The sequence below is a fragment of the Entelurus aequoreus genome, linkage group LG02 (genome assembly GCF_033978785.1).
Source record: "Entelurus aequoreus isolate RoL-2023_Sb linkage group LG02, RoL_Eaeq_v1.1, whole genome shotgun sequence".
Taxonomy (NCBI): domain Eukaryota; kingdom Metazoa; phylum Chordata; class Actinopteri; order Syngnathiformes; family Syngnathidae; genus Entelurus; species Entelurus aequoreus.
The window spans coordinates 52,543,127-52,608,845 of NC_084732.1; the positions used below are offsets into that span (position 1 = coordinate 52,543,127).

The following is a 65,719-nucleotide window of genomic DNA, read 5'->3' on the forward strand; positions in this document are numbered from 1 at the left end:
GTGGTGCTGAATTTCCCCCAGGGATCAATAAAGTACTTTCTATTCTATTCTATTATATTCTATTCTATCTGTTTTCTGCTCTAAAGGTTTGTTGCTTTGGTCATCCAAGATTTAGATTGTTTGCATTAGCAGTACAGTGTTAACCAGAATATAAGACAGTCTTAACTATAAGAAGACCCTTCCTTTATTCCCCTGTTTTTGGATTATGTAGTATTATTTTTTTAGCTTTCTGACGAGGGGCCGGCTCCTGGCATAAACACTCTTTCTATGTGGTTGTTTAGGCTCACAAACACTGGCGCTGCCACATTAGAATATTTCTTTATTGGTTCAGTTGCTAAAATAGACTTTCTTCAAATAAAGAAATTAGTGAATGATATACATAGTGAATTATCTTTATTATGCATCTTAAATATGTGTTTGTTTAGTAGTATTAGTAGTAGTACGTGTCCGTTGGTAGGCCACAAACCAAATAAATGATAAATCGGTTATACAAGTATAACCCATTTATTATTTATTTACACATATTTAAGATGCATAATAAAGATAATTCACAATGTATATTATTCACTCATTTATTTTCTTGTATAGCGCTTTTCTACCTTCAAGGTACTCAAAGCGCTTTGACAGCATTTCCACATTCACCCATTCACACACTGATGGCGGGAGCTGCCACGCAAGGCACTAACCAGCAGCCATCAGGAGCAAGGGTGAAGTGTCTTGCCCAAGGACACAACGGATGTGACTAAGATGGTAGAAGGTGGGGATTGAACCCCAGTAACCAGCAACCCTCCGATTGCTGGCCCGGCCACTCTACCAACTTCGCCACGCCGTCCCCAAATCTTGTTTAAAGACACAAAAAGCCTGGTCTTTGACAGTTGTTTGATGACTGCTTCATTGATCAGCATGATCTTAAAATTAGCATCAAAACTCCTCTGTTGTGTGATAACTTGCCCAACCTTTGGGACACTTTTTGGAGAGGGTTTCTGTGTTTGGGCTGCAGATTTCCAGTTTACTAGTAGTTTGAGTAACAGAAAGAAATGCTCTGACTTGCTCGGGAAGAGGTTGTTGTTTTGCATATATACATTTCGACACCCCCAAAAATAGGTTTACATGCCATTTTCTGACTTTTTTCTCAGGCAAAAATAACTGTCTCATATTTCACTCAATAGTAATTGCACAGCTTAGTGTGTACTCAGATGTTTTAGTTCAGTGATAGTGCAATTAATAGAACAGGAGGGAAGCGCAGGTACTTGTTCAGCATTATCACACTCTAAATAACTAATATTAATAATACACGGGTTAACTTTTAATTTTGTGTTGAAAAAAAATCATCATGACATGAACTCGTAGCGTTAGTTCAGTTAGTATTGTTATGTGTTTGGCTGCTCTGCTGCTTCCTGCTCGCTGTTGCAGCACCTGTTTTTGCAGTTCCCAGACTGACCCACTCTAGCACACCTACAGCCAATTTGTTTCTGGCTTCTTAAGCCGTGCAACCAACCCCTATCGTTGCCAGTTGATTGTCGATGCTTCACTCACCTCCAAGGACGTTTACACTCGCTTGGCACTCACCTGTGATCATCATTCCTGTCTTGGCTTGACTCACACTTACATTCTAAGTGGCTTCGTCCCGGTATAGTTGTGCAGTTTACTTTTCTACTCGGTCTGAGTGCATTTGTGTTCCTCACTCCATTTGAGTGTGTCTTCTGTTATTTGTCCACTCCTTGTGAGTGCATCTTTTGATATTATGTTATTTTTGGAAACTCTTTGCTTTGTGAGGACAAAAGAAGGATAATGAACGTATTTTGGTTTTAAACCTAACCAGAGGTGGGTAGTAATGCGCTACATTTACTCCGTTACATCTACTTGAGTAACTTTTGGGATAACTTGTACTTCTAAGAGTAGTTTTAATGCAACATACTTTTACTTTTACTTGAGTATATCTATAGAGAAGAAACGCTACTTTTACTCCGCTCCATTTATCTACATTCAGCTCGCTACTCGCTACTGATTTTTATCGATCTGTTAATGCACTCTTTGTTTGTTCTGGTTTGTCAGACAGACCTTCAAAGTAGGATCTATCTCATGCCTGCGTTTCACCAATCACATGCAGTCACTGGTGACGTTTGACTACGTTTCACCAATCAAACAGAGCCTGGCGGTCACATGATTAACAAGCTTAAGCTTACATGAACTCAACAAAGCACATCGCGGTAAGTAACGTTAAATATTTTGGCTGTCACCGTAGGCTGATGTTAGCTTCCCTGCTATGAATCAATGTCAAATGTACATCGTGTGGGGGCATTTATTAACGTACTGCAGCCTCATAGACACACACACGCACAGTCGCACACACACACGCATGCATAGAAACACCAATCAGTGTGTTCCCAGGTGCAGTCCACACCTATCAGTTTATGGTTTGCGTAAAGGCTAACTTTTTATTTTCCTTTGTAATCTCTGCCTACTGAGCCTATGGTGCTGTTAAGTTATTGTGGCTCAATTTGCCTTAATTTTTTTATGTTAATGTATTATTATTTAATATATATTATTGTTTGCTCTTGAACGCATCATAATTATCCCCTCAACTCCCCCCAAAATGGATTAACTCGCTGGAATAAAAAAGATAATATAACATACATCCATAAATGCGGATGCATATGAAAAAGTGCAATATATTTATCTGTATAGTAACCTATATATTTATTTATATCTGCACCTTATTGCTTTTTTATCCTGACTACCATGAGCTGATGCAATGGAATTTCGTTCGAATCTGTACTGTAAAGTTCAAATTTGAATGACAATAAAAAGGAAGTCTAAGTCTAAGTCTAAGTTTTAGTTGCCCAAGAGATATTCCTGGCTCTGAATTTGCTCATTGCTATTTTTATGTTTTTGTGCATTATGTGTTGCCGTCATCATTAAACGAACAGGTTACTCATCAGTTACTCAGTACTTGAGTAGTTTTTTCACAACATAAATTTTACTTTTACTCAAGTAAATATTTGGGTGACTACTCCTTACTTTTACTTGAGTAATACATCTCTAAAGTAACAGTACTCTTACTTGAGTACAATTTCTGGCTACTCTACCCACCTCTGAACCTAACAATACATGTGGAGCTCTAAACACTGAAGCGCTACGCCGCTAGCAGTGCTTTAAAACAGTGGTCCCCAACCACCAGGCCACGGCCCGGTACCGGTCCGTGGACCGATTGATACCGGGCCGCACAAGAAATAAAAACAAATTTAAAAAAATTATTTTTATTTTTATTAAATCAACATAAAAAACACAATATATACATAATATATCAATATAGATCAATACAGTCTGCAGGGATACAGTCCATAAGCACACATGATTGTATTTCTTTATGACAAAAGAAAAAAAAAAGTGTTTATAAACTAAGGAAATACTCTACGTCCCTGGACACATGAGAACTTTAAGTGTGACCAATGTATGACCTTGTAACTATTTGGTATCGAATCAATACCCAAATTTGTGGTATCACCGAAAACATATGTATCAAACAAAACTAGAAATAAATAAAACAGAATAAGTGATTCTTATATTTTAACAGAAGATTACATGAAACATATTAAAACAGAAAACAATCAGATATTGGATTAATAAGAAATTTTCTGCTGCTTGTCCCTTATAATTTTGACAAAATAATAAAATGGAAAATGACACTATATGTTACTGCATATGTCAGCAGCTAAATTAGGAGCCTTTGTAACCTGTTTGCTTACTTACTACTAAAAGTGAAGTTTCCTAGTATGTGCACTATGTTGTTTAGTGCCAACATTGTTCTTTGATTGTGATAAGAAACATATTTAATTGTGTATAAGATTTTTTTTTGTTAAAATAAAGCCAATAATGTCATTTGTTGTGGTCCCCTTTAATTAGAAAAGTATCAAAATATATTTTGGTACCGGTACCGGGACAACCTGAGTAACAAGAATAGAAAAAAAACAAGATAAATAAATGAAATATGAATGAAATACAGTATACAAACACCAATGTAAATTGCACAAATCCTTCATCACAGAATTTGATAGCCATGCTTTAAAAATCCCCAGAGAAAGCTAACAAAAACGCTACGTCTAGAGCAGGGGTGGGCAATTAATTTTTACCGGGGGCCGCATGAGCTACCCGAGCACTGCTGGAGGGCCACATCGACAATATTTCAATTAAATTTTGCTCAATATTATTTTTGATATATACCGTAAGATAAATAATAATAATAATAATAATAATAGTAATACTTCAACATAGTGTGTGTAACAGCATTCCATGACTAATATATATAAATTAACATTAATAATAAATGACAGTAAAATAAGCACACGTATGACTGAGGAGTCATAGTGTAACTTTGTGTGGTGTTTGAGTTGTCCGACTTTTTGTGTGGCCTTAAACGCACCAGTGGTTTAGTGCTATGCGTGTTGGTGACAGATGACAAGTTGGTTTTGGCCTGGTTTGTACGGCAGAAAATGACTAGTTTTTCGAGATAGAATTGTTTTACTCATGTTTTTGGTGTGGTTATGTCCGAATATAAACAGTTTTGTTCAATAAAGTGATCGATATAATTCCTGTCCTCGAAGCATCTCGATAGACGTTACAATAATTGAACGGTGTTCAATTGAACGGTGTTGACGAACACCATTAGGGCCGCTTGTTGTCATTGTCACTCAAAGTTGCATTGCAAAATTCCATAGAATAAATATGTTTATTTTGTTTAGAATTCAGATGGGATTTGATTTGGTGCGCGGCATATACTTGCTGCGCGCAGCGGACGCTTGAGCAGTGCGCAATTGCGCAGGCACGCACCTTAGGTGAGGGGACGTTGCTTTGCAGTTCATGTCTTGTTGAAAACACGGCATTCCTCATCAACTTTTCTCTTTTTGGCGTCTCGGGTGTAAACCGTGCATCACTTGTCGCTGCATGTGCACCTTCACTCGCAGGTTACACACGGACACACGCCCATAAATAATACTTTTCAAAATAAAAGCAGCACAGTTGTATTGCGCGCAGGACATAGATGTTTTTTCAACTTTATTTTGTAATTGCAGTTGTTCACATTCACTCACAATCACGCATACGTCCACACGGAAGTAATACAAATAACGATTTTCAAAACAAAAGCAGCACCGTTGTATTGCACACTCGACATAGATACTTTTTTAAATTTATTTTGTAATTTATAATTGGCCTCACGCGGGCCGGACAGGGACGCACAAAGGGCCGGATGCGGCCCGCGGGCCGCAGAATGCCCAGGTCTGGTCTAGAGGATTAAAACAGATTCCTGCTGTAAACTATTTCATAGTCTACATTTTACATAAACGTTTTTTTTGTTGCATCATCCTAATAACATCTGAGTAGTTGCAGTTGATAATCAGTAGATAATTAACATAATATTAATGTAGTGCTCAGACTGTAGCAGATTTTTGAACATGTGTTTTTCACCTTGTTTACAACTGGCATTAACATTAAAAACAGGTGTGAAGTGCAATCTAAAACTTGACTTTTTTAACCTTCTTTGATGCAAAATCATCAATTACATCATCATAGTAAATCTGTTGTGCAACTGTATGATTGATGCTGATAATGGCAAGTCCAGACTCAGGACGTCTGTGTGAATTTGCACTTGCACTACACTAGGTTGTCTCTGAGTGAAATTACTTGCATGACATGATGCCTCAATTCTTACAGTTGTTAGTCCAGCAAAACCAAAAACCAAATACAGTCTTCTTCTGTGGGCCATGGCTAAGAACAACATATTAGCAAGAGGCTAATTAATAGCCTATAGCCTACAGTCACTCACGTCACTTTATAGAAATCTGCATGGCTTTATCTGGTGCTCATTACTCTTCTTTTCCTTTCTTCTCTTTCTAAACAGGGCACTTGATGGCTTCTTTGGTCTTTTACTTTGATCCGTGGTGAAGATGAAGACTTGACATCATTATTTTTTCATTACCTTTTGCCAACGCCGTCCATTCGACCATCAATCAACCAGACTCACGTGAGTCACGTAGATGACTGCACAGTAGGGTTGTCCCGATACCATGTATTTCGATACATTCGACTGTTTTAAAAAAAAAAGAGGACCACAAAAAAATTAATTACTTACTTTATTTTAACAGAAAATCTTATGATACATACATTGCTTATTGCAATTAAAGAAGAACTGTGTCATTAAATAAGATAGTGAACATACTAGACATTGTAGACAACATATCTTTTAGTAATAAGCAAACAAAGGCTCCTAATTGGTTCCTAACATATGCAGTATCATATTGAGTCATTTCCCGTTCTATAATTTAAAAAAAATTATGATGAATTATTTATCTATTTGTTCATTTCCTGCTAACACCTGCTCACTTTCTCTTTTAACATGTTCCATCTACATTTATGTTAAAATGTAATAATCACTTAGTCCTCACTTGCATAAGTTTCAGGTGATATGACAAAGTTTACTATCAGTCCAATACCAAGTAGTAACAGGATCATACATTGGTGATATTTAAAGTCCTCATGTGTCCAGGGACATATTTCATGAGTTTATAAACAATAAAAAAAAGAAAAATATTTTGTCATAATAAAAGAGATCAATACTTTATTTGTCACCATGGAGGCAAGGATTAGCAATTTAGAAGTAGCTAAAACACTGCCGACTGCGGATGGACGTTAACCGCCAGCTACCCAACAGCTAACAAGAGAAAGAGCTAAGCACATCTTGCAGAGCGACTCTTCAGTGTTTATAGCTTCAACTTTATCATTAGTTTTTGAGCCAAAATGCGTCCATTCTCCCTTTTTTATCCCCACCATGTCACACAATGAGCAAATGTGGTGCCTTCTCTATCGTGAGTGTGGTGTTTAGAGCACTGTTTTGTGTATGCGCGCATTGATCTGAGTTCATGTGTACCGGTCGAGGGAGGAGTTCCGGAAGTGTAAGACTTAATGCTGGCATTTGAGCTGCAGGATAAAATAGAGAGAGTCAAGAAGCAATGTTGCAAGGTATTCTTCGTAGATAAATAACATAGAAATAAAGCGATGCGGACGTGGATCATGGCAAAGTTTAATGGACCCGAAAAACTGGACTTTACCCGACCAGAGCAGTGGCCGGAATGGCGGCAGTGGTTTCAAAGGTACCGCATGTCGTCAAAGCTAAACCTGGAGGACGGGGACATGCAGGTTAGCACGCTGCTCTATGAGCTTGGCAACGAGGCTGAGGAAGTGTTCAACACTTTTGTGTTCGCGGAGGATGAAGATGCTGATGACTATGAGACTGTGTTGGAAAAATTAAACACCTACTTTATTCCTAAAGTGAACGTTATTCACGAAAGGGCTCGTTTTTATCTCAGAGCGCAGAATCGGCGGAGGAATTTATCCATACCCTCTAAGAGCTAGCGGAAACATGCCAGTTCGGTTCGGCTAAAATAGAGAACATTCGGGATAGACTGGTCATTGGTATTGTGGACAAGGAGTTGACAGCGGACCTAACACCGGAAAGAGCAGTGGAGATTGTGAGACAGTCGGAGCAGATAAAAGGACAAATAAGCCAGCAGGCTAGAACCAGCTCGACCGACGCTAGCTACCTCCGCGATATGATACTGTACCGTACAGCGTGAGCACTGCCAGGACAGTATCTGCACACATGCTCCCCAAAGTTAAAGCTGAACTAAAGAGAATGGTGAAGTGTAGCGTCATTGAGGAAGTAACAGAACCAACAGATGGTGCGCCTCGATGGTTCCGGTCCCTAAACGAACAGCTAATGTGAGAATCTGTGTCGATTTTAAGAAACTGAACATGGCAGTTAAAAGGGAGAGGTATGTCTTACCCACCATAGATGACATACTGCCACGGCTGGCAGAATCCAGAGTATTCTCTCTGCTTGATGCGGCTTGTGGCTTCTGGCAAATCCTGCTGGAGAAGGAAACGTCCAAGCTGACCACATTCATCACTCCCATGTGCAGGTACTTCTTCAAGCGGATTCCGTTTGGGATCTCCAGTGCACTGGAGATTTTTCAGAGGGAGGTGTCGGTGCTGTTCAGATGCCAGGAAGAGGTTGAGGTGTACATGGACAATATTTTCGTCCACGACAGGAATGACAAAAGAGCACGGAGAGAGACTCCAGAATGTCCTGCAGATCCTGGAGAGTGCAGGCTTAAAGCTCAACGATAGAAAGTGCCGTCTGCGCCAAAAGCAGCTGAACTACCTGGGGCAACTCATCGATGAAGAAGGCATCCATCCCGACCCCTCAAAAGTAAGTGCCATCACAGAGCTGCAGCTGCCAGATGACATGCCAGGCCTCCAGAGGTTCCTGGGCACGGTTCATTATTTAGGTAGATACCTGCCCAACCTGTCAGAAGTGATAAAACCACGACCTGCTGAAAAGTGACATGGTATGGACCTGAGCGCAGCACAAGTCGACACTTTCAAAAAGGTGAAACAACTCATCTCCACAGCACCCACACTTAGAGACTTAGACTTAGACTTCCTTTTTATTGTCATTAAAATTTGAACTTTACAGTACAGATAAGAACAACATTTCGTTACATCAGCTCATGGTAGTGCAGAATAAAAAATCAATAAGGTGCATTTATAAATAAATAAATAGGTTACTGTACAGATAAATATATTGCACTTTTTCATATGCATCCACGTTTATTGATGTATGTTTTATTGTCTTTTTTATTCCAGCGAGTCCATCCATTTTGGGGGGAGTTGAGGGGATGATTATGATGCGTGCAAGAGTTGCATTCTAAGATATAAACAAACCCACAATAGTGAGCGCAGACACAAGTAGCTTATGGCTGGGTGGCGTGCTGTTATAGCGCCATGTCGAGGCACTAAAACCAGTAACTTTTTGCTATAGAACATTGACTGACGCAGAACGGCACTATGAGCAAATAGAGAAAGTGTTTGGCAGCCATTGGTGCCTATGAAAGATTCTCCACCTACCTGTATGGATTAGACAGCTTCACAGTACACACGGACCACAAACCACTAGCCCCACTAATCAACAACAAGGATCTCGATATGGTTCCCCTGAGGTGCCAACGCCTGCTCATGCGTCTAATGAGATACAACCCCACTGCAGAATATGTGCCAGGGAAAACATTAACAGTAGTGACACACTGTCCAGAAAGCCACTACCTGTAATACAGAGTGAAAATATCAGAACTGACCTGGGATGTTTCGGTGTTCGAGGATGCAGCTCACGCAGCATGGCCAGTGTCGCCCTCCAAGCTGGAGCGGATCAAGCGAGAGACGAGCACTGACCATGACCTGCAGGTGGTGAGTAAACTGCTGACAGACGGGTGGCCAAAACTCGTGGACAGCGTTCCAATACAGGCCAGAGCATACCACCAATGGAGTAACAGCCTGTCAACCTCAAAAGGGCTTCTGTTGTATGGTGATCGAATTGTTATCCCGCACAGTATGAGGGGGCACATAGTGTCGTGAGAGGGCGCGAATGAGTGTGTGGTGGCCAGGATTAGAGAAGGAGATCCATGAACTGGTGACAAAATGCCCTAAATGCATGCAAATCAGACCGACACAGAGGAAGGAGCCTCTGATGACAACACTGCTACCTCAAAGGCCATGGCAGAAGGTCGCAGCTGGCATCTGTGAGTATGAAAAGAGAAACTACCTTATTGTCATAGACTATTTTTCTCGCTATTTGGAAAAACACACTTACCCGACTTACCTGCGATGAGGTGGCAACTTGTCCTGTCTGTACCTCACCTTCCGCCCAAATGCAGCTAAGATAGGCTCCAGAACCCCCCGCGACCCCTATAGGGACAAGCGGTAGAAAATGGATGGAGACTTACCCGACATTACCAGGGGGACCACTTGTGCGCATCTGAAGAACATCTTCGCGAGGTGGGGATGCCCAGATGAGCAGACAACGGACAGCAATATGCTAGTAAGGAATTTCAAAACTTTTCGGTTGCTTATTACTTTAAACATATCACCGCCAGACCTTACTTCCCCCAATCCAACGGTGAGGCTGAAAGGGCAGTTCAGATGGCGAAAAGGATTCTTCGACAGGCCGATCCGTTCCTGGCTCTTATAAGCTACAGAGCCACACCGCTACAAACCACGGGTGCCAGCTCTGAACAGCTCATGTTGGGCCGCCAAATTAAGACAACTGTGCCCACAGTTCACAAAGGTGCGTAGAGCTGACGCCAAGGTGAAGGAGAACTACAGACGCACATACAACAGGCGCCACAGTGTCAGACCACTCCCACCTCTAAGAAGAGGAGAGAGTAGTGGTGAAACTTGACGGGGAGTCAAAATGGGGGACAGCAGGGACAGTCCAACAACCACACACAATACCAAGGTCTTACCTGATTCAGACGGTCCGTGGAACACTGCGGAGGAACAGGCGCCACCTGCGCCCAACCTTCCTTCCTGTTCAACAGACAGACGAGAACAGTGAACAACCATCATCACTTCTGTGCTCACATCCAGATTCACGTGTCAGAGAGACTTCCCCAGCAGAGCATGATGGACATGATCAGGCTCAGGTGACTTCCAGAGGAAGGGTCATCCGCCCACCTGACAGATTTAAAGACTTTGTGTGTACCGTATTTTCCGCACTATAAGGCGCACCTAAAAACCTCCAATTTTCTCAAAAGCTGACAGTGCGCCTTATAATCCGGTGCGCCTTATATATGGACCAATATTGAGCCACAACAGGTCTCACAACTACGGGATGCATAACGTAACCCCAGCCTCTACTGTAGTGTCTTTTCTATGCGCCTTATTATCTGGTGCGCCTTCTAGTGCGGAAAATACGGTACCTAACACATGGCCAGCCAACAACGAAGCAGAATAATCTTCGGCAGCTCTGGTGATGAATGGGCAGTCTACCCCATAACCTCAGGGAAATAATAGAAAAAAAGCGAACTGAATGTAGATGTGCACTGTTAATGTTATTATTCCTGTTGCGCTACAGCACTTTCTTGTCCTGTTTATAAATGGCTGACAAGTGAAAATGTTAATATGTTATCGAGTGTTCCACTAATCTACTGTGTGTTAATCATACTTAGTTGAATGGCTATTCTCCCTTTTCATTACCTGCCTCTGTTGTATAATTATTAGGATAAGGGACACTGCAGGTTATTGTCTGAATACATCTAATGTCTTTGGCTCAAAAGTGGGGAGAGTCGTGAGTGTGGTATTCAGGGGACTCTTTTGTGTATGCGGGCATTGATCTGAGTTCATGTGTACCGGTCGACGGAGGAGTTCCGAAAGTGTAAGAGTTAATGCTGGCATGTGAGCTGCAGGACAAAACAAAGAGAGTCAACAAGAAGCAACGTTGCAAGTTATTCTTCGGAGATAAATAACACAGTCCCTAATGGAAATGAGCGGCCGTAGTCTAGAATACTGTCGAGTTTTGTTATGATTTTTTTTTTTTGTGTGCGTGTGGCCTCACTTAGATTGCTTCCTGAGTGGTCACCCACATTGCCCATAGCAAAAACCGGCCCTGGTCACATTCTGTCTTGGGTGTAGCTGGTCGTGACCCCCGGATGCAGAGACTGCAGGCCAAGTACAGGTAAAAATGTAAAGAAGAATATAACAATTCAAAAATACGAAGTGCATTAGAAACATCGGGACAGGTATGCAGCATGGAGGTACACAGCAAAATCGATTCAGCCCAGTCCAAAGGACCGAGCTGGCCTAAGAAGGAGCCTGATTAGAAACAAGATACCGGTGTGTCCGGATTGCCAATCAGGGATAGGTGAGGGAACCAGTCCTCGGACTAAATTGGTTGCAAATGGAGGAAAACAGTAAGTGGAAACAAAATTAAGAGCGCTGGACAGGAAGTAAAAAATACATGACACATAATGACTGTCATGTGAGATCATATAGTAACATACAGTGGACTTCAAAGTAGCAATATAGATGTGATTAAAGAAATGCTGACTTTCCAGGTTTTGCACAATTTAATGCACATCACCCCCTTTTTTAGGGGCTTTAGAGTGATCGTACAATTAACCTAATTGTAAATGCAACCATCATGCATTCATAGGCAACATGAACCCATTATTTAACATCACCAAATTATAAGCTTTGTCTTTTGAGATGTTGACTGTTGTATCTATCATTTGCTGCTTTCAACTTTGTCTTCACTTAGTGAATACTGAATACTGACTGGCTAGCAGTGTTGGGACTAACGCGTTAGTGTAACGCCGTTAGTTTCGGCGGTAACTAGTTATCTAACGCGTTATTTTCTATATTCAGTAACTCAGTTACCGTTACTACATGATGCGTTACTGCGTTATTTTACGTATTTTTTTATGTAGTATCTGCTAGAAACAGAAGATCTGAGTGTGTTTTATTGTAGCGCTGCAGTGTCGACCTTCTGAATCTCTTGTGTCACAAGCCGGAGGTGTGCTCTGTGTGTGTCTGGGTGTGGGTGTGGGTGTGGGGAGGGGAGGGTGGGGGGGGGTGCGCAATACAACGTAAACCGTTGGCCAACCAAAAAGTTACCACAGAACACTATTGTTCTGTGGTTACTTTTTGGTTGGCCAAGCGGACGTGACGACAGGCTGTCCTCACTCAGGTCCGCACGGACCTGGAGGGGGCGCGCTTAAGTCCGGCTGGAAATCGGGAGAAATACGGGAGAATGGTTGTCCCGTGGAGAGGCACTGAAATTCGGGAGGGTTGGCAAGTATGAGATATTGTCACTTTTTTCTTTTGTCGAGCACAAAGAAAAGAACATTTTAGTTAAATGTAAATTGTGTCTTGGATCAAAGATCCCGTCTACTGCCCAAAACAACAATTAAAATCTGCCTGGTTAGGCTTTGTGTATGTCACGTGTGCCTAACCCAACATTGCTGGCTAGTCTTAGAATATTACATATATTTGCCTTCCAAAAGTGCTATTCAACTCCTGAAAAATGAGTTATTGGTTGTAATTCCCAAATGGTACATTTACATATTTTTGTGAAAGCTTTGAAATGAAAGCTCAGAGTTCAAATCCTGGGGTGGTGTACAAAAACCCATTCTGTATCAAACATTGCAGCATTACCAACTTACTTTCAACTTTTTCCCAAAAAGAGGTATCTGCTTTATTCCACACACAGCAATAATCTGTGTTGGCATCATATGCTGCCTGGCAGTGATAATCTATAATCCATTCATCCAAAGAGGGCACACAAATGCATATTTGTTTCCTAGGATTAAAAGCTTATAGCGGCAGTACGGCATGGCCAATAATGTTCATCCATGCCAGCTACCACTACATTTGTATCACTTTTGTTGAACTTTGTATCGCATGCATTTTAAAGTAACAATATGTTTTGTCGCTATTTGCACAAAGTCAGCTGGGATAGGCCAATGCTCGCCCGTAACCCTGAACAGAATAAATTATAGAAAAATCAATGAATAGTTGTGAGAAAAGTCTATAGCTCATGTAGTGGCTGCCAGGTAGTGTAGCTGTGCGATAGTACGTTGAGTAGACCTTACTTAAAGACGTAAGACATGAGCTGAACAATGAGTTGACAGTCCGTAGCTTTTAGCTCATTGGTTAGCACTGCTCGACTTAACTCTCAATCAGGGGGGATTTGTGGCCGCTGATTCATGCAGAGCTGGACTGCGTAATATGATCACTGTTATACACCCAATACGTTTTATTGGCTCATCTGTGAGTTTTTTTAATGACCCCTTTAATGCTGTCAACATTGGCACTTATTCATAGTTATGGACTTAAAAAGTATGTCTTAAAGTAATAATACCCCCCAAAACAACCCTCAACTCAATTGAGAAGCTCTTCTGCAAGAAGCTCAGGTCCGGGGGAATCTCGCTGTCTTGACAGGACGTTTGCTGCTGGATACCTGACGGCCTCTTAGGACCATTGGAGAATCACGTGCCTGGTGGTTCTTTCCGTCAAAGACATTGAAGATATCTATCTACTTGGAACTGTACTAACAGGTCATCTGCTGATTAGATTGAGCGTTGGTCTATCGATCAAATTCGGAAGACGATGGGAGCCGTTCAAGGAGCCCAAAGGCTGCCTGTCGTAATGAATGGGTTGGGCAGAAGATTGGAAGCAATTTAATATTGCGTAGTATGAGTTTTGGTAGCATCTTCAACCCGAATCATGACATTTTTGCACATAATTTGTAGAAATTATTAAATATCAAACACCCCTTTACAAAAAACAACCAAAATAGAAAAACTTTGTCCTCTGCTGTGTTGCCGCTGTGATGCCAGATGCATTGTTGCAGGTTGTACCAATACAACTAAAGAAGGGGTCAGCATGCACACATATCCAAATGATGGTAGTATAAGAAAAGTATGGACCGCTTGAGTCAAATTGACAAGCCAAAATGGAATAGACCAAGCAACAGGAGTGTAATTTGGAGTGATCATTTTCATTATTCTGATTTGGTTGAAGAAGGGCTTTGGTCAGAGTTTGGATGGAAACGATCTAACAGACTCAAGCCAGATGCAATCTCGAAAAACAAGAGCACCCTTTAGGGGAGAAAGACTGAGTCAGAACCCACAGAAAAACAAAAAAGAGACCAGCCATGCAATCAAAAACGAGAGAAAAAGAAGGTTAGCCACTAGTATTTCATTGTGTGTCCTCTTCTACTGATTGTAGCGGCCCACTTGGATTAATGACACAAGATGCAGAGAGTTTCGACTGGTGCAACTTTAATTCTCTCCTCCTTTTCTCCTCACAATTTTGACACCGTGAAAACTATGAAGATGGACAGAAAATACAAATGCCATCGTACCATATTTCCACAAACAATACATAAATCATGTTTACATTTTTAAACTTATAAACAAATATTTTTAGTAAACTTAAATAATGAATGTTCACATGAATTAAGCTTAATTACAAGTTACAGCTCTTATTTAAATAAAAATAATGACATTTTCCCGTTTGTTTTAAATGAAATGAACCACTTGTTTTACAATAAATAAAACCATTAGTCTCCTCCTACCTCTTTCCGCTTCCAAGGGCGCTAAGTTTGCTCAGCTAGTTAGCCTAGCTTCCACACACAGCTCGTAGTGACTCTCCTTAAATGTGACATATAAACAACACAAACACGAGGCACAATAAAATAACCTCTCACAAATGTTCACACAGAATATGAGAAATATATCTTTGTCAGCATGTTTTACCAGTCCTGGAGTAACGTGAATATGCTGTTGTCAGACGGAACGGCGGCAGGAAGTCAAGCATCAGCATTAAAGGAAGTAACAGAATAAGAGTGGGCTCTTCAAAATAAAGGCACAAAAAAAACGTAACATGACAGTACTGCATTTTTCTCATGAACAAAATTTGCTGCCATTTACACTGATATTTTCCTTAAGATACTTAAGGAAATGCTGAAAGAGCATGATGAAAATAGCTATAGTGTATGTGGAAGAGCATGGGAAGTCTGGAAATGGTGATTATTATGTAATTTATTTTTTGCTCATAATGTTAACCATCCCAGTTTTGGAGTAATCATGAACCAGGGCAACAAACCATGCAAATAAAGGGATCAAAATAATAGTTCTATATTCCTTTAGCGACACTGTCTTTGCAGGGAAATGGCCTCCAGTTAAGTAGATGACGTCACACCAAGGGGGGGCGGCATATCAAGTCTGGCGATGGAAAGGGGTCGTTCCATGTAGGGTTAGTTATTTACCCGTTACCTAAAAACGAATAGACATTATGGGAAATGACTGCTGATTAATTTTCAGGAGAAAATTTTTTAATGGTAACTTGTTAGTCAAATTTGTACCCCGCCTTCCACCCGAATGCAGCTGAGATAGGCTCCAGCACCCCCCGCGACCCCGAAAGGGACAAGCGGTAGAAAATGGATGGGTGTAATTTTAGCTCTAGGACATATTTTTGTCATTGACCATGTTTACTTCTGTTGATTCCTATTCACCAAAAAAACATTTCTCAGCAAAACCGAAGATTGAACCTCAAAACAAAAATTAAAACTAATATTCTTATCCATTTCCTAATGCACAAAATTTAAGACAACTTTTAATAATAATACTTTTTTAGTTAGCTGAGTCTAGAGGAAGAGTTCTGAACCAGTGTTTAAACCTCGGCCTCGCCGTCTGCCTTGTGGCCAGCAAATGAAGCTGTCACACGAAGGTCACCAGTTCACGGTCCAAGATTAAAATGGTCAGCAAACCATTGCTTGAGTGAAATGAAATCTCGCTTCGCTGCAGAAATAACACAGCAATAGAGTTAAGTGGCTTTCTTGTAATATTATTATTACTAGAACAGGGCGTCTACGTCAAGCAGCCCCGTAATCACTGGATCATACAATATTGATTTTGATATAGAATTTATTGCAATGAAAGATATTAGTTCTTCTTGACCTCATACAGTGTGAAAATATCTGTTAGGAAAAACCTGCTTTTTCTTACGTCAGGCATATACCTGTATATGTTAAATATTACACATTTTATTAAAAGGATCTGTGTGATGATAATAATCCTGACTTTTACGTCATACTTCTTAACCTATACATTACAAGCTACCCTTAGCTATTATTTAACTTTTTATCTTATCTCTTTTTTTTTTTTTTACAGTGAAGAAGTTTTGATGCTAACAGTAAACAGCAAAGCAGGATCATCAGAAATATACTGTAAGTTATCAACAAATATGGTCGATTAAACATGATTTTGTTGCCCTTGTAACGTGAAAACAAGACAACTTGAAGTACCTTTTGACACACAAAAACATGTGCTGTTTATTCCATCAAAGACGAGACTTACATCAAAGAGACTCAAAAAGGCGGTCACAACAAACCCCCACTTTTGGGTAAATCTCCTGACGGTCACTTAAAGGGGCCGCATCAAATTACTCACTCTTAACTGCATACTGTATATGAATGCTTAACAAGAACAACATTGTTATGTGCGCAATAGAACAATGACAGTGAATAATGACGAGAAAGTCAAGTAAACAGGTGTGGTGAATGATGTCCTTTAAGCAAACGCTACACACGTCCCCCCAGAATTCACCATCACAAAAGAACTAAACAGTCAATGAACAGGGGGCCGGACGGGTCGACCAGACCGGGTGCGCTGTCGAAGGTCCCGGGGGCCTGCGTAGATGGATGCAAAACATTATCATGGGGCCCAGGTAGAGTGGGCAGACGACCCCGGCACATGGATACTGCCGTGGTAACAGGCTGACTAAGATCCAAGTGTGCTGCTTCAAGCCGGTCCATCGTGATTCTTTCAGACCGACCTCCGATATCCAACAGGAAATGCTTGTGTCCGCTCTCCAGGACGCGAAATGGCCCATCGTAAGGAGGTTGAAGGGGGCCGCGGTGGGCGTCGTGGTGAACAAAAACAAATGCCGCTCTTCGTAAAGAAGCCGGAACATGAGATGCCGTAAGGCCGTGTTGGGAAGTGGGGATGGGGGAAAAACCCTTGGCTGCATCGAGGAGAGCAGCTCGCTGCTCATCGGCGCACCAAGGAGCCGTAGTGCTAGGAATAAAGTCACCTGGCAGTCGCAAAGGCTGGACATACACCAACTCTGCCGGGGAAAACTGCAGGTCTTCCTTGGGGGCAGTCCGAAGCCCCAACATCACCCAAGGGAGTTTGTCTACCCAAGCGCTGTCTTTTAGGGACGCCCTGAGCGCTGCCTTCCTGCTGTGTGGCAGTGCACATTTGAGCGCTGGCATGCCACGTATGTGGCAACCCAGTCCCTAATGTCTTTTTTCAGTCCATGGCAGACAAATGTTGCAGCTGCCAGCCGCTGGGACGGTTTCCTCCCAGGGTGGGAAAGGCCGTGGATCGAGTCAAACACCCGCCGCCTCCAAATGGCGGGCACAAGGGGCTTTGGTCGACCCGTAGCGACATCACAAAGGAGCGTAACCCCTGTGTCCTCAAATGGAACCTCAGACAACCGTAGCCCTGTGGCTGCAGCCTTCAGAGCTCTAATGTCTGGGTCGTCGGCTTGATCAACTGCCATCTGTGCAAAATCGAGCCCGACATGGACTGCGCCCGTGACGGCTCAGAAGAGGCAGTCCGCAACGACACTGGTCTTACCCTGGATATCTGTCGTAAACTTGGAGACGTAGGAGAGGTGCCTCTGTTGCCAAGCCGACCACGATTCCGCCGTCTTGGCTATCGCGAAAGTGAGGGGTTTGTTGTCCACAAAAGCTGTAAAAGGCCGTCCTTCAAGCAGTGAACGGAAATGACGTATGGCCAGATAGAGGCCGAGGAGCTCACGGTCAATGTGCTATATTTCCGCTCGCAGCGGCGCAACTGCCTGCTAAAGAAAGCCAAAGGTTGCCAAGTGCCACCCACCCATTACTCATGCACTGCACCTACAGCATAGCCTGACGGGTCCGTGGTGATTGCAATAGGAGCATCAGGTAATGGGTGTGCCAGCAGGATAGCGTTAGCTAGAGGAGACTTAACCCCCACAAAAGCACTGTGCCGCGCATCAGACCAGTCCACCATGTGCTTTGGAGCGGCCCCTTTAAGAGCATCAAACAGCGGCCGCATGAGGTCAGCTGCCAGGGGGATGAAACGATGGTAAAAATTTACCATGACAAGGAACTCCTAAAGAGCCTTAACCGTGAGCGGGCGGGGGACGTTTGCGATAGCAGCAACCTTCGCTGGAAGGGGAACTGCCCCGCACTTCGTGACGCGATGTCCAAGGAAGTCGATTACAGACAACCCGAACTGGCACTTTGCCGGGTTAAGAATGAGCCTGTGTTGGCTAAGGCGCTGAAAAAGGATCCTGAGGTGGGTCACATGCTCTTCGTGAGAGGTGCTCGCTACCAGGATGTCGTTCAAGTAGACAAACAGAAACGGCAAGTCACGTAAAACAGAGTCCATCAGCCGCTGTAAAGTCTGTGTGGCGCTCTTAAGGCCAAAAGGCATCCGTAAAAATTAGACTGCTGTCTTTGGGATATCAGAGGGGTGGACCGGCACCTGATGATAGCCCTGGACGAGATCTACCTTAGAAAAAACAGCTTTCCCAGCCAGGTTGGCGGAAAAATCTTGTATGTGGGGGACCGGATAACGCTCCGGGGTAGTCGCATTGTTGAGTCTGCGGGAATCAGCTCATGGCCGCCAACCACCTCCAGGCTTCTCCATTGTGTGGAGGGGCGACGCCCATGGACTGTCTGAGCGGCGAATGATCCTGAGGCGTTCCATGGTCTAGAATTCAGCTCTAATGATGGAGAGCTTTGCAGGGTGCAGGCGCCGGGCTCATGCGTGCACAGGGGGGCCCGTGGTGGCAATGTGGTGTTCCACACCGTGCTTGGCGGTAGCTGACGAGAACGTGGGCTACGCCAGGGTAGGGAACTCTGCGAAGAGGCGAAAAAAGACATCCGCTGTGGGTAGCATGCTGGAAAGCCTGATGGAGTCTGTCACGCTGAGACAGCCCTTGAACTAGCAGAACGTAATCGAATCCACCAAGCGCTGTTTTTTACATCCACAAGAAAGACGAAAACACAGAGAAAATCTGCACCGATGAGCGGCACCGTCACGTTAGCAGTCACAAAGTTCCAACTGAAACGCTGTCCACCAAAACACAGCTCCACATACCGTTTACCGTGAGTGCGGATTGGCCGCTTCGATGGGGGGCCATGGCACTCAGACAAGATTGATGCTGGCAGGACGCTCCTCTGCGCGCCTGTGTCACACAGGAACCGTCGTCCAGAGAGGGAGTCCTGGATAAAGAGCAGCCTGCAAGTACTGCCGACGCTAATGGCCACTGCTAAACGCCGGCTCTGGCGTTTCCCGGCGGCGGTCCACTGAAACTGTAAGAGGGACGGCACCGCCAGGCTTTGGTCCCGAACCTTGCATGGAAAAAACTAAATCGAGAATCCGGTTGCCGCCTGGGGGGGCGCAGCAGCAGCAGCAGTGAGAGTGGAAGAATTTGCCATGGGTCTTTCTGCCCCAGCCGGAAAGAATGCAGCCAAATACGTCGGTTGGGAGGCTAAAAAGAACTTGTCTGCTTCAGCAGCAAGTTCGCGGCAGTCCAAGATGGCCGTGTTGGCTAAAGCAGCTCGCACCTGAGAGGGCAGGAGTCTCAGGAAAATCTGCACAAAGAGGAAGCCAGGCTTGTGCTCACCTAAGAGGTCTGTCATGTTGTCCATTAGTCCAGACTGCTTGCAATTGCCAAGCCCCTGCAACGAACAAAGGCGGCAAGCTCTCTCTGCGTCGGAAAGTTTGAATGTCTTTAAGAGGTGAGCCTTCAACGTAATATACTAGTTCCTCTCTGGTGAGTGCGTGAGGACGCTAATCACTCTGGTCGCCGTAGCGCTCTCGAGGGAGGAAACAACATAATAAAACTTTGTGCCGTCCTCGGTGATACCACGCAGGGGGAACTGTTCCTCGGCCTGGGCAAACCATGCAGTCGCGTAAGATTCCCAGAACTCGGGCAGCTTCAGAGAAACCGCATTTGCCGTCATGGTTGATAATATTCACTGAATTCGTTCAGTAAAGCGTCGGGGTCACCAGTGTTGCGCTTGTAACGCAAAAACAAGACAACTTGAAGTATCTTTTGACACACAAAAATGTGTGCCGTTTATTCCATCAAAGACGAGACTGAATGGCTGCTTACATCAAAGAGACTCAAAAAGGCGGTCACAACAAACCCCCACCTTTGGGTAAATATCCTGACTGTCACTTAAAGGGGCCGCACCGAATTACTCATTCTAAACTGCATACTGTACATGAATGCTAAACAACATTGTTATGTGCACAATAGAACAATGACAGTGAACAATGACGACAAAGTCAGGTAAACAGGTGTGGTGAATTATGTCCTTAAAGCAACCGCTACAATTTCACAGATTTTGAAAATATAAAGGAAAGTAAAATGTCTTTGAAAATATTTTTATTTCCCAAAAACGGTCTTGAAAAAGAGGGTGTGTCCTATTGATTAGATTTACATGATGTCACTTCCGGCTCACGTTCAGCTCTTTAAATAAGTGTGGTGGTCAAGCCAGTGTCTGTTCTCAAAGGGTAGTTGGCGCCATTTAGCCTTTCTCGAACAAAAATGCCCTATGCTTGCGATGTTTTCGGCTGTACCAAACATTAATAATAATAATAATAATGGGTTAGATTTTATATCGCGCTTTTCTATTATTAGATACTCAAAGTGCTCACAGAGAAGTGGGAACCCATCATTCATTCACACCTGGTGGTGGTAAGCTACATTTGTAGCCACAGCTGCCCTGTGGTAGACTGACGGAAGCGAGGCTGCCAATTTGCGCCTATGGCCCCTCCAACCACCACCTATCATTCATTCATCATTCATTCACCAGTGTGAGCGGCACCGGGGGCAAGGGTGAAGTGTCCTGCCCAAGGACACAGCGGCAGCGATTTGGATGTCAAGAGGCGGGGAGCGAACCTCCAACCCTCAGATTTCTGGCACGGCCGCTATACCCACTAGTCCAGAGTTAATCGAGAGGTAATCAAGAAGAGCAGAAGAGTACAAGATCTTACGAAAGACGACGAGAAAGTACCGTTACACGCACTCCAGTCAAAGGGAGCAAGGTCGAAGAACACTCGAGTTTGCAGTGATCGCTTCGTTAAAGGATGGTCTGATATATTTTTAACCCTGTATACTTTACTCGTTTAGTATTTCCCACTGAAGTATTATCTTGATATTGTTTGTATTCCAATTTTTAACAAAAAGAAACCAGAAAGTCAGGGTTGATGATACTTTGTCAGAAAAAGTACTTCTACGTCTCCCCTCTTGTTTATTTTGTACACAAATGTGTCAGAGCACATATGGCAACAAGACAGAAATCAAATATGGTGATGATTTAGTAATTGTTAGTTTTTTAAATGGATATGCATTCACGGGTGTCAGTTGTTTGGTGCTATATCATCGCAGTTTGTTTACATGGATGAGTCCTCGCAAGACGCAAAGATGAATCATGAAATGCAACCTTACCCGATCAAAAACGATGCATAATTATCCTGGACAGTCTTGATACCAATTTCCTTGATCCAGCCACACACAAAGAAGTTGTAGACCTCCATGCTTTTTCAAGTTTTCATCTGTTTTGTCATGTAGAATGACGTTTGGAGCACAATAGTTCGATATGCCTGGCAACTCCACCAACATATACTCCGTAATATTACTCGACAAATCATTTTTTGATAAAATATAGGGAACTATTCTATTGTATACTTTGCATTTTTTGCTCGTGTCTGCTTTTCGCAGGAAGATTTAAGCCTCTTTTGTACTCAGATAGTTTGCGTGCCACTTGCAACAGCCATCTTGGCTTGGTTAAACACCACTTGTTTTCACTACCGGGAAAAAGTCACGTGACGGAATACAAGCAATATTGAGGGTCGTCTTATACTGTATCTGTGTCAATAGAGTAATACGTTTGGTTATTCAGGAGAAACAGCACAATGTAGCAATCAAGTATTTGACCAAATCATGCAATTCTAAAAGGTTTTCCTCAGTATTCAAAACACCTTTTAGGATTCTTTGAAATATACATAGAGGAGTTATCATCCCTGACCTGGTTCCTGCTAATAAGTCCCTTAGGTCCCCACCTACTTGATCTTTGTGCTTTTGGGCTTAAATTAAAGGCCTGAATGCAGGGCTGCCATATCCTTAAAATGTCTAAACATTATTGGAGCAATGTCTGGGATGGTTGAAAATTTAAAAGGTTTTATTGTTGGAATTGTTATACTTTTCAGAGGTTCAGTATTGTTTACGTTCATTGTATATATATATATATATATATATATATATATATATATATATATATATATATATATATATATATATATATATATATATATATATATATATATATATAAATATATATATACACACACACAAACGTTCGATAAAATGAACGTAAACAATACTGAACCTCTGAAAAGTATAAAAATTCCGACAATAAAACCTGTTAAATTTTCCACCATTGCTCCAATAATGTTTAGACATTTTAAAGATATGGCAGCCCTGCATTCAGGCCTTTAATATATATATATATACATATATATATATATATATATATATATATATATATATATATATATATATATATATATATATATATATATATATATATATATATATATATATATATATATATATATATATATATATATATATATATATATATATATATACAAATATATGTATGTATCTATACATATATATATTTTGCATTTTGGTATATGACCCTTTCATGCTCTTTAATGTGTTTAGGACCACTAGTTAGTTGACTGGCTAGACAATCAAATCCACACGCATGTTACTCTAAAACAGGGCTCACCAACCTTTTTGAAACCAAGGGCTACTTCTTGGGTACTGATTAATGCAAAGGGCTACCAGTTAGATACACACTTAAATAAATTGCCAGAAGTAGCCAATTTTCTCAATTTACCTTTAACTCTGTTATTATTAATAATTAATGATATTTATCTTGGTGGAAACACTGATCATCTTAATGATTTCTCACAATAAATATATAAAGAAACAGATAAATATCAATATGCAACACTTTATTTTTATATTTTCTCTAAGTGCACATTTTTCAAATTGAACATTTTCAAATGATCACTTTTAAGACAGTCTTGTGAAATCACAATATCCCATTTTAACTAGCTAGCTACTAACATTTTTTTAACAAATCATGAATTACTTTGCACCATGTTTGTACAAATAATAACTCATGTAAAATACAAAAGTAAACTCTCAAATTTTTAAATCATGTCACACTTTGAACTGGACACCAAATCTGTTATCTGTTTCTTTGTCAGTTAGTGGGAAGCCTGGCATTGCATGCTGTTAACTAGTGTGTTGTACTCTGGTGTGTAACTTGACACTGCAACTCTGAGTGAGTCTTGCAGTAGTGCATCAGTGAGGCGTGTTCTGTGTTTGTTCTTGATGAAGTTCATGTCAGAAAAGGCTGATTCACATAGATAAGATTTTTCCTCATTGTTTGCGGAACCTTCTTAATCTTTTGGACATATTTTCACAGCAATCTGGCCTTAAGCTTAATTATGATAAATGTAAAATGTTAAGGATCGGAAATCTAAAGGGAACGTCCTTTCGAATGGAATACAAAGTGCCTGTTTTGTGGACAGATGGACCAGTTAACATACTTGGTGTTGTTGTCCCAGAAAATCTGGAAGATCTAGGCTTAGTAAATTATGATAATCGACTAAGAAAGCTGGACAAAATTATGCAATTATGGAAAAGGAAATCCCTAACCTTGTATGGTAAAATGTCTATTGCCAACTTGTTAATTATTCCTCAATTTATTTATTTGTTTTTGTCATTACCAGCTCCATCACAAAACTTTTTTAAGATTTATGAGCGGAGGGTCTTCGATTTTGTCTGGAACGGCAAACCAGAAAAGATTAAAAGAAAGGTTTTGTACAAAGAGTATGAATATGGGGGCCTGAAACTTCTCAACCTTGAAGCTATGTGTCTGTCTTTAAAAGCATCAATTGTTCCAAAGATGTATTTAAACATTGAGTGGTACACAAATGTCCTGTTGGACAAAAAACATGTACTGTATCAAAAGAAATGGTATCCTTTTTTACAAGTGATCCCCTCCCAGAGAGTCTGCTGGGAAACATTCATAAAGGAAACAATCCACTCATAGTGGTGTTTTCAATTTTATGTGCCAGAAAAAAGAGACAATATTTTGCAGCAGTTAATATGGATGAACTCTAATATTGTAATAGATGAAAAGCCTTTCTTTTGGGAAAATATGTTTGAAAGAGGAATCATTTTTGTCAATGATATTATCAATGAGAATGGTAAAATTATGAATTATGATGAATTTAGAGCTATGTATGGTGATGCTTGCTCAAGCTTTTTATTTTATCAACTAACTGGAGTAATTGGGAAAAGATGGAAACAAATAATTAATTATGGAACTACTAAATTATTAGTTTGTAAACCTCTAATAAGAAATTCTAGTTGGCAAAAAGGAACTAAAATAAATAGAAAAATATATAATTTTTATTTAATAAAGAAATCTTTGAAGGCTGCCTCATACAACACAAATGGAAAATGGGAGGACTTTTTTGACTGCCCGTTGCCATGGGATGCCATATTCAAACTAATCTATAAAACCACTATCGATGTGCAAAATCGTTATTTTCAAATTAAAATTATTTATAACTTCTTACCCACAGGGAAAATGTTAAAATTATGGAATATGACAGAGTCAGATGATTGCCGATTTTGTTGTCAGGAGCCTGAATCCACCCTGCATTTGTTTTGGTATTGTCATATTGTGTCTTTGTTTTGGGTGGAAGTTGAAAAAATGTGTTTAAGGATTGGTTTGTTTATGAAGCTTAATGTGGTTTCTGTTATTTTAGGAGAGTTCATTGACAATCATGATTTAGTCAATTTAATTATGGTACTCGGTAAAATGTTTATTTTTAAGGCCAAAAACAGATATTCACTTAGTATTACTTTCTTTAAAACATTTATTCAGTATTTTCTAACTTTAGAAAGTTACATGGTTGAAAACGATAATGATGCCAAAAAACATTAAAAAAAAGATGAGAAGTCCTCAAAGGCTTATTTTGAAAGTATAATTATGTTTATAGATTATATGATATCTGTTGTTGTGTTCCCTAATTTGAGTGACCTGGACATAATCTGGACTGTACATAAATGTTTATTTTGAAAATGTAATTTTGTTTATAAATTATATGCAATCTGTTGTGTTCCCTAATTTTTTTCTGTGTACATGAATGAAGGTGTGTGTTGCTGAGTCCGACTTGGACATTATCTGGACTGGGCCTGGTTTAAAAAACCCTTTAAACAAATCTAATTTCATTGACAACCTGGTCTGTTGAAGATAAGGCCCTTTTTTAAAAAATAAAATAAAATAAGATAAATAAATAAAAAACATGTTCTTGGATTTTATTTTATTTTATTTTATTTTTTTTAGAACAGGCCCGCGGGCGACTCATCTGGTCCTTACGGGCGACCTGGTGCCCGCGGGCACCGCGTTGGTGACCCCTGCTCTAAAATGCATTAATTCAAAATTTAACCTTTTGGGAGATTTGAAGAAATAAACACTGTATTTGTTAAAGTAAAAACAGCAGTATTGACATTTCTGCAGCAAAAGCAAGGAAAGGAGAATTTGGTTTGTACTTTAGCCTGCACTGCCACTTGCTGGTAGAAACTGCGAAGCACAACAAATATATTTTAATATCATCTGCTTTGACCGCTCAAGTGCTGCATTCATGTGTCCGTCTATCAAAATAGGAAATTCCAATCTTGTACTAGGAAACCTAACAGTAAAATGTAAGCCTCAATTTGCGCATAGTAGTTATGTACTTGAAGGATATGGTGTCATAATTTGTAAGAAATAATCATAATTTCATACATAATAACTAATAATAATGATATTGTGCCATAATTTGTAATAGATTATAAAAACTAAATACATTAGTACATTATTTGTAATAAATAAAAATAAAATAGATTGATAAAAATGCTATGGTGTCATATTTTTCTATGAATAAAAATACTTAAAAAAAAAAAAAATGATAAAGTGTCATAATTTGTAATAAATCAGTGATTCTCAAACTGTGGTACGAAGGCTTGAAGGGCACACATTGGGTAGTTATAGTCTATGGTGAAGACATCCTCCGCCACCCGGCCAAACTGCTTCACGATGTAGTCAGCTGCATAAAATGATAGAGAATAAATAAAGCTTGAACATAAGAACTTGCACTGTTTATAAAGTCTAGTAAAAGACAGCATTCCTTAATTGTGAACAACAACGACACTGCAACACTGACCAGTCCGCAACCACAGTAACCAACCATAATATACAGTGTCTCACAAAAGTGAGTATATCCAGAGGCGTAGCACCAAATTCTGGGTCAACATAGAAAAGACTCCTTAAGGGCCCACAAGCCCACCCTAAACCCAACATCACACACTTGGTATGTTTACATGCACTAAAGCAGTTATTCTCAAACTGGCTCCATCTAGTGATAGGCCAAAGAATCACTTGATGAAAGTACAGTACAACTGTTTGACTTCTCCTTGTTATTACAAACTACACAGTGAATTATTTTCAATTGCTGATTAATTAGATGTTTAATTTTTACATCACTAAATAAAATATGAATACCAATGTTGTGAATGATCTGAATGAATGAGATGGATGAGGTCTTCAAGTCCTGTGATCTGCCGCTATTTATGTTTGTCAACCCACTAACAAAACATATTTACAATATTTTTACTCTGTATGAATATTTTTTGGTCATAGACAAGTGTCAAAATATGTCTATGAAGAGGTTTGTCCAGTAGTCTTCTCTCTGGCGTCATTTTACATAGCTTAAGTGTCTTCTTTGAGAACGATCTAGTCTAGATCTGACCAATCTAAGTCTTTGAGCACGAACTGATGAAGTTTACATGCACTAAAGCAGCGATTCTCAAACTGGATCCATGTAGAGGTACGCCAAAGAATCACTTAATTATTATTAAGTAACAATTATATTCAAACACAGTGTTACTGTTCAGACTGTGTGTATTGTTACTGCGGTGTCAAAAAATTAGACTTTCGAATGAAACTCGATTCCTATTTGTAACAATTCTTCGTCAATCAATAAAACATTTTTTAAACAATTTAAAAAATCAATCAATCAATCAAAGTTTACTTATATAGCCCTTAACCACAAATGTCTCAAAGGGCTGCACAAGCCACAACGACCTTGGAAGGGACATGACAAATCTCCCCCCCTTGGTTGACTGGTGCAATGGATGGCAAGTGGATACAGTTAATCATGTAAGAGTCCAGTCCATAGTGGGGCCAGCAGGGGATCCTCTTGCATGTAGACAAGTCAGGCACAGAGACGTCACCGACTGATGCATAAGGAGTGGTCACCCCGGGTACCGACTTCATGTGAAAGTCCATTCCATTGGGGTCCAGCAGGGGATCATCTTAAACGGAGACACGTCATCAGCGCAAAGACGTCACCAACTGATGCAAAAAGGAGTGGTCCATCCTGGGTCCCAACTTTGAACAGCTAGCGCTTCATAAATAAATAAATAAATAAATACATTAAAAGAAGATCACAGACACGCTGACACACAAGGTCACGACCCCAGCAGCTGGCCGACTTGCAGCACTGCAGAATACTTTGCACTGCACCAAGCTGCCACAATAGACGCGGGGACTAGGCCCAGCAGGCCCCATCCAAGACGGGCATCCGGAAGGAGTGGACGGTGGGACACAGGGGTCCCAGACACGCTGCATGGCCGCAGTAGCGTGAGGCGCTGACCCCCGCCAGACAAGCAGGCCCCGAGAGTACCCCCAGAAATATATATACATATATATATTCTCGATTATATATATATACATACATATATATATATATATATATATATATATATATATATATATATATATATATATATATATATATATATATATATATATATATATATATATATATATATATATATATATATATATTAGAGATGCGCGGATAGGCAATTATTTCATCCGCAACCGCATCACAAAAGTCGTCATCCACCCGCCATCCACCCAAACTAACATTTTATCAAAACCACAACCGCCCGCCACCCGCCACCCACCCGTTGTTATATATCTAATATAGACGATGCAAGGCAGAAAGGAGACTGATCCAATGCAGCAGAGACATTCAATGCGTGCCACGCATTAATATCTCTTGGCCACGCATTATTAGAGGCTAAGACATATTAATGCGTGATAATATTATTTATCATTATTATAATATTATTGTCATTTCCATTAAGAAAGTGTTGACTATTATTGTTATTTTTTTCCCCTGGTCTTTAGTATTCCCTTTTTTAGTTTGTCGCGTACCACATTTGCTGCCGGGGTTGACATCTTTTTATTTTTTTCTTCTTCTTATGTTGTGCTGTGTTGTGGTGTGCTGTGTCACGCCAAATTTCTTCCCCCTACAAAAACCGAGCAGCTGCATCTAAGCCATACATCACCAAGTCCAATGCAAAGCGTCGGATGCAGTGGCGTAAAGCACGGTACCACTGGACTCTAGAGCAGTGGAGACGCGTTCTCTGGAGTGAGGAATCACGCTTTTCAATCTGTCAATCTGATGGACCAGTCTGGGTTTAGAGGCTGCTGGGAGAACGGTACATTTTGGACTGCATTGTGCCGAGTGTGAAATTTGGTGGAGGAGGAATTATGGTGTGGGGTTGTTTTTCAGGAGTTGGGCTTGGCCCCTTAGTTCTAGTGAAAGGAACTTTGAATGCTCCAGGATACCAAAACATGTTGGACAATTCCATGCTCCCAACCTTGTGGGAACAGTTTGGAGAGGGCCCCTTCCTCTTCCAACATGACTGTGCACCAGTGCACAAAGCAAGGTCCATAAAGATATGGATGACAGAGTTGGGTGTGGATAAACTTGACTGGCCTGCAAAGAGTCCTGACTTGAACCTGATAGAACACCTTTGGGGTGACTTAGAACGGAGATTGAGAGCCAGGCCTTCTCGACCAACATCAGTGTGTGACCTCACCAATGCGCTTTTGGAAGAATGGTGGAACATTTCTATAAACACACTCTGCAACCTTGTGGACAGCCTTGCCAGAAGAGTTGAAGCTGTAATAGCTGCAAAATGTGGACCGACATCATATTGAACCCTATGGGTTAGGAATGGGATGGCACTTCAAGTTCATATGCAAGTCAAGGCAAGTGGCCAAATACTTTTGGCAATATAGTGTATATATATATATATATATATATATATATATATATATATATATATATATATATATATATATATATATATATATATATATATATATATATATATATATATATATATATATATATAATTCAATCAATCCAATTCAATCAATCCAATTCACTTTCTTTATATAGCTCATTTAAACGACAAAAATGTTTCCAAAGTGCTGCACAAAAACATTAAAAACAAGATTCAAATATTATCCTTAGCTTGTCCCTTTTGGGGTCGCGGGGGGTGCTGGAGCCTATCTCAGCTGCATTCGGGCCAATGACTGAATAAAAACTAAATAAATAAATATAAAAACAATATAAAAATGAATATGATTAATAACAATTTTAAAGGGATAGATATATATATATATATATATATATATATATATATATATATATATATATATATATATATATATATATATATATATATATATATATATATATATATATATATGTATATATATATATATATATATATATGTATATATATATATATATATATATATATATATATATATATATATATATATATATATATATATATATATATATATATATATATATATATATATATGTATATATATATATATACATATATATATATATATATATATATATATATATATATATATATATATATATATATATATATATATATATATATATACATAGATAGATACAGACACACATTTACATACCTACTTCCATACATACATACATACACACACACACTCACAGACACAGGTACAGGCACACACACACACACGCACGCGTGCACGCACACAAACACACACACACACACACACACACACAAACACATATACACATTGGTAAATCAATAAATCCATACACAGATACACAGGCCTGCAGGGCAGCGATCAAGTCCCGGCATCCACTGCCCACTGAGAACCAGCCGATCACCTCTGCCCCCGAGCGTGAAGGACGGCGTGGCAGAGCGCAAGGGCAGGCCCACCCAACAAGCCAACCAACATGACAATAAACGAGAACGAAGCTGGCAAGTTTGCCAGCCCCGACAACCACCAAGTGCACGCGCTGCCACAAGTCACAAAATTGGCCACCCCCCGCACCTTACCCAGCAGCCACGGGTGCCCACACCCCAAACAAACGACAGCAGAAACAGTGGCTGCAATACCCCCAGAGAGCCAGCACCACCCGATCGAATCAAAGCGATCGAAAAACCACGACAACCACACACCAACAGGATCATGGAGACCAGCCAGCGCCAGCTCGCCAGACAGCCCAAATGCCAACACACAAACAAGAGACATCAACACATCCCCAACCCAAACCCGCACAAACACACCACAGCCCAAACAACCGAGACACAGCACGCACACCAGACAAGAGGGCCGCGCTTCCACCGCATCAAGTCACCAACACAGACCCCACAGGCCGCACCGCATGGACCCCGCCCAACAGGAAGCGACACCCGCACGACGCCACACACACACACACACACACACACACACACACACACACACACACACACACACACACACACACACACAAAAAAAAAGTTTTTTAAATAAATAAATACAAATACAAAATAAATAAATGGTAAATGGGTTATACTTGTATAGCGCTTTTCTACCTTCAAGGTACTCAAAGCGCTTTGAGACTATTTCCACATTCACCCATTCACACACACATTCACACACTGATAGCGGGAGCTGCCATGCAAGGCCCTAACCACGACCCATCAGGAGCAAGGGTGAAGTGTCTTGCTCAAGGACACAACGGACATGACGAGGATGGTAGATGCTGGGGATTGAACCAGGAACCCTCAGGTTGCTGGCACGGCCACTCTCTAAATACAACATAAATACAATTAAACATAAAAAACATAAAACATAAAATAAAAAAATGAATAAAAGAATAAAAGCCTCGCACCCTCAGCGAGGTTTCTGCCCGGGAATGGCAGGCCACCAGACCCCGCAGCCCGCGCCGGCTGAGGAGGCAATGAAGGCCGCGCCATACTCCCGAACCCCAACCAACCCATGCATGTGTATAAGGCCCCCAGAGTGTCTACGGAGGTCAGCCGTTACAGTCGACCTTCAGTCCCTATTGATGTGTGTACTGTAGCGTGAGGGAGGTATGTATGCTCGTGGGAACTAATAATGCAATTAAAATTGGGGGACATCAAGGCCATGGTGGGTCCCAACCATGCCGAGCCCTCCAAACCCTAAGTGTCTAATATGCACCAAAAATTGAGGGATGGACGAGTAGAGGACAAGACATGAGGACTGGAGCCCCATAGAGGCATCCTCAGCCCCCCGCCAGGCCTCCCCACAGGACAATCCCTCAAAGTTGAAATGTGTGTGTGTGTGTGTGCTATAAGTAGGAGGAGCAGAGGGCCCGGATATACCCCCCAGACCTCCCCTCGTCCATGCAGGAGGCAACCAAAAACTGCGGCCAGTTTAACATGACGCCACGCGAGTCCACCCCCTGCCAAGCAAAGCCAGCGCCCGCCCGCCCCTACCCAACTCTGAGGAGTCCATACCAGCAACCCCACGCAGAAAAACTGCACAGCCCTGATGCACCACAGCAACCACCACCACCACTGCCCATTCACAGTACAAACATCCGCGGCCGCCGAAACCGAAACAAAAGAGCGACGGACACCGCAAACCGCAACAACGCACACACCCAGCTACCACGTAGGCCACCAACCTACCGACCCCAAATCCATCCACAGCCCAGCCAATCGAGCCATTGGACATCCACCCCGGCCAACCAAACACCCCAACGCGCTGCCGACCACGCCCAGCGCCACAACCCCATACAGCCGCAGATGGCGCCGGGGAAGGCCACCGAAAGAGACCAGTACGCAGCCGCTCCGGGTAGGGGAGGAAATTACCTGCAACTCAGCGCGCAGGAGACACCCAAGCCAACCCACCACCAGTCCGACCGTCCCCAAGCATGCCTGTAGATCCCACCTACATCCACTCCAATAACCCCTCTCTTAAAATAACAAAAAAAAAACAACAGGCCTGGTCGCCAACAGGGCCCAGCGCCACCAAACCCTGCAACCCTTCCCGCACGTCCAGGCCCCCCCGCTCACCACCCACCAGGCATCCCATCTGGCAAAAAGCCATAAGGGCCCAGCTCAGCACCCACAGCTGGCATGCCATGGCACCTCAGCAGACTCGGCGCATACTTGCCAACCTTGAGACCTCCGAATTCGGGAGATGGGGTGGGGGGGGGTGGCGGGGTTGAGGTGTGTGTGTGTGGGGGGGGGGGGCGGTGTTTGGTGGTAGCGGGGTGTGTATATTGTAGCGTCACGGAAGAGTTAGTGCTGCAAGGGGTTCTGGGCATTTGTTCTGTTGTGTTTATGTTGTGCTACGGTGCGTATGTTCTCCCAAAATGTGTTTGTCATTCTTGTTTGGTGTGGGTTCACAATGTGGCGCATATTTGTAACAGTGTTAATCTTGTTTATACGGTCACTCTCAGTGTGACCTATATGACTGTTGATCAAGTATGATTGCATTCACCCAAGTCTGTGTAAAAGCTGCATATATTATGTGACTGGGCCGTCACGCTGTCTATATGCAGGAAAAGCGGACGTGACGACAGGTTGTAGAGGACGCCAAAGGCAGTGCTTTTAAGGCACGCCCCCAATACTGTTGTCCGGGTGGAAATCGGGAGATATTCGGGAGAATGGTTGCCCCGGGAGATGTTCGGGAGGGGCAATGAAATTCGGGAGTCTCCTGGGAAAATCGTGAGGGTTGGCAAGTATGGTCTGATGGGGTATTCATATGTATATTAAAATCCCCCATTATAATCATAATATCTGCATGCATCACTAGATCAGCGACAAACTTTGAAAATTCACTGATAAAGTCTGAATAGTCCAATAGATAACAGCCAGATAGAGAGGTAGCGGTGCGACATACCACATAGTAAGCACTTCAAATGATTTATATGTATGACTTAGGTTAGGGCTAAGGTTAAGGTTTTCATTGGATATTAGTGCGACCCCTCGACCCCTTTAAAGGGGACAGGCAATATGTGCACTCGCATAGTTAGGAGGAGATGCCTCGTTAAGCAGGAAAAATTAATCTGATTTTACCTGGGTTTCGCTGAGACCAATGACGTAAAGATTGTTGTCTCTAATGACCTCATTATCTAATAACGTTTTAGGAGACAATGATCTGATGTATAAAAAACCCATATTATAGGTAGTGGGCTGTTTTGAGGAATTTTTGGTATCCGTAGTACTGATGTTAATAATGTTACTTTTATTTCGTGTAGTGCGCCTTAAATAATAGGAATTGATTTGATGGGGATCTTGAGATTATTTGCTTGGTGCTGCGATAGATTCAACGCATCATAATTTGCCACCTCAGTAGAATGTATGTTCACCTCTGGCACAGTCACTACAGAAAAAACATTATGTGAGTTGTGTATTATTTTCAGTGGTGGGTAGTAACGCGCTACATTTACTCCGTTACATCTACTTGAGTAACTTTTGGGATAAATTGTACTTCTAAGAGTAGTTTTAATGCACATACTTTTACTTTTACTTGAGTATATTTATAGAGAAGAAACGCTACTTTTACTCCGCTCCATTTATCTACATTCAGCTCGCTACTCGCTACTGATTTTTATCGATCTGTTAATGCACGCTTTGTTTGTTTTGGTTTGTCGGACAGACCTTCAAAGTAGAATCCATGCATGCCTGTGTTTCCCCAATCAGATGCAGTCACTGGTGACGCTGGACTCCGTTTCACCAATCAAACAGAGCCAGGCGGTCACATGACCGTCACACGTCATAAGTTGAAAAACTTATTCGGGTGTTACCATTTAGTGGTCAATAGTACGGAATATGTACTGTACTGTGCAATCTACTAATAAAAGTTTCAATCAATCAATCAAAAGTGTGAAGGAAAAAAGACACTTTTTAATTTAAACCGTAACTCTCTCAAAAGCCCAACGACTGACCGCACAATTCCTGTCTTCACAATAAAAGTGCCACTCCATCGCGCCTGCGCTAACAAAATAAGAGTCTCCGAAAGCAGCGCAAACAAGCTAGCAAGCTACGGAGTTTGCCGCCAATGTATTTCTTGTAAAGTGTATAAAAACGAATATGGAAGCTGGACAAATAAAATGCCAAAAACCAACCACTTTCATGTGGTATTAGACAGAAAGGAGGAACTTTTTTTCCCCTCCATTTGAAAACGTGGACATTGTCACCACTGCTGTCTGATTCCAATCAATGCAAGTCATCAGAATCAGGTAATACACCAACTTATATTCGTGTCTTCATGAAAGAAACATGCATGTATATTCATTAAAACATCTTTAACATGTGAACAAAAACGGCAAAATAAATAAATAAAAATGATATACTGTATATATAAATGTATATTATATATACAGTATATATATATATATATATATATATATATATATATATATATATATATATATATATATATATATATATATATATATATATATATATATATATATATATATATATATATATGATATGTGTGTGTATGTATAAATATATATGATATGTGTGTGTATGTATATATATATATATATATATATATATATATATACATGTATATATATATATATATATATATATATATATATATATACAGTATATATATATATATATATATATATATATATATATATATATATATATATATATATATATATATATATATATATATATATATATATATATATATATATATATGATATGTGTGTGTATGTATATGTATATGTATATGAGGTAGATCACCTCGACTTGGTCATTTATTAAGTAATTGATTAACGTTGAAAAACTTATTGGGGTGTTACCATTTAGTGGTCAATTGTACGGAATATGTACTGTACTGTGCAATCAACTAATACAAGTTTCAAACAATCAATCAATCAATGCCTACTGAGCCTATGGTGCTGTTAAGTTATTGTGGCTCAATTTGCCTTAATTTTTTTTTATTTTAATGTATTATTACTTAATATATATTATTGTTTTAGTTGCTTAAGAGATATTCCTGGCTCTGAATTTGCTCATTGCTATTTTTATGTTTTTCTGCATTATTTGTTGCCGTCATCATTAAACGAACAGGTTACTCATCAGTTACTCAGTACTTGAGTAGTTTTTTCACAACATACTTTTTACTTTTACTCAAGTAAATATTTGGGTGACTACTCCTTACTTTTACTAGAGTAATAAATATCTAAAGTAACAGTACTCTTACTTGAGTACAATTTCTCGTTACTCTACCCACCTCTAATTATTTTACGAGAAATGCTATGTGTGTAGCAATTTTCCAGCCGGTCTCTGGTTAGTTCTAGCTTAAGGCCTACTGAAACCCACTACTACCGACCACGCAGTCTGATAGTTTATATATCAATGATGAAATCTTAACATTGCAACACCTGCCAATACGGCCGGGTTAACTTATAAAGTGCAATTTTAAATTTCCCGCTAAACTTCCGGTTGAAAATGTCTATGTATGATGACGTATGCGCGTGACGTAAATCGTTGAAACGGGAAGTATGCGGACACATTGAATCCTATACAAAAAACTCTGTTTTCATCTCAAAATTCCACAGTATTCTGGACATCTGTGTTGGTGAATCTTTTGCAATTTGTTTAATGAACAATGGAGACTACAAAGAAGAAAGTTGTAGGTGGGATCTGTGTATTAGCGGCGGACTACAGCAACAACCAGGAGGACAGAGATGGATAGCAGACGCGCTAGCCGCCGAACTCACCTTAACTTCCTCCGTCTCGCTGACCGCATCTGTGATCGGGTGAAGTCCTTCGTCGCACCGTCTATCGCTGGAACGCAGGTGAGAACGGGTGTTGATGAGCAGATGAGGACTGGCTGGGGTAGGTGGATAGCTAATGTTTTTAGCATAGCTCTGTGAGGTCCGGTTGCTAAGTTAGCTTCAATGGCGTCGTTAGCAACAGCATTGTTAACCTTCGCCAGGCTGGAAAGCATTAACTGTGTAGTTACATGTCCATGGTTTAATAGTATTGTTGATCTTCTGTCTATCCTTCCAGTCAGGGATTTATTTATTTTGTTTCTATCTGCATTTGAGCCCGATGCTATCACATTAGCTCAGTAGCTAAAGAGCTTCGCCGATGTATTGTCGTGGAGATAAAAGTCACTGTGAATGTCCATTTCGCGTTCTCGACTCTCATTTTCAAGAGGATATAGTATCCGAGGTGGTTTAAAATACAAATCCGTGATCCACAATAGAAAAAGGAGAGAGTGTGGAATCCAATGAGCCAGCTTGTACCTAAGTTACGGTCAGAGCGAAAAAAGATATGTCTTGCACTGCATTCTAGTCCTTCACTCTAACGTTCCTCATCCACGAATCTTTCATCCTCGCTCAAATTAATGGGGTAATCGTCGCTTTCTCGGTCCGAATCGCTCTAGCTGCATTGAAAACAATAGGAAAATGTGAGGAGCTTTTCAACTGTTGACGTCACGCTACTTCCGGTACAGGTAAGGCTTTTTTTATCAGCGACCAAAAGTTGCAACTTTATCGTCGATGTTCTCTACTAAATCCTTTCAGCAAAAATATGGCAATATCGCGAAATGATCAAGTATGACACATAGAATGGATCTGCTATCCCCGATTAAATAAAACAAAATCATTTCAGTAGGCCTTTAACTGACTCCAGACGCTGTATTTGCCTGTTTTCGAGCTTGCTTTGGCATAGTTAGTCCTGGACTCAAATGGTAGTCTATATTTCTGGAGTGATGGCACCTTCCCGGTTAGGGGGAAGGCCGTCCCTCCGCAGCAATATAAAAATAAAAGTTCATATTTTTTAATCTGTCCTGTCCAGCCATTTAGGCAAATCATATTGTTGATACATATTTTCAAATCTGCTGTACAAATTTACTTAAGAAAAGAGAAGTGTTCTCTAGTTGCCTTATTTGTATTTGACTTTCTTAAATGTTTGGGTAGAAACCAAGCCAATTTTCTTTCAAGTAATATAGACATTTATCAGAGCTGTTTGCCTATTTAATGGAGGAATTTGGGAACCATAAAACTGGCAACCAATGTTAAAAAAAAAGTATTGATTTTGATTCAAGAATTGTTTTGAATCGCGAATAAACTCTGAATCGAATCGTTACCCTCAGGAATCAAATCAAATCGTTTTGTGCCCAAAGATTCACAGCCTTAGTTGTTACAGTGGCCAAAACTATTAGATGTACTTGTTAAATAAAACATTTGCCTTGTTTTTAATGATTACTTAGGCCTACTATGCTACTAAATGTTAGTGTTACTTGGAGAGCCCAGTGGTGTCGGATGTGGTACTCAAAGAAAACAGTTTGATAGTTCACTGTAATAAATAAAAAATAAAATGTATTCATTAAAATGATATGGTGTCATCATTTTTCATTAAAAAAAATAAATAAATAAAAACATTAATATTAATAATTTGTAAAGAACAAAAAAGTTTCCCATTGTAATGCAAAGAACACATTTTTTTGTGTCCGATTTCCCATCAAAGTGAGCAGCATCCTGTTTAAAATGGCCAGCGATGTCCCTCTTTGTGGATTAGTCAATAATACGCCAACCAGCTTCTGAAGGCTGCTCATTTAATCTGTTCTAATATGAGCAGGACATCATCAGATGAGTGAGGACAGCTGTGTACACTGGATTTGATGTTCAAAGGAAATCAACGCATTACAGTTGTCAAGTGAGGCAACATGTCCATCACTACCTGTCAGAAGGTTACTTTGATATCATGCTCCGTCCTCTGCGTGTCTCTCTTCTTGCCCAGGCTATTTTTACCCAGAGCCAAAAAAGAAATGGGACAGCCACAGGGTAAGTACACTTTATCACAGCATCCTCCATCCACCTTCAGTGCTGTTATTAGAGCTGCTGCCAGCTGTTACATTAGACAGCAGAGAGTGCTAGGTCATCATAATGTGCACATCATGATGTTACGTAAACACCAACAGTTTCTATTATGATCATTATTCATTTTATCATTTGAATAGCTATATCTTTTATACATAACATATTTCAGTGACTGCATGCTGTAATCATTTATTATGATCCTTATGGTCATTTTGTTAAAGTAGTTAGAAAAAAACATAACTATGATTATGCCTATGAATGTATAGTGTGATTGTACATTCTGCTACAATGTAATGTTCATAAACAATGATTACAATAAGGTAGACACTGCGCCTTCAAACATCGATATTATACTACAAATGTTGCACATGACAATACATTTGTACAATTAAAAGACCACCCCTGTTTTATTTATGTCATTTAACAGCAAAACATTGCTGAAAACAAAGGGCTACCTAGAGATACAAAAAGCAAAACACAAGAAAACACAACAGAAAAGGAAAATTTTACAAATACTGTGTGTCGATATGCATATATTTGATCATTATTATTATTACTATTATTTAGCCATTGATTTCAAACAGAGGGATTCCCAAATCAACATAGAAAAACGACAGCAATAAAGCATATAAAAACATTCCAATCAGCAGAGTAAAAAAAAATCTCAGATAAAAATGACAAAGCCCTCCGCAATATTAAAAGTAGTTTTATTTTTTCTATTTTTGTTGTTGTAGTGCGATCTTATATATGCTACACTCCCTGGAATACCAGACTTAGAGGATGTTCATTCATTCATTCATTTAATTTTATTAAAAAAATGAGATACTGTGCTGTAATAGACATTATCCAAAACTATAGTCATTTCAAATGACGACTTTCTGATTTTAAGAAACACTAAAATAAAAAATCAAGACAAAAATGGTGGTTGTCAGTAAATGTTCCATTTTTAGATCAAGCTGAGTGAAAAAAAACATGGCATCGTTCAGTACAGAGGAAAACATTTATGGAATCTTGAAAAACAAACAAACACTACAACACACCACTGGTAGGCTACTTGGTTGCACCATCTGTGGCTTTTAAAACAGCTTGCAGTCTCAGAAGCATGAAGTGACAAACAGTACTCTTCATCAATTAACTGTAAAGACGAGGGAAATATGCTTGCAGTGTGATCCCAGAGGCCTGGTTCACACAGCAGGTCAATTCAGATTTTTGTGCCTATATGTGACATGTATCAGACTTTTTATGTCACTAGGAACAGTGCAATTCCGAATGTTTTATATCCAACCCAGGCCTCTTTCATTATGTGGATATAAAAGTTAAAGTTAAAGTACCAATGATAGTCACACACACACACACACACTTGGTGTGGTGAAATTACTCCCTGCATTTGACCTATCCCCTTGTTCACCCCCTGGGAGGTGAGGGGAGCAGTGAGCAGCAGCGGTGGCCGCGCTCGGGAATCATTTTGGTGATTTAACCCCCAATTCCAACCCTTGATGCTGAGTGCCAAGCAGAGAGGTAATGGGTCCCATTTTTATAGTCTTTGGTATGACTCGGATATGAATAAATCGGATATATAAGCGATGCGACTGCAGTGTGAACGCTCCGGTCGCATTCATCCAACCAGAACGCCATCACAAAGCGATAGACGTCGTAATTCTTTGGCAAAATTGCTTGTTAAAAAATAATTACTTGACAAATGAGCAGAAAACAGACTAAATGTAATGTTTCAGGAAGTCATGTCAATGTTCCACCACTCATGTCTCCGAGTGCTCACCGACACGCTCTTCAAAGCAGACGTGAAAGTAAAATGTCCCTCAAACTGCCAGAGCCAAAATATCCTCTCTTCTGTTTTAAAATTCTACGCACAATAATTCAGTTCAGAAAATGTTGACTGTAGTTGCACGCAATCCTTGAAATTGCCACAAATGCGCCAAGGCTGGGATGGACTAGAATTACAGCCATGTTTACTTCGGTAAACACTGCAGTACGTGTGATGTCATGTCTGCATGCAGGTCAGATTGTGTTCACATTAGACATTGCACTTTTTTGAAATGTGAATGACTACATAAAAAGATTGGATTTGACAAAAAAAAATATGAATAGGACATCCGACCCTGCAGTGGGAACGTAGCCAGAGATACACCATGGGCAGGGTTGGAAAAAATAGGAGCCGGTTTCACAACCAGGAACAGGTGTGGGAGCCAGCGCTCAAAGGACAGACAGGGAAAAACACACAAGAAGTCAAACACAGAAAACCAGAATACAGGAACTGAAAATAACACCATGCACAAGAAAAACTACACAAGTCCAACCACAGCCATGGAGGGTCATGACATTACCAAGTCTGATGATTCCATCATTTTTGTGCATTATATTTGTCAGGTTCAAACACTGATGACATCTATTAAACAGACAAGAAGCAAGGAATCATGCAGAGACAGAGTTCAATTTGGCTCAATGAGGACAGACGTTTGGGACTGTACTCTTACTTACAGAACCAACCTATGCTCTAAGGTAACAGTCCCACGTGCTCCTCTATTTATTTGGGAGGTCCCTGGTTACATCACTGAGGCCGCCTCTAAAAGGAGTGGTCACACATATCATGCAAAGCAGTTCCAGTACGCACAATGCGTGACGGAATGTGCTGGGGGCCTTGTGATTTCGCCTTGTCTCTGCTTCGTCTGCGTGCTGTCGTCTTATCTTCGTTGAGGTCCTTGAAGTCCTTGGCTGTTAGTGGGCTAAGACAAACAAAATATCTGCGGCGAGGCCACCCCTCATATGCCGTGGCTGATAACAAGTTTTGTCCTTGCACAGATAGAAAAGTACAATTTGAGCACATTAGCTAATAACTATAGCAACTGCCTTCAAGCATAAGAGTTGTGTGATAACCAGTGTTGGGACTAACGCGTTATTTTACGTTATTTTTTATGTAGTATCGGCTAGAAACAGATGCGCTGCGGTGTCGTTCTTCTAAATCTTCCTCTGTCACAAGCCAGAGAGAAGAAAAGAGCCGTGTGTGTGTGTCTGGGTGTGGGTATGGGAAGGGGAGGCACACACGTGATCCGCGGTTTGATATATAAAACAAAACAAAAAGGTTGTTCGCATGCACGTTCAGTCCACACACAGCGTGGTCATGGCGAGCGGAGTAACGGAGGAGCTTGAACGCCCCGCGCCTTTCAATCGGTGTGTTTATAGGTGCAGACTCCGTTGTGCAAGACGAGGGTTTTAAACACATGCTGAACGTGCTTGAGCCACTTCACGACATCCCGTCGCGCACCCACTTCAGCGATAAGATTGTGCCAGATCTTTATGAGCAGGAGAAGAAAAAAGTTGTGGATGAACTATCCCGAGCATCATCTGTTGCGCTCATGACAGACGGGTGGACGTCCAGGGAAGCTATGTGACGATAAGCGCTCACTTCATCACAGCAGACTGGCAGATGAGAAGACACGCCCCCTCTACGAGAGTCCCCTTGCGCAGGTACTGACACAAGCAGTGGAGGAATGGAAGATAAAGATATCCCAGTCACAAGTGATAATGCCAAAAATCAAATAATTGCAGTGAATGAGGCAGGACTGGGACCACAGATAGGTGCTTTGCACATGTAGTGAATTTGGCATCACAGAAGGGAATCTCAGTCAATAGGATGGATCAGGAAGGAGGTTTCCTAGCACAACAGCTGCTCATGTGCTTAAGACAAAGCAAGAAATGCTAAAGCTGCCTACTCATAAAGCTCATACATGATGTCCAAATGAAGTGGAACTCCACTTATATGTTGCAGCAGCAGGCAGCTATATACTCTGCATTGACTCACAAGACCCTGAAGGCAAATGTCAAAGACATCATCAACCTGTCTGATGATGATGTGAGAGTGGCAGAGGAGGTCCTCCAGGTGCTTCAACCCCTCAAAAGTGTTACATCTCTACTGAGCACTGAAACTTCACCATCTGTGTCAATGATCCTGCCACTGAAAACAAGGATTCTACAATCCATGACTCCAAGTGTGGAAGACAGCAGCATCACTCCAGATGTCAGGCTTTATTTCACTACCTATGTTTCAAGGAAGATGATGTGCCTTCTTATGTTGCACTTTAACTTGGTTTTTATTAATGGTCATTGGTCCAAGTTTAAAGAAAGGAGAAATGCCTTTTTATGTTGCACTGTTTTTCATTAATTATGTTAAAATGAAAATACAAATGCATGTCAAGTTGATCAACAGATTGTATTATTCTCCAGTGCAATAACAGTACTGAAAAGAAGGCTAAAAGGGCATTAATGGGAGCTTTAAAAAAAAAAGAAGAAAAAAAGAAGTAACTAAATAGTTATTTTTCACAGTAACGCATTACTTTTTGATGTAAGTAACTGAGTTAGTAACTGAGTTACTTTTTAAATTAAGTAACTAGTAATTGTAACTAGTTACTGGTTTTCAGTAACTAACCCAACACTGGTGATAATTTACACATAATTATTCTAACAATATTACTGTACTATTATAGTTTTGGTAATTTGTAGTTATTTTATATATGTGTCACAATATTAAAAATGTTCTATTTACTTTTTGTATTTAGAATACTCGTTTTAACATTGCTCATTATCAACCACTTGTTGTCCTCTGTAGCAGGCCCTGGGTTCTACCCTCCAAGGATGCATCAGGTGTCCTTGTCAGATGACCCCGAGCAGTGGGCTGTGGACCCTTTCCACTCCCTGACACAGAGCATGGAGGCCACTGCCAGAATCAAAGGGATTGGACGTGGGAAAAAATACAACCTGATGGCCCAAGTTATACCCATTTATGGATTTGGAATTCTTCTTTACATTCTCTATATCATTTACAAGGTTAGCGTCAACACAAAGTCCTGATTGAGGTTTTGATAAAATGGACGTTTACTTCTACTTTTCTATGTTTACAGTTGACCTGCAAGGGCAAGAGTACTAAATCAGGAAAGTACATTACGAGCACGGTAGAGAGGAATACCAGTAAGTACTTCTGTCTTGTAAACTGTCAATTAAAAGTTGTGTGAAATAGATTCCATGCCAATATTGAGTTTTCTCTTTTGACAAACACTGAAGCACATGATGATGAGTTTGCCAGACTCCAGGAGCAATTACTTCAGACAGAAAGGATGATGGCGAGGATAGCTGCCAAAAACAGTCGGGCTTCTGGAAGGTCAGTTGTACGGGGGCCCAAACGTTCCAAACAGAAAAATAATACACACAAACGTGAAAGAAATGCGGAGAGAAAATGCTGCAAATTAAAAATGACACAAATAAAAATGGTAAATAACATGATTTTATTGTTATTGCTCGCAATATACAAAAAAACTTGGTTCAGAGCTCCAGGTACACTGACATGTGAATTGGATTACACACGCACAGATTGAGATACATATAAATAATTTAAAAATAATAAAATAAATAATAATACTACGTTTTTAGCAGCATTAGGACATGTTAAGAGAAATACTATAAATGTAGAAATAAAGTAAAGCTAAAATATGTTAAAAAATTTAATTTGTATAAAACATGTTAAGAAAGTACTCTTAAAATTAAATTAATGCAAATATACTGTTCAGTACATATAAAATAGTTAGGCAGTAATATAATGGTGCAGCAGACTATAGCAGCATTAAAATATTGTACACAATAAAATGCATAACGTACCTACTGTAGAGTATCTATGTATGTATCTATAGAAACACTGCAGGAACAAAAACAAATGTAAAATAAGAATGTTGAAACTTTACAGAATACAAATAGAAGTTTACCAGGAGAGTCACACCAACATTATGTGCATTAATCAATTGTTCTTTTATATTGTAAAAAATGAAGGATAAATGTTGAACAAAAACATAAACATGTAAAATGTACCTTTTCATTTTGCCTCTTCAAAAGTCAGCCATTCTGCTTAAAAACGGACAACTTCTGTTATTTTGTTCTGTGAACTCGCTGCATTTTTCTTATGCAGTTTGATTTTTGGGGGGTTTGTGTCTGTGTTTAGTGTTTGCAGCTTTTATGTTCTGATCTTTCAGCATTTATGTGATTTCAGTATTTTTCAATTGCATTTTTTTATTGTATTTTGATTAATTCTGTATTTTGGAGCGTTTGGAAGTTGCTGCACATGTGCCTCTTATTAGCAACTCTTAGCAATTGTACAACTCTGAACACACACAAAAAACAAAAAGCTTTATCGTTCTGGGGAAATGATTTAGTTAAATTACAAAAACATGTAAACTATTGACCAAACAGAGGGATATATTTTGTTAAATACTAATAGCAGTAAGCATTAAGGGAAACTGCACATTGTCAGAATGTTGTCTTATCAATCACAATCCTTATGTCAGACAAGCACACATAAGTAGTTGTTTTTTTATGCATTCTGATTTGCAAATAAACACTAGCAAGAGTCAGCTAACAGTGAAGGTAAAGGGATTTGCTCTATTCTGCCTATGAAGCGCCCTAAAAAACATCCAAAAACTACCATCATTTTTTATATACACACTGTAAGTATATATGTAATGTAGTAACAAGCACACTCATAATAGCATGTAATATTTAAGTATTTTTCTCATTTTAAGCATATGATGGCGCACTAATTTCACAGACGCATTGCAACGTTCTGTATTTACTTCAACAAAATACAACTATTCCTAATATTGGAACACTTCATGAGAGCCAACAATAAACACTTCTTTGGGACACATGATTATGCGTAACCTTATATCTTAGAGCCTGAATATACAGAGGATGAGCTACAAGTTTTAGAAGCTGACTGATAAGTAGATCCAGCAAGTAGCACGATTGCTAAGTGCTAAACAAAAAATACAAACTATAAACATGTAAAAAGTATCCCTTACTGTGCTATGGCTGCTCTCAGTGGGATGCCGACTGATGGGATGTTGATATCTTCCCGTTTGGATGAAGAATGAATCATATTTCTCACGCAGGTAGAAAAAAAAGTATTTTGTGTCTTTATCGTGATCTCCTGGTCTAAGTTGAATGTCAAAGTTGACCAAATTCTCAGTTTATGGTCGAAACCTTCTACTATACAAGTGAGAGGCATAATTTATAATCTAGAATAAACTTTTACCAACTCAGAGGCGATGCAGCAGCTCACCAGTTTAGTATGTCAATACTGTAGCTGCATAAGATAGTTAACTCCCTGGGATCACGGTGCCACTAAAAGTAGTTCCTCTGCGTTAGCGCTTATAATAACAATATCACTCATATTTGGTTAATATGCAGGTCACAACATGTCAATGGAATATTGTTGGTGGTTTTTGGATGTTTTAGAACGCATACAAAAAAAATAGAAAGACATATGTGTTTTTGTCTTACATAGGGATTGTGAATGATGGGGACAATTCCAAAAGAGTACAGTTCCCCTTTAAATCTAGCACATAATGCAGGAACGTTTCTGTTTTGCACCACTGCTGCCCTCCAGTGGCAGACGCAGGAAAAGTAAGACAGCGCCATCGAAGAAAGAAGAGAAGCTCCTCAGACAGCTGAGACAAATCACACAGAACATACAAGAAGGTCGTCTGGAAGCTGCATCCCCAGAGATGGAAGCCGAAGAAGTCCCTTATGGCGCTGATTGGGAAGGTACAATACCTGTCCTCCTCTGTCACACACACACACACACACACACACACACACACACACACACACACACACACACACACACACACACACACACACTGGTTATCATTTGGAATGGGGACTAAGTTTTTCATCATCACTTGTGGAGACAAGGGAAAAAATATATTAGTTTTAACTAAGGATGGATACCATACAGAATTATAGTACTATTAATGCCAGGATAACACGTTTCACTTTTCAAGAAAACTCATTTAAACTTTCATTTTTACTTTTTATATTGAACATAAATAACATTAAAAAAAAACTGTTCTACTTCACCAGTCTTGCTGATTATCTCTTAATCTACTATTTTAGCTGCAATCTCCTTTTGTAGGCCGTAATGCGGTTGTACACTTAGAACTTCAATGCTTGCCATTCCCGGTTTTGGAGAGCTTCCGGTTCGGCCCTCAAAACATTTTAAACAGTCACTCTTTCCTGGTACAATACCAGAAGGGATGAATCGCTTCATGTGCTTCTCGACAGCCTTCACCTCTTTCTGTGTCCAGGGTCGCATTTTCTGGGCAGCTTTACCTGCAAGTGACCATACAAAATATTTCCAGTTCAATTTATCATCAATCATTATACCTAAAAATTTGGTTTCATTAATTATTTCAATTTCTTAAGCTTATAATTGAGTTCAAACCAAACACAATGAGGGAAATAAATTATAGACAAAGGAAACAACAAAGATGACATCATACCATTGGAAGAATGTCTCACTGCACGATTTCGTGATGATGCATCCATGTCTTTTAAAGGGGGTGTCAGTCTCTTGAGGGGCGGGGTGTGTTCATCATCAGGGGTTGGTAAGGCCACCTCTGTTGTGGTTTAAATGTAATAAACATTCAGTGTCATGCTTACCATAGGGCACCTTTAATAAACCAGAAAAATTAGTATTAACTTACCATTGTCAGGACATGGATAGTGTCCTTCCTCTCTGGTGATATCTTCCTCTTCAGTTTGCACAACACATTCTGTGGTAAACATAACATGTTAAGCTTATAATTGAGTTCAAACCAAACAAACAACAAAGATGACAACTTACCATTTGGACCATTTGTGATTCCGTCCAAGTTCTTTCCATTGAACTCACAAAATCGATCTTGCTAGAGTGCCATCAAAACTTTGCTGATTTTTGCCACCTGCAATGTCTTTTCCGGAAGTTTATAGAACTCACAATGGATTCTAATATCATGGCCAAGAAAGTTGGCCAGCTGGTCCATCTCTGTGTCTGTCATGTTTAGCACAGTTGAAAGGGTGGCAGCATGTTTTCGTAGTTTCGTGGATGTAAGGGAAACGGGACATTTTGCATGACATGCTTTTGCATAGTCTCGTATGCAGTCAGAACCACGGAAATGTGTCATCGCTGTGGGTCTTGCAAACAGGTAAGTGTTGTATTTGAGAACCCCACAAGTTTCCCTGTACTTAATGAGAAGTTCTAATGCACACACCATTTTTGGAGTCAAGAGAATAGGAACAGGTCTGCCTCGTTTTCCCCTGATGACAATCCTTGAAAAATGTCTGCAGAGTTTTTTTTCCACTTCAGAGAGAGCCCAATCAACATCTTCAGGAGGATCAGTTGTGTCTCTTGACAAAAAAGCCAACAAGGGCATGGCTGCTACCTCTCCTTCTCTTCGTCTGTTAAAAAGGTCTGTGTCAAACATACTTTTGTCAGGTCTGACCAGGCCTTTGTGGAAGAATTTTCAGATAGCGCACTGCTGCACTCATCATGCATTTGACTGAGAAACTGATGCATTTTTTGAACATCCTCAGTGAAGGGCATAAGTTGTTTTCTTCAGCTATATTCCTCAGGGCTGTTGCAAAGATCAACTCGTTCCACTTCTCACGATGGACATCTTGGAACTGAGTGGCATTCCTGACCAAATCTTCATTGTTGTTTATCAAACCTTGTGCTTTCAAAAGTTTGCTGACTTTAACCAGGGAATTCCAAAGTTTAGTTGCCAGTGATGGAATGCAGAATTTGTTAGTGTCATTATCATAGCCACAAGTACATTTGACAGCTGTACTGTTTTTTTATAAACAGTACAGCTGTTTATTAAAAAAAAAAACAGCTGTACTGTTAAAGGCTTGCAAATCATTACAAGCCTTTTGTAATGATTTGCGATTCATTACAAAATCCTCAATTTTTTTCAAGGTAGTTACTCTCCTGGCATTATGAATCAGTGTTCCTAATTCCCACATCTTCTCTCTGACACATTGTTGATTTTTTGCTGACATACCACTTTTGTTCAACAGGTGCTGCCCAACATCTGTGATGACATGGTCATTTTTTATTATTTCTGTGATTGGATCAGGAATCATGACACTTATTACTCCCCACAGTTGTTTGGATACACTTGAAGGCACAGGCCCAGGATATATGCAGATGGACTGGACACGGTCCTTTCCTGGTTTTCGGGTGACTGATGAAGGTTTGAGGCGGCAACTTCGCATGTGTCTCCACAGTACCTTTCTGGTAAACAGTCCTTGGCAATGTGCACAGTGCATGAAATCATTTCCTTTAGCTTCTTTAGGTGGTTGTTTGAATGGCACTAGTTCACCCTTCCCTGACTCCATAATAGTAGCATTGTGAGCGTAGTTCCCTTTATTACGAATATTCTCTAGCTGTTTCCTTCTCTTCATGGAACTCGTTGGAAAGCTAAGAGCTGTGGCTACTTCCAATTTGTTTTTGTGTGCACTTTTTAGATGTCGTGCCAGCTTGGCATAAGGCTTACTGCAAGACAAGCAATAATATATTTTGTTGTAAACTCTTTTTCCGTGTTTTGTAATGGGAGCGCGAACAACTAAGTTGTCAATCATTTCCTGACTGAAGCAGTATTCCTCTGTTCCAGTGACATCAGGTGTTATGCTGTTTATGTCCAAGTCCATGTGGTCTACTGTACATGTCTTTCATCTAAAATGTGTGAAACTAAATCAATGTGAGGTTTTTAAAATGTCCTTAATCTCCAATGTCCATCATAACTATACATGTAACATCTTAAAAGTCCTTGTAGACAACCAATTAGCATTAAATTAGAGCTACTTTGACTATAATCCAGTCCAAATGCCCCAAAAAAAAAAAAAACACAAAGTGATTCACAAGCTTTTTTTTTAGCAAAGCTCATGTTCTCAATTAAATGCACCCGTTGGAAAAGGTTCGCTTCGCTGCTAATTTTTTGGCTTAACTCGGTCATAAACACATTAATCTTCTACAAATGATAGTCTATAACCTCCATTTATAAGAACTATGTCCGAAATGTAGAACTCCTTCCTGTACTGCGCTCACGCTGCCTCTGTGTGGCGTGCCAGGTGTGAATTTTTAAAGTAATCAATGAAGGACCAGCCAGTGCATTACCAGCTGCAGCCCGATTGAGGGGCTGCTGTGCAAATGTATCACACTCAAACTAACCAATAAACATGTTTTATGAAAAAAAAAGCTTAAAAATCACTAAGGCATCTTCAGAATGGATCTGACTATTATTTAAAAAGGTTTCCCTTTAGGGGACCTGTTTTTTTGTCCCCATAACGTCAAAGGTCCCCTAAAGTGATTTTGTAAACAGCGACGTCCCCAATAAGTAAGCATTGCCAGAACACACACACACACACACACACACGCTTTGCGTTTGTAATACGCAAATAGCAAACACTTACTTTTCTTTCTTTTACAATCACAGATTTTAACAAAAAATTGATCTTCTGTTTTGTACATGTCAAAAAAAGTCTTAAGGTTAAGCAAACTGCAATGCCAATGAACAACCTTATTTGTTTTCTGTAAATCTAAACCATAGTTTTCTCCAAATTTGTAGACGTATCGTTATCATTAGTTTTTAGATTTAATTGCCCTTGATTTTTGGGAGCTCTATCAAGGTCAAAGTTCACCAGTAAACAAGTCAAATGTTCTGGTCAAATTTTCTATCAAATCACATCAAGTTCTAAACAGACTTTCCTGCGCCATGTGTGACGATTTACAAATATGGTCGTCTATTACCACATTGTGCTTCAACTATTACAACCTTTGGCATTTATCATGGAATCACCAGACTTGGAGCATGTTCATTCAGTTGTTTAATTTTGTACCAAAAACAGATAACAGACATGACACAAAACTATAATAATTTCAAATGGCAACTTTCTGGTCTTAAGAAACACAAACATTATTTAAGAATATAAATTCTGGTAGTCAGTAACAGTTTAATTTTTAGATCAAGCAGAGTGAGTATTATCAGGAATTACTAAATTTTGAGGAAAACATTATGGAACCGTGAAAAACAAACAACAACTCTACGACACACAACTAGTACTTTGTTGCACCACCTCTGGCTTTTGTATCAGCTTGCAGTCTCTGAGGCATGGACTTAAAGGCCTACTGAAATGATTTTTATTTATTTAAACGGGAATAGGAGAATCATTCTATGTGTCATACTTGATCATTTCGCGATATTGCCATATTTTTGCTGAAAGGATTTAGTAGAGAAAATCGACGATAAAGTTCGCAACTTTTGCTCGCTGATAAAAAAAGCCTTGCCTGTACCGGAAGTAGCGTGACGTCACAGGAGGTAATATTCCTCACAATTTTCCTTTGTTTACAATGGAGCGAGAGAGATTTGGAGCGACAAAGCGACGATTACCCCATTAATTTGAGCGAGGATGAAAGATTCGTGGATGAGGAACGTTAGAGTGAAGAACTAGAGGCAGTGCAGGACGTATCTTTTTTCGCTCTGACCGTAACTTAGGTACAAGCTGGCTCATTGGATTCCACACTCTCTCCTTTTTCTGTTGTGGATCACGGATTTGTATTTTAAACCACCTCGGATACTATATCCTCTTGAAAATGAGAGTCGAGCACGCAAAATGGACATTCAAAATGACTTTTATCTCCACGACAATACATCGGTGACACACTTAGCTACTGAGCTAACGTGATAGCATCGTTCTCAAATGCAGATAGAAACAAAATACATAAATCCCTGACTGGAAGGATAGACAGAAGATCAACAATACTATTAAACCATGTACATGTAACTACACGGTTAATAATTCTCAGCCTGGTAAAGCTTAACAATGCTGTTGCTAACGACGCTAAGGCTAATTTAGCAACTTAGCAACCGGACCTCACAAAGCTATGATAAAAACATTAGCGCTCCACCTACGCCAGCCAGCCCTCATCTGCGCATTCATCAGCCCTCATCTGCCCATCAACAGCCGTGCTCACCTGCGTTCCAGCGATTGACGGCGCGACGAAGGACTTCACCCATCATCGACGAAGCTCTTTAGCATGAGCTAACGTGATAGCATCTGTCTCAAATGCAGATAGAAACAAAATAAATAAATCCCTGACTGGAGGGATAGACCTCACACAGCTATGATAAAAACATTAGCGCTCCACCTACGCCAGCCAGCCCTCATCTGCCCATCAACAGCCGTGCTCACCTGCGTTTGCCTAAGTGCTAAGGTTTGTTTCAGTAGTCAAGTTTGTTCTCCGCCATTGTGCGCGCCTTTTGTTTGCTCCCTTTTTTTGTAGTTTGTTAGTGTAAAAATAAATATGTACTTACCTTCACGCCATGTCCAGTCCAACTTTACTTGCATCTTGGGAAAACAAACATCCCATAGACCACGTCTTGTCAGAATGTCGCCAGCACAAAAAAGTTTTTCCGCGAGAAAGTTGGACGAGGGAGCGTGGGAGGTCCTGCGCGCGATGGAGGAGGAAACGCTGCGCTACTCCTCCATGGAGCGCAGAGACCTGATGTGGGGGCCAAATGGAGAACTGGTGCCATTGAGTTCCATTTGGTCCGAGGACGGCACTACGTCACCACAGTCCCGGAAGCGCCGCTCCAGACCAAGGACGTCAGGGAAGGCTTTCGCGAGCGGACACAACGCGGCGTTCCCGCAAGCTCCTCCCCCTACGGGCGGAAATAGGCTGCAGCCTGCCCGGCTCCCTCAGGACAACGTCACGCCACCGTCAACGGATGACATCACACACCAAGATTTTTTTTCCTGAATTATTTTTCTTTTGATCACCCGCCCCCAGCAAAAGACACTAAGTCCATGATTGAACATTACCAAAACATGTTCTTGAAAATCAGGTTTAGTCAGTCACAGCCATCCCAATTTCATGCCCCGTCCCCCAAGACTCAAGCCACACCCACGTTACAACATGTTTATTTTTTTTCACTCACTAAAACCCGGGGGGGGGGGGGGGGAGAAATACCTTTTGGACAATTTAAAGGGGAGGATTCTGCCCCCCTCCTGGCCTCCCTCCACCCACCCCAAAAAACGGTTCCAGACCGCGGGGAGCGCATCTGGTATCCGCTCCTTGAGGGGGGGGCTAGGGCTGGTAACTGTTCAGGTGGGATGGCTACGCATCGTCATGCCAAGCCACAGCCTCTAGCACGGCCGCCACCACCAGTCTTTCGGCCTGCTAAGCCGCAACCTCCGGCCCGGCCGCCGCTACCGGTCTTTCAGCCTGCCAGGCCGCAACTCCCGGCTAGGCCACCTCCACCAGCACCAAGGCTAGCACCAAGGCTAGCACCAGTAGCAGCACCACGGTTAGCACAACGGCTAGCTGCTCCAAAGCTAGCACATGTAGCTGCACCACGGCTAGCACCAAGGCTAGCACCAGCACCAAGGCTAGCACCATGGCTAGCTCCAAGGCTAGCACCAGCGCCAAGGCTAGCACCAGCACCAAGGCTAGCACCTACGCCACGGCTAGCACCAGCGCCAAGGCTAGCACCAGCACCAAGGCTAGCACCTACTCCACGGCTAGCTCCACGCCCTGCTCCAAGGCTAGCAACATGCCTAGCCGCACCACGCCAAGCTCCACCACGCCAAGTTCCTCCAGTAGCAGTTCCACGCCAAGTGCCACCAGTAGTAGCTCCACGCCAAGTGCCACCAGTCGCAGCTCCACGCCAAGTGCCGCCAGTCGCAGCTTCACAACACCAAGTTCCGCCAGTCGCAGCTTCACAACGCCAAGTGCCGCCAGTCGCAGCTACACGACGCCAAGTGCCGCCAGTCGCAGCTCTACGACGCCAAGTGCCGCCAGTCGCAGCTCCACGACGCCAAGTGCCGCCAGTCGCAGCTCCACGACGCCAAGTGCCGCCAGTCGCAGCTCCACGACGCCAAGTGCCGCCAGTCGCAGCTCCACGACGCCAAGGGCCGCCAGTCGCAGCTCCACGACGCCAAGACCCAAGCCAAGACGCTCTATGCCAAGACCCGCCATGCCAAGACCCGCCGCCTGCCGCACCACGCCATGCTTTGCTGCCTGCCACGATGACGACGTGCCCGCCTCCTCGCCGGCCACGGATGTGGCCCTTCCCGGGTCACCCACCTCATCAGGTACAGCGGCGCTCTACGCGTCGCCGCCACCTAACTCTGCCCCGGGGGATACGGGGACACGTGGTCTGGCGACCCACCGCCCGCCCTCCCACGACTATTGATCTTTGTTTTTGGACATCTGGGATCTGTCCCTAAGGGGGGGGCTCTGTCATGTCTGTGTTGATCATGCTTTTGTTTGGCCATGTGCTGTTTGTTTTTTGGACGCTTTTTAGTTCCTGGTTGTGCACTCTTGCTTGTTTTGTTTCCATGGTTACCCATTAGTTTCACCTGTTCCACGTTTTGGACTCACACACCTGTCACCAATCATGTCACTGTTATTTAAAGCCTGTCTTTTTATGTTGGTCGGCCTGGCGACATTAAATCTGTTTGCTTCTGACACCCATGCTACTTCTGTACCTCCATGCTACCTTTGAAATCCACGCCATAGTTCCCTGCGTTCCAAGTAAGTTTTTGTTTATTGTCCATAGTTTGCCTAAGTGCTAAGTTTTGTTTCAGTAGTCAAGTTTGTTCTCCGCCATTGTGCGCGCCTTTTGTTTGCTCCCTTTTTTTGTAGTTTGTTAGTGTTAAAATAAATATGTACTTACCTTCACGCCATGTCCAGTCCAACTTTACTTGCATCTTGGGAAAACAAACATCCCATAGACCACGTCTTGACAGGTTTTTTTTTTGTTAAGACGTTAATGACTGCTTTCGTTTAGCTTTTCTGTATTTCAATCTCATTTTCTTTAGGTGGTTTCTCACAGTTCAGTCACAGACGGTGACGCCAGTTTCTGCCCATTTGGTTTTTAATTGCATTTGTTATTTTCAAGACATATTCACTTTAAGTTTTCTGTCTTGATGTTTTTTCCTTGATCTACCACTATGCTTGCCTTTTACAACTTTCCTATGTTGTTTGTACTTGGTCCAGATTTTAGACACAGCTGACTGACTATGAACAATCAACATATTTTGCAACATTGCTCCTTGTGTTGGAGCCATTGTTCATGTCAATCCACCTGGTGCAACAGCTTTCCAAGGTGTGAACACTCTTTTTAACTGCAGACTAATGAACTGATTTAATCTGATGCAGGTGTTTGCTTTGGAAATGAAAATGTACAGGGTGATTTCATTTTTTTTTTCCTCAAAATTGAGTGATTCCATGAATTTCACTCTGCTTGATCCAAAAATGAAACTGTTACTGACCACCACACTTTATTTTTAATTTTAGTGTTTCTTCAAAAGTTACCATTTGCAATGACCAAGTTTTGTGTCATGTCTGTTATCTGCTTGGAAAGGAAACTGCATGAACATACGACTCGTTTGGTGATTGCATAATTTTTTTGTTAGGTGTTGAATATTGCAGTTTGCCTTTTTATAAAATATATATATATATATATATATATATATATATATATATATATATATATATATATATATATATATATATATATATATATATATATATATATATATATATATATATATATATATATATATATATATATTTCAATTGCAGGCTATACTGTATGGAGTAGTCGTTTGTCATTCCAAAAAAAACGTTTTCACATTAAACTTTTTAACAACAAAAATCAAAGGGCCAATTCTTTACCATGTGTAGTGAACACACAAATGGGAATAAGTCTGTCCAAACCGATATCCAAATTGCGCAAAAACGTGGTTTATTCTTAGGGAAACGAGTATGCAAAGAACAAACACAATTTAAGTGCCTTTCTTATTCTGGTAAAAAAAATTAAAATACAAATGTTCCCACCCAAGTGCATGCTGGTCTCAAAAGTGCCTAAATAAAACAAACAAAGAAGAATACAGCTAAACTAACCAGATAACAAACTCACATTAGGGCTGGGCGATATGGCCTTTTTTTAATATCTCAATATTTTTAGGCCATATCGCGATACACGATATATATCTCGATATTTTGCCTTAGCCTTGAATGAACACTTGATGCATATTATCACAGCAGTAGGATGATTCTATGTGTCTACATTAAAACATTTTTGTTCATACTGCATTAATACTGTATATGCTACTTTTAAACTTTCAGGCAGAGAAGGAAATCACAACTAAGTCAATTTACCAAAACTGTATTTATTAAACAGTTATTAAGCAGTGGCACAAACATTCATGTCATTTCCAAAACAGAAAGTGCAAGATTGTCAGAGACATTTTAAAACAAGCGATTAGTTTAAAACATGATGTCACACAAGATATTTCAATAAGTGTCAAATAAAAATGGGCTGCATGATAGGAAATCAAATAGTGTATGTCCTTCGCTATGTGGTAGGTTCCTGTGGACGGTATCTCCTTCTGTTGACTCTTTTTTTCATACGGTGTTGATGTGGAAATGTTCGCCTCGGCATTTTGATGGTGTGGCACCGAACGGAGATGTTGACATGCAGAGTTTCAATCACTCTTCAGGTGACTTTTCAAATGATGCTACATATTAGCAGTAATGCTACTTTTTGTAGAAACGCTTTCGCACCACACTTGACAAATTACGGTTGTCTGTTCGACATATTCCCTCTTGAAGCCAAACCACCGCCAGACGATGGACCCCCTGCTGTTTTTTGGGGGAATAAATTATTCCTTCATTTGTTACCAGATTCGCACCTTCCTTCTCTCATCTTCCCACTCGCATCACAGCTAACTTTAGCCATGCTACCTCTCTGCTGCGCGAGGGCGTATACGTATGTGACGTATGTAAGAATGTGCGCTTGCTGTCTGTGAGAAGGAGCGACAAGACAGAGTGAGAGGAGCCTGTAGTATAATGCCTGCAGCTAAAAGCAACTGCGTGAGAACGTATACTCCGATATCACGATATAATCATTTTCTATATCGCACAGAGACAAACCCGCGATATATCGCGTATATCGATTTATCGCCCAGCCCTAACTCACATACATCTGATCTTAATGAAATAAAATACACTGATTCAGAATAATTAAGTCTAAATACTAACAACATTAATACTAAACTAAACAACACTAATACAGTAAGTGAATAGCTCCAACATGGTGTGTCCTCATTAGTTTCACCGGTGGAGTGGAGCCTATGACAGGTTACTTTGGTGGGGTACACCTGGACTGTTCAGCTGTCAATCAAATGACACATCAAACTATAAACAGCCATCCACACCTACGGATAATTTCACACTGCCTAGTTATAACCTGCACTGTGCTATTCTAGTTCAATTAAACATACAGTCGCGATCAGCTCAATTTTTGTTTCATTTGACCACATAACCTTCCTCTAGAAGGTCTTGTCTTTGTCCATGTGATGTCAGATTAAACAAAAATTGAGCTGTTTGGCCACAATACCCAGCAGTATGTTTGGAGGAGAAAAGGTGAGGCCAGTATTATGCTCTGGGCCTGTTTTTCTGCCAATGGAACTGGTGCTTTACAGAGAGTAAATGGGACAATGAAAAAGGATTACCTCCAAATTCTTTAGGACAACCTAAAATCATCAGCCTGGAGGTTGGGTCTTGGGCGCAGTTGGGTGTTCCAACAGGACAATGACCCCAAACACACGTCAAAAGTGGTAAAGGAATGGCTAAATCAGGCTAGAATTAAGGTTTTAGAATGGCCTTCCCAAAGTCCTGACTTAAACGTGTGGACAATGCTGAAGAAACAAGTCCATGTCAGAAAACCAACAAATTTAGCTGAACTGCACCAATTTTGTCAAGAGGAGTGGTCAAAAGTTCAACCAGAAGCTTGCCAGAAGCTTGTGGATGGCTACCAAAAGCGCCTTACTGCAGTGAAACTTGCCAAGGGACATGTAACCAAATATTAACATTGCTGTATGTATACTTTTGACCCAGCAGATTAGGTCACATTTTCAGTAGACCCATAATAAATTCATAAAATAACCAAACTTCATGAATGTTTTTTGTGACCAACAAGTATGTGCTCCAATCACTCTATCACAAAAAAATAAGAGTTGTAGAAATTAATGGAAACTCAAGACAGCCATGATATTATGTTCTTTACAAGTGTATGTAAAATTTTGACCACGACTGTATTTTCTGTGAAAATGAACCACTCTTGTCCCACTCTTACAGGCTACCCAGAGGAGACATACCCTGAGTTTGATGTACCCCATTGTAAATATGCATTTGACAATGTCGCTCTGGAGGAGCCCTGCATCAACCAGCCCACTGCGGAGGCCTTGGCAGAAAGAATGGAGCAAGAAGAGGAAGAGATTGCAGCAAGGAAGCTTTCCATCGTACAAGAGGAAGATGAAGACGAGGAGGAAGAAGACGAGGACGCTGAAGATGTGGAGGATGATACAGAGGAAGAAGAGGAGGAGGAGGAGGAAGCAGAAGCTGAGAGAAGACTTTTGCTGAGTCCTCGTCGTGAATCCCACACTGATTCAAACACAAAGCAGGAAATATTAGGTCTGCAAGTCAGCAAGGAGCTTCTAGGCCACGATGGAGGCAAGAAGCACATCAGTTTCAATGAGCGCAGAGACGTCTTTCACTACCCTAAAGAGGGGGCCGATGAGGAGGAAGTGGATGAGGACGATGAAGGGACAGAGGTGGAAGAAGAAGAGGAGGAGGAGGATGCAGATGAGGAAGATCCAGTGACTGAGGCGGAGAGTCTTGAGTTTAGTAGTGCGGTGTGTGTCAATCCTGAGGAAGAAGCAGAGCAAGAAGAAGCAGAAGATTTCTTCATGTTATTATCTGTGGAGAGTCTCACGAATGTCCATGTTGATAGTCCTAAAGAGGTCAGTGGGTTGAGGATGCGGAACAGGAGGGAGACGTAAAGGACTGGGTTGAGTCTGAGACTCCTGATACAGTGTTTTTAAATATTTTTGACCTATTGACTCTTTTTAATGTCAATAAAGAGATGTTTTATGTACTCATTACAACAACCATTTGTTTTTTCAGTTCATCTTCTCAAAAGGCAATACAGTACTATACAGTAGACATGAAACAATCAGTGTGCAGCTTGTATAGCAGTGCAAACTTACTCTATCTAGGGGCGACATGGCGTACACTGCAAAAAGTCAGTGTTCAAAAACAAGAAAAAACAAAACAAAAATTAAGGGTATTTTATTTGAACTAAGCAAAATTATCTGCCAATAGAACAAGAACATTTGGCTTGTCAAGACTTTTCCAAAACAAGTAAAATGAGCTAACCTCAATGAATCCAAAAATACCTTAAAATAAGTATATTCTCACTAATGACAAGTGCACTTTTCTTGGTAGAAAAAAAGAGACCTTTTTGCTCAATATGTTGAAGAATATTTTTAAATTAAGTAAATGCTAGTGCCATTATCTTGACATAATGATATGCGCTCGGCATCATGATTTTTTTTTCATGCTTGAAGTAAGAAATGATTACTTTAAAAAAGTAGTTTTATACTTGTGAGTGTTGATGACACACCTTTGCAACAGTTGATATTCTAGTTTCAAACATGTTTTACTCAATATACTGTAGGTCATAAAATCTCAGCAACAAGCTGTAATATCTTACTGAGATAATTTACGACCAAAACCCTTAAAACAAGTAAAACACTCTAACATAAAATCTGCTTAGTGAGAAGAATTATCTTATCAGACAGAAAATAAGCAAATATCACCCTTATTTGAGATATTTAATCTTACTTAGATTTCAGTTTTTGCAGTGTAGTGGGTAGAGCGGCCGTGCCAGAAACCTGAGGGTTGTAAGTCCGCTCCCCGCCTCTTTCCAACCATATCGCTTGGGCAGGACACTTCACCCTTGCCCCCAGTGCCACTCACACTGGTGAATGAATGATGAATGAAGGATAGGTGGTGATCAGAGGGTCCGTAGGCGCAAACTGGCAGCCACGCTTCCGTCAGTCTACCCCAGGGCAGCTGTGGCTACGAAAGTAGCTTACCACAACCAGGTGTGAATGACTTTGAGTGTCTAGAAAAGCGCTATATAAATCTAATCCATTATTATTAAACAGCTGTCGACACAAGTGAGTCGCAGCATGGTGGTTATAGTCAGGGGCGGCACGAGTACAGCTAGCACTGGGGAACTGCGGTTTATTGAGGGAAGCTCCAACATGTACTGTGACATTTTGAAACAGAGCATGAGCTCCTCCCTTGGGAAAGCATTTTCCAACATGAGCACAAACACGGATAAAAGGGTTGATAAAATATGAGGGGTGTACTCATTCTTGGGAATAAACAGTATTTGGGACGGCGTGGCGCGGTTGGGAGAGTGGCCGTGCCAGCAACCTGAGGGTTCCTGGTTCGATCCCCACCTTCTACCAACCTCGTCACATCCGTTGTGTCCTTGAGCAAGACACTTCACCCTTGCTCCTGATGGGTTGTGGTTAGGGCCTTGCATGGCAGCTCCCGCCATGTGTGTGTGAATGGGTGAATGTGGAAATAGTGTCAAAGCACTTTGAGTACCTTGAAGGTAGAAAAGCGCTGTACAAGTATAACCCATTTTATCTTTCATCCACAAATTCTCAACATTTTGACCAATTCAGGCATGTTCCACCTCAGTGGATATAAAAGCTCGCAAATGCATCATGAGTAAAATGTTGGACTAATGAGACCTGCGTGCCTGTTTGCATTGTGATATTGTTTATATGTTGTCCAGACTGAGTGAAGATGTCCACACACTTCAAATGTTACATTTTAATGAATAAAGCATTGTAGTAGGACAGCAGGTTGTTACCATGTTTGCTTTGATACATTCTTTTTTTAGTTGTTACAGTACAAAGCTTTTGTTTGTCAATGAAACAGATAAAATACTAAGACTGAAACGCTACCAGAGAAGCATAAGAAACACAATTCATGCAAAATAGTGGCTTTTCTAACAGTGTGTCTATTTCAGTTTTTTTTTCTCTGTTTTAGGTTGATTGATCAATATACGCTCTCTGCACCAGCTACGTTCGCTTTCTTGCTAAATTAGCTTTCCCGTTGTCAGCTCTATGCTACAGTTTACGTTTTCACCTCTACGCTTGGACCCCTCTGCGCCTCCGAGCGACACGCTTGTTGTTTTTGTATTTTTGCCTCTTATATGAAATAAAAACAATCTTACCTGCACACTGCTCATGCTGCTTCCTGTCCTTTTCCGCATCGTGAGAACACCATCGTCCACACCAATGTGACATCAGTGTGTGTAAGTACTTTTTGAGCACATTGAACAATACCACAATAATAACAGTGATACTTTTGGTCAAATTAACGGTGATATGACTTTCATATTGTTACATCCCTACTGTATTTTTACACACATCAATAGAATAAGACATATGTGTCATGATCCGTGGTCCGGATCATGTTTTGTGTTTTCTGTTAGTTTTGGACTCCTAAAGTTCCTGTTTGTGCACCTCTAAGCTTGTTTAGTTACCATGGCTACTTATTATTTTCACCTGCCTCTGGTGTTCGGGACGCTCACCTGTTTCTCATCAGAGGCATTATTTAAGCCTGCCTTTGCCAGTCACTCATCCTGGCTTCTTTGTTTGCTTCATGCTGTCGTCATGTAAGTTTGGCTGGTCTCCTAGCCTATGCTAAGTTAGCTTCGAGTGCGATTGGCACATGTTTTCTTTCGACTTGTTTTCTGTTCTTGGTGATGCTTTGGTTTTTGTCAAGATTAAATCATGTTCCTACCTGCAAGGCCTGTCCGGAGTGTTCCGTTTGCATCTTGGGGGAACGAACCTTGCAGCAAGCTGCAACCCCGCCATGACAATATGGACGTACTGCCTGCAGGTTAACCGTACTGACATCTACGCAACAGTAAGTAATCCAGAGCTTATATTTTAAAATGACTCATACTGTACTGAATTACTGTTACTAATAAAGACGGTAGAGCAGGAGCAAGACCGCTCACTCTACCACTAATTTGCTGTACCACTAATTTGGATGTACACCATGGGCGGGCTTGTCTGCAAATTTAATAAGCGAGATACCCGTACTCAATACTTTAATCGCTGTCCTCGGCACACTGTTCAGTTAATTTCACACCTTGACAACCCAAAAGAGCAGATATGTCATTTTTCAAGCTAACACAAAGAAAGACAGGTATGTGAGATATATATAAATATATATATCTCCAGGGTCTCGAGGGTGCTGTATACATACATACATACATACATACATACATACATACCTATATACATATATATATATATATATATATATATATATATATATATATATATATATATATATATATATATATATATATATATATATATATATACATATATATATATATATATATATATATATATATATATATATATTTGTATATATATATATATATATATATATATATATATATATATATATATATATATATATATATATATATATATATATATATATATATATATATATATATATTTGTATATATATATATATATATTTGTATATATATATATTTGTATATATATATATATATATATATATATATATATACATACATATATATATATATATATATATATATATATATATATATATATATATATATACACACATACATATATATATATATATATATATATATATATATATATATATATATATATATATATATATACACACATGTATGTATATATGCATTAATACATATATCGCTGCCCACTGCTCCCCTCACCTCTCAGGGGGTGATCAAGGGTGATTGGTACTTTAACTTAATATATGTATGTGTATATATATACATATATATATACACACATACGTATATGTGTATATATATACACTACCGTTCAAAAGTTTGGGGTCACATTGAAATGTCCTTATTTTTGAAGGAAAAGCACTGTACTTTTCAATGAAGATAACTTTAAACTAGTCTTAACTTTAAAGAAATACACTCTATACATTGCTAATGTGGTAAATGACTATTCTAGCTGCAAATGTCTGGTTTTTGGTGCAATATCTACATAGGTGTATAGAGGCCCATTTCCAGCAACAATCACTCCAGTGTTCTAATGGTACAATGTGTTTGCTCATTGGCTCAGAAGGCTAATTGATGATTAGAAAACCCTTGTGCAATCATGTTCACACATCTGAAAACAGTTTAGCTCGTTACAGAAGCTACAAAACTGACCTTCCTTTGAGCAGATTGAGTTTCTGGAACATCACATTTGTGGGGTCAATTAAACGCTCAAAATGGCCAGAAAAAGAGAACTTTCATCTGAAACTCGACAGTCTATTCTTGTTCTTAGAAATGAAGGCTATTCCACAAAATGTTTTGGGTGACCCCAAACTTTTGAACGGTAGTGTAGATAGATAGATAGTACTTCATTGATTCCTTCAGGAGAGTTCCCTCAGGAAAATTAAAAAAAAAAAAAAAATATATATATATATATATATATATATATATATATATATATATATATATATATATATATATATATATATATATATATATATATATATATATATATAAAATATATATAAAAAAAATATATATATATATATATATATACACATACACACATATATATATTTTTATACACACATATATACATATATGTATGTATATATATTGCTTACTTGCTTATGGCAGTCCATCGATGTCGATGATGACGTTGCTCTAAACGAAGTATTGGATTGGTTATTGTTGTGCCTTTCGCCTGTGCATAGCCAGGTGGCTGCTCAGGCCTATGCGTGATCCACAGACTTTGTCACAGGAGGGGCAGGGGAAGGCAGCAGTGATTGTCGCTGGTGCTGTGGCACGTTGGTGTCTTTGTGCACGCCGCTGTGCTCTCCGCTCTGTGAACTTCTCCTGAAGATGAGTGATTCCCTGGTGGCAGGTAGAGCTCCAGGTCTGGCGGTCAGCAGCCAGGGACTCCAGTGCTGGTGGTTTGATGTCACACTTTTTCAGGAGAGTTTTAATGTGGTCCTTGTACCGTTTTTTCTGGCCCCCGGCAGACCTTTGACCGACTGAAAGCTGGCCATACAATATCTGACGGGGTAGACGGTGGGCTGGCATACGGATCACATGTCCAACCCATCTTAGGTGTTTTTGGCTCAGGAGTGCTGTGATGCTGGGTGTGTTGGTCCGGTCATAAATTTCAGTGTAGGGCACCCTGTCTTCCCAGGTTAGACCTAGGATCCTTTGGAGGCAGCGGATGTGGAAGGCTTCGAGACTCTGGATGTGCCTCTGGTAGGGTGTCCAGGTTTCAGAACTATAGAGCAGCGTGGAGAGGCAAACTGCCTTATACACGGCTGTCTTGGTGGAGATGGTTAGATTCCTGTTCAAGAAAACCCTGGACCGTAGCCTTCCAAAGGCAGCAGAGGCCAGGCCAATACGGGCCTGGACGTCATCGTCAATGGTGCAGGATGGCGACAGGGTGCTACCGAGGTAGGTAAAATGGGGGACGGTGGCTAATGGGTGCCCGTCAAGGGTGAAGATCGGCGTGTTTGGCTGGGGAGTGAACTCCTGCACGAGTATTTGTGTTTTCTTGGTGTTTATCTGAAGACCAATGGCACTGTAGATGGAGGCTACCACATTCAGTGCGCGCTGGAGAGACTCTGGTGAGTGTGCAAGTACAGCGCAGTCATCTGCATACTGTAGTTCCAGAATATGCTAGGTGGTGAGTTTAGTGGTGGCTTGGAGGCGACGGATGTTAAAAAGGTTACCATCTAGCCGGTATTGTATCTGAATCCCATCTGTGGGGTCCAGGTGTTTATGGGACAGGAGGGTGACAGTGGAAATGAACATGTTGAATATGGTTGGGGCAAGGACACACCCTTGCTTGACCCCCACATTCACACTGAAAAATGGGGATTGTTGGCCGCCGTTGCTCACACAGGCCTGCATGCCATCGTGTAGCTGTCGCAGTAGGTTGCAAAACTTTGCTGGTACACCTAGTTTTCCAAGTACTTTCCACAGCAAGTCCCGGTTTACTGTATCGAAGGCCTTGGACAGGTCAATGAATGCCATGTACAGGTCTTTGCGATGTTCTCTGCATTTTTCCTGTACCTGTCTGGCAACAAAGATCATGTCTGCGGTGCTCCGATCACGTCTAAAGCCGCATTGAGATTCGGGCAGGATGTTTTCGGTTACATGAGTTGCTACACGATGTAACATGATCCTTGCTAGCACCTTCCCAGCTGCGGATAGTAGGGAGATACCTCTGCTGTTGCCGCAGTCTGCTTTGTCGCCTTTGCGTTTATAGATCGTTATGATGTTAGCATCCTTCCAATCTTGCGGGATGACTTCAGACGACCAGATGGCAGTGATCAGCTGGTGCATTCTGCGGTCCATAGATGGACTTTATGGAGTCTTAGAAGGCATGAGAGTTGTTGGTGTCTGCGTGATGTTGTATTTCGCGGGCCTTCTGGGTCCACCAGTCGTTCTCCATGGCTCTGAGGGTGCGCTGGGTTTCACTTCTGAGACGGATGAACTGAGCCTTCAGGACGGTGGATTGAGGGTTTGATAGGTGAGCTGCAAGGGCCTTGTGTTTTGCCTGAAGCAGGTCATAGATTCCTGGCGCACTATTGTCAAACCAGTCTTGATGTCGCCTTCTGGTGTACCCTATAGACTCCACAGCCGCCTGGTGGAGGGCAGTGCGTAGGGTGCTCCAGGTAGGTCCAGTGTCCAGATCTGGTGGTACTTCAGGAATCTTGAACAGCTGATCTGCTACCTTTTTCCTGAGCTGGTTGACGGAGTGCGTGGACTTCAGTGCATCGCAGTTGAGCCTCTTGGAAGGTGGTGTTTTTCTCTGTTGAGGACGTATTTCTAAGTCAATCTTTGTTCTGATCAGGCGGTGGTCAGTCCAACAGTCAGCTCCACGCATGGCCCTAGTGATGCGCACCTCCTTCCTGTCCGCGTGGCAGGTGATGATGTAATCTAGGAGATGCCAGTGTTTAGAGCGAGGGTGTTGCCAGGATGTTTTGTACTTGTTCTTCAGTTGGAACAAGGTGTTTGTGATGACCAGTTGATGCTCAGAACATAGAGTGAGAAGACGGAGACCATTGTTGTTGAGCTTACCAACACCATGCCGACCCATCACTTCTCTCCACAGTAAACTGTCCAAGCCCACTCTTGCGTTAAAATCCCCTAGAAGGATGAGCTTGTCAGTGAGTGGTGTTTTGCTGATGGCATAGAACTCTTCCTTACATTGAGGGTCGGCAATCAGTGTTGGGGCATAGGCGCTGATGAGGGTGCAGTAACGGTTATTGGTGAGGGGAATCCTCCAGGTCATCAACCTTTCGCTAATGCCAACTGGAG

At 40.9% G+C, this 65,719-nt stretch overlaps 1 protein-coding gene across 2 annotated transcripts; it reads left to right on the forward strand.

The window, feature by feature from the left end:
* Window positions 1-38,348: 38,348 nt before the first annotated feature.
* Window positions 38,349-58,985, forward strand: ric3a (RIC3 acetylcholine receptor chaperone a). 2 transcript variants are annotated; one of them, XM_062028960.1, is made up of 6 exons: window positions 38,349-38,549; window positions 43,207-43,424; window positions 43,499-43,565; window positions 43,659-43,755; window positions 46,030-46,187; window positions 57,610-58,985. In XM_062028960.1, the coding sequence occupies exons 1-6, from the start codon at window positions 38,432-38,434 to the stop codon at window positions 58,311-58,313; spliced, it is 1,362 nt and encodes a 453-aa protein (XP_061884944.1). In that variant the 5' UTR covers window positions 38,349-38,431; the 3' UTR covers window positions 58,314-58,985. The 2 variants fall into 2 exon arrangements, with proteins under 2 accessions (XP_061884944.1, XP_061884950.1); XM_062028966.1 differs by lacking the exons at window positions 43,659-43,755; window positions 46,030-46,187.
* The last annotated feature ends 6,734 nt before the right edge of the window (window positions 58,986-65,719 follow it).

Excerpts from the sequence above, each read along its gene's own strand:
- ric3a (XM_062028960.1), top strand. The coding sequence starts at position 38,432 with ATGTCCATCACTACCTGTCAGAAGGTTACTTTGATATCATGCTCCGTC. Across the intron at positions 38,550-43,206 it reads AGAAATGGGACAGCCACAGG|CAGGCCCTGGGTTCTACCCT; the intron begins GTAAGTACACTT and ends TGTCCTCTGTAG. Across the intron at positions 43,756-46,029 it reads AACAGTCGGGCTTCTGGAAG|TGGCAGACGCAGGAAAAGTA; the intron begins GTCAGTTGTACG and ends GCTGCCCTCCAG.